Source organism: Arachis hypogaea, chromosome 11, assembly GCF_003086295.3.
Source record: "Arachis hypogaea cultivar Tifrunner chromosome 11, arahy.Tifrunner.gnm2.J5K5, whole genome shotgun sequence".
Classification (NCBI taxonomy): domain Eukaryota; kingdom Viridiplantae; phylum Streptophyta; class Magnoliopsida; order Fabales; family Fabaceae; genus Arachis; species Arachis hypogaea.
In genome coordinates, this window is record NC_092046.1 from 131,472,131 (window position 1) to 131,544,219 (window position 72,089).

At 38.4% G+C, this 72,089-nt stretch overlaps 2 non-coding genes across 2 annotated transcripts; both read right to left on the reverse strand.

Moving 5' to 3' along the window:
* Window positions 1-38,381: 38,381 nt before the first annotated feature.
* On the reverse strand, window positions 38,382-38,489 carry LOC112724681 (small nucleolar RNA R71). The gene has a single exon (XR_003163832.1). It is a non-coding gene; the product is annotated as a small nucleolar RNA R71 (small nucleolar RNA).
* Window positions 38,490-59,174: 20,685 nt separating this feature from the next.
* Window positions 59,175-59,282, reverse strand: LOC112724387 (small nucleolar RNA R71). Its single transcript, XR_003163552.1, has one exon. It is a non-coding gene; the product is annotated as a small nucleolar RNA R71 (small nucleolar RNA).
* Between the last annotated feature and the right edge of the window lie 12,807 nt (window positions 59,283-72,089).

The window sequence follows — 72,089 nt, forward strand, 5'->3', positions numbered from 1 at the left end:
GCCACCGCCCTTCAGAAATTCGAAGTTCAATCATGCACACACAAAAAATAAGAGAGAGGAGAGAAAGCTCACCGAGATAAATCTCTCCAAAGGATCCGCTACCAATTTTTCGACTGATACGGGACTTGTTCCCAACTTGAGGCTCCACTAAAGGTCAACCTCTTTTGACCAAAACCCTAAAATAGTTTGAAAAATTTGAGAAGAAAAACGAAATGGAGTCGTTGTGGAAGAAGGCAGAGGATAGTGGGTAGAGGAAGAAGCGGAAGGACATCGCGAAGAGGAAGAAGGCAGACGGAAAGGCGGTAGAAAAAGAAACATAGGTTCATCGTTTGAGGAAGAAGACAAAGAAAGTGATCGGAGGAAGAGGCGGGGCTTATCGCTGCAGCAAACCAGGGGTTTGGTTTCCAAATTTTATATTGAGCAATTTAAAAATATCAATAGAGTTGTTATCTTTAAGTGTAATTTTTAATAAATTAATAATGATTTAAATATAAACTATTAGATCGTTTATCAATCTAATATAACGCTTCATGTAAGAACCGCGATTAATTAACCATTTAATTAAATAATTAAATTGCCCAAAATAGGATCCAAAAATTTAGAATGTGAATTAGAAATTTTAAATATGATTTTCGGACTCAGTAGATTTTTCTGAGTTGGAAAATGTAATTTTCTGCGAAAATTGCATAAAAATGCGAACCGGTAAATGAACCGGCAGTACCAGTTTAAGTCTGTCCGGTACTGAGCGAGAATAATTAAAAATAGTAGAAAATCTTAGAAAAATATTTAGAGTTGAAAACCAGACATTGATTTTAAAAGTTGGCCCGAAATTGAGCCAAAACGGGCCAAAACGCTAACGGGTTAGACTGGGCCCAAGTTGGGCCAAGCCCAACATATAAGACCTTCTTTAATGAGCCATCTACCCATTTACCATCCTCAAACACAACACAACACAGCTGAGAAGAGAAGAGAGAAGAGGGTTCCGTTAACACTATTCACCTCAACCTTCCAAAGCTCATAATTTGAGCTACGGAGCTCCGACGCTGCACTGTTTTCGGCCACACGATCATCACGAGAAACTCTACAAAACTCACCCAAGAAACTAGTAAGAAAATCATGAATCCCTCTCAGCTTTTCCTTTCATAAATTCGAAATTTTGGATTTTGTATTGAGTGAGATTTTGTGATTTTGGGTGTTCAGGTACACTCTAGCCTTTGGTTCCTATTGGGTTTGACCCAATCAATCTTGGATAAGGTGAGTTTATTCTCAACCCTTGTGAAATTGTGATTTTGATGAATCCTAGGTTGATTTAGTTATGAATTATGTATATATAGCTTGAATTGGTGTTGTATGGAGAATGTTGGTGACTTGAATAGCTTGGAAGTGGATTTGGTTACTTAAGAACTTGTAGAGACTTGATTTGTACTCAATCTTGGGTTTTAGTGCATATTGGGAATCGGCCAAGGTATGGTTTCGGATTCCTCTATGTAATATATAATATTTCTGGACACTTAGGCTAGTGACCCATAAGATAGGTTGGATTGAAATGGTTGTTGAGATTGTTGAATGAGGATGTATGATGCTTTGATGAATTTGAATATTTTAATGAATTGTGATGTTGAGGTTGATAAATGATATCTGAAGTTTGAGATTGAAGTTAAATGAGTTTGATTATGATGATTGTTAGTGATATAATGGTGATTGATGATTGTGTTGGGTGAGAAATTATTTTAATATGATGTAATTGATCATTGGAGTTGAGAATTTGATAAAGTGAATGGAAACTTGGTAAGGTTGGTAAAATGAGACACAAAAGGGTAAATTCTAAGGTAAATTGGAGCTTGATGTGGTTTTGATTTGGGTTGGATATGAGTTTTAAGGATTTGAGAAATTAGTGAACTTTGGTAAAAAGTGGATTTTTGGTTAACTTTGACGGATCATAACTTGAGCTTCAAAGCTTAAAATTGACTAAAACTTCTTTTAAATTAAAGATAGCTTTGAGAGCTTTAAAGTGATATAAAATTTGTAGAAAATGGATTTTTGTAGAGGAAGTTATGACTGTTTAAAGTTTGGTGTCAAAATCTGAATTCTGTGATGTTGCAGAATTTTATGATTTATGGTTTGTGTGCGCATGCACACTGCTGTGCGCGTGCTCTTATCAGTGACAAATTTTGCCTTGTGCACACGCACACCCTGTGTATTTTTGAAAACGTGCGTACGCACACACTTGTGCACGCACACACAGGGAGGTGCCTACTGTTGGGAGCGCTAGCACACTCTGGTGCGCACACACACCCAGCGAAATTTGCAAGCTGTGCATACGCATAGCCTCGTGCGCATGCACACACTGGGATTCTCCTCGGGCTGGGTGTAGGTGCGCAATGACGATGCTCTCTTCGAGCAGGCTTCTTAGGCGTGCGACGACGGTACTTCGGTGACCTTGAGAATGAGAGGGGGAAGCAGTGAGAAGGGGGAGGAGGGTGGTGGACAACAGACGGTGGTGAGAAGAGAGATGGAGAGAATCTGTGAAAGGTTTTAGGTTTCGTGTTAAACAAGAATAGAACAGAAGCATTTATCTTTTTTTTTTTCTCTAGTCATAAGAGAATTTTTTTGGGTCAAGGACCGGGTCGGAATAATGATGTGTGATTCGTGAGCATTTTTTCTTTATTTTCTTACTGTTTTAATTATGAATTTATTGAGTTTTAATTACATTTTAGTGTTTGAAACCTTTTTGTATGCTACTTTGAGTTGCTTTGGTGTTTTAATTATTTCACGTGAAGTTTGGATCAGTTTGGCAGCGTTCATGTGCAAGAAAAGAGAAGAATATTAAATCTGCCAAGCTGGTGCTAAATGTGGATCTGGACGTTTAGCACTAGCAAGTCAGAAACGTGTGGAAGCTTTCTGCCCACATGGGCGCTAAATGCCCAATCTGGCGTTTAGCGCCAATAACACGGATCAACCTTCACCAAAGGAGCATCTTTAGTTGGATTTAGCTTTTAATTATTGTATTTTATCTTGTTATAGTTATTTTTATTTACAAACAAAATCTTTTAGGTTTAGAATTAATTATTTTATTTTAGTTTCAAATCAAATTAGGTTAGACATAAAAGGGAAAAGATTTAGCCGTTCGGGCTTGTTTTCTCTCTTACGTACTTCATTCTACAGTTTACACTTTTTAGAACCCTAGTTTTCTCTCTGAGTCATGAGCAACTAAACCTTCCTTGTTAAGATTATGGGCTCTGTTTATTCTATGGATTAATATTATTGCCACTCTATTTTAATTAATGTACTGATTTCAATTTCAAGGATTTGCTTTCATTCTTCATCTTAGGGATTAGGGTATAATAGAAGATAACTCTCTTTCTACTTGAGTTCTCGTTAAATCTTGGAAAAGTAATCTACTTGGACAAAAGCTTGAAAGTGACTTCTCCTAAATAACTAATTACTTGGACTTAACAGGATATGTGACATATAATCCTCTTATATTTGAGTAATTAGGATTTTTGTAGCTAATAAACTAGAATTGAACTTAAACCTCTAATCGAAATTAAGTGACCAAGGAATTGGCGGTTAACTAGGTTAGAGGAGACTAAATCACTAAGGAATTAGGGTTTAGTCAATTACAATTTGCCATGAATTGAATCTTGCATGATTAAAATAGTTAGTAAGAAATAGAAATTCAGAAAATAAACAACTCTGAAACCTTAACTATTCCCTTGTATATTCCTCACACCAATTTTACTGTTTGTCTTCAATTCTCTGAATTTACTGTTTGATGCAATTAAACCCCTCAAAACACCATTTTCTGTTTGCCTGACTAAGTGAATTATTCAACCATTGTTGCTTGGTCTATTAATCCTCGTGGGATCGACCCTCACTCACCTGAGGTATTACTTGGTATGACACGATGCACTTGCCAACTTAGTTGTAGTATTCCAATTGCCGCACCAAATAACCCAACCCAAAATCTGTATCTCTATTAAGTTAAATTTTGTTTTAAGAAAATTGAATTTTTGACAGGCCCAATAATATGGCCCAACTGTAAGTTTAAACAATTAACAATCAAAGAACTTTCTAACAAAAAAAGTCACAAGACCCAATTTTACTGTCCTAAAATAATCATTGATAGGATATATGTTTAATATTAGGGACTGTATAACATTCCAAGCGGAGTTGTAGGGGATATTAAAGGGCTTGAAAACGGCTAGGGATTTAGGCCTAAGAAGAATTGAGTTGGAGGTAGACTCGAAGGCTATTCTTTTAATTTTGAATAAATAGAACCGCTCTGTTCACCCAAATGCACTGTTGAGGAGAATTAGCCAGTTCAAGCAGCGAGGTTGGAAGCTGATTTTTGTGCATAACTATAGGGAAGGAAATCGAACAACGGACTTTCTCGCTAGGAAGAGTCTTATTTTAAGTAAGGGATTTTATTTTGTTAATAAACCTAATCAGAAACTATGTAAAATTATTAGTGATGATGCGATAGATTACTAAATGAAATATCAAATATGCTCTTGAAATTACCATATTTCATATTAAAATTATGAAAAAAGCTCCGTGTTAAAATTTTTTTGTTAATTTAGGTCAATAGTTTTGTTTATTATGTAAGATCGTTACTTTCACTTAGTACTAATATATAATAAATACTTTTTATATTTTTACATGATAACAATTGTGTATTTAATCAATAGTTTGCAACTAGAGAAAATTACGAATTATGGTCTTGGCTGACATAAACAATTAGATATAAAGATATCACTGGTCTAGGATATTAAAGAACTTTAGTTATTGAGTATTTATATATTTTATCTATTTATTATTTGAACAAATATTTCATATAACAAAAATGTTATTTGTATACTAAAATTAGTTATTAATGTATTTGTATATAAATATATGTGTGGTTTAATTTATTTTTAATGTGTATTTGTATTATAGCATGTATTATTATATACTGGTGGTTAACTTTGGTGGTTGATTTTAGTGTATACATAGCATAATTCTTCGTATAATTAAACTAGGTGTTATTGACCAAAATGATAATATATGTGTCTTATGTAATAAGTTTGTTGAAACTATTTTTCACTTATTCATTGGATGTGAGCTCATTTGGGAGGTGTGGTGTACTTGGTTGTTTGTTCTTAAAAGGATATAGAATATTCGAGGTACACTCAAGCAACACTTTAAAAGTTGGACGGATGTACCAGCGAAAAAGGTGAAGAGGAAGATGTGGTTGATTATTTTTTTGCTATTATCTGGACAATTTGGTTAAAAAGAAATGATAGAATCTTCAACAATTAAGGTTCAAGTGTGGTAAAAATTATTAACAGATGCTTTACAAATTCCGATGAGTGGATAAGTGGCAAACCATTTGGTTGTTGATGGCAATGCAAGAGATGACTACGTATTTTTTTCAGTACTTATAGGGTTGTCAGTTGTTGTTTCTTTTTTTTTGCTCCACTTTGTTGTGTTGAGCTTATTTTACTTCAAAAGAAAAAAAAACTATTTTATATAATTAGTATATCTTGCTAATTATATTTTATTTAAAATAATTAATTTATATTTTATATAGCATCTTTAACGTATGAACAACTTTATGACATTCGAAAAATTGCCCTCTTTTTTATACTATTTTGTTGTTGTTGTTGTTGTTGTTGTTGTTGTTGTTGTTGTGTAAACATCATTTGAAAAATTATTTGTGATTGGGACATTCTATAAAAAAATTAGGTAATATATTAATATGTGTATTTATACATCAATAAAAAAATAGTTTTATAAAACTCATATTATGTAACGAAATTTTAGACAAATCTTTCAAACGATTAGTGTATATAATTAATTTTTTTCTAACCAATCAATTGGATAAGATTGGCAATTGGTAGGTTAGGGTAAGGTATCCATGAAGTGGTTCGATACCTTCCCCCCCCCCCCCCAAGTCGTTAATAAGCTTCGACGACTTATCCCGAAAGTTCCTGACAAGATTCTCCATTCAGAAGGATAAACCAAAACACGCACCAAGCTTTCTAGGAATCAAACAAGAGGTCGGAGAAACTCTACATGACTACATGGAGAGGTTCAACAAAGCATGCTTGAAAATCTCGAGCCTGCCCACTGAAGCTGTAATCATGAGCTAGTCAATGGTCTAAAAGAAGGCCCATTTTTCCAGTCAATTCCCAAACGGCATCCGGTCTCTTTAAATGAAATACAAGAAAGGGCAGAGAAGTACATCAATATGGAAGAAAATTTTCGACTTAGGAAACCTCTGACTCGGCCAAACCCATCCTACAAGCCTGGGAAAAAGACAAGGAACCTAAAAGGAAAGAAGAACAGAGCACAGAGAAGCCCCGAAAATATCACAATTACACTCCTCTTAGGTTCTCACTAGTGGATGTCTATCGAGAGGTATGCCACACAGAAAAACTTCAAGTCGGAAGCCCGGGTATACTGCCAGTCTGTGGGACATCAGGTCATAGAAGAGCAAGTACAGGTCTTATTGGAGGCAGGATTCATAAGAGAAGTGAAGTACCCATTGTGGCTGGCCAATGTCATTTTGATAAAAAAGCAAAACGGGAAGTGGAGGATGTGCGTCGACTACACCGACCTTAATAAAGCCTACACCAAAGATCCATATCCTCTTCCTAGCATTGACACTCTGGTCGACTCAGCCTCAGGCTACCGATATCTGTCCTTTATGGATGCATACTCGGGATACAATCAAATCCTGATGCACAAACCAGATCAAGAAAAGACTTTGTTCATAACTCCAAAGGCAAACTATTGCTACATAGTGATGCCCTTTGGGTTGAAGAACGCGGGGGCTACATACGAGCGACTGATGAACAAAGTATTTTTCTCCTACATAGGAAACCTCATGGAAGTGTAAGTAGACAACATGCTCGTCAAAACCAAAGAGAGCGCGACACTGTTGTCCGACCTCTCTCAGGTATTCGCCACCATAAGAAAGCATGTAATGAGGTTAAATCCTTCTAAATGCACCTTTGCGGTGGATGCAGAGAAGTTCTTAGGCTTCATGCTCACCCAAAGGGGCATAGAAACAAACCTAGATAAGTGCCAAGCAATTCTCAATATGAAGAGTCTAACCTGTGTCAAAGAGGTCCAACAACTAAATGGGAGATTAGCAGCTCTATCCCGGTTCCTAACAGGATCAGCCCTGAAATCCCTCCCCTTCTACTCTATCCTAAGAAAGGACAAACAGTTCGAGTGGACTCCAAAATGTGAAAAAGCTTTCTAAGATTTCAAAGCCTTCTTGGGTCAGCCACCTATACTCGCTCGACCTATAAAGGGAGAAGAGCTCGTCCTGTACCTAGCGGTAGCAAGTCAGGCCGTAGCGTTTGCACTGGTACAGGAAGAAGAGCAGGGAAAATAACCTATCTACTTCATCAGTAAAGCCCTACAGGGGGTAGAACTGAACTATCAAAAGATAGAAAAGTTCACCTATGCCCTCATTCTTACATCCCAGAGACTCCGACTCTACTTCCAGGCTCACTCTATTAGGGTCTGCACTAACCAGCCAATAAAACATATCCTTCAAAAGATAGACTTAGCAGGTCGGATGCTATAATGGGCAGTGGAGCTGTCCGAGTTCGACCTAAAGTACGAAGCTCGGACAGCAATCAAATCACAATACCTTGCCGACTTTGTCGCTAAATACACTGAAAGCCCAGGAGATCCGACCACATGGAACCTATATGTAGACGGGTTATCAAATAAAGCAGGAAGTGGGGCTAGGGTCATTCTAGAAAGTGACCAAGGGACTCGGATAGAGCTGTCCCTAAGGTTCGAATTTCCTACCTATAACAACCAAGTAGAGTACGAAGTCCTACTCGCTGGCCTGAAGCTAGCTAAAGAAGTAGGGGCTGAAAAGCTAGTTGTGTTCAGCGATTCACAGGTAATAACCTCACAAATTAACGGAACCTACCAAGTTAAAGACCCCACTATGAAGAAGTACCTAGAAGAAACTCGAAAACAACTGGCACACTTCGTAAAAAGCGACATCCAGCATATAACGCGGGAACTCAATGCCCGTGCTGACGCTCTCTCAAAATTAGCCAGTACCAATCCCGAGGGCAATAATAGGAGTCTCATCCAAGAGACCCTACAAACACCATCAATTTCAAAAGTGGAGGACAATTTGAAACCAGAAATATTAGCCATATCCAACCCGAGCTTAGGGTGGATGACTCCCATAATCAACTACCTCAAATTTGACACACTCCCCGAGAACAAAAAAGAAGCCAGAAGACTTATCAATGAGACACAAAATTACATACTAGTCCACAATGTTTTATACAAAAAAGGGATCTCAACATCCCTCTTAAAGTGTATACCGACTTCTAACAGAAAAGAAGTCCTGGAGGAGGTGCACAGTGGCATCTGCGGCAACCACCTAGGAGCTTGGTCACTAGCCAAAAAGGTGATCCGGGCCAGTTTCTTTTAGCCGACCTTATAGAGGGAAGTCGCCGATTTCGTCAAAAGGTGCCAACCGTGTCAAAACACGCCAACTTTCACATTGCTCCACCCAAGGAGCTAATCGGCATGACCTCACCATGGGCATTCGCAAAATGGGATCTCGATCTACTCGGGCCATTCCTACAAGCTCCAGGACTAGTCAAATACCTCATAGTAGAAATTGACTACTTCACTAAGTGGATCAAGGCAGAACCCTTAGCAACCATCATTGTCTAAAGAAGTCAGAAATTCCTATACAAGAATATTGTCACAAGGTTCGGAGTCCCCCACTCCATCACCACGGATAACGGGACCCAATTCAATGACTCCACCTTCCAAAACTTGGTGGCCGACTAAAAGATTAAATACCAGTTCACTTCAGTAGAACACCCTCAGGCCAATGGACAGGCTGAACAAGCCAACAAAGTCATACTAGCCGGGTTAAAGTACCGACTACAAGATGCAAAAGGGGCTTGGATTGACGAGCTCCCTCAAGTCTTGTGGGCATATCAGACTACCCCCACTCCACAACAGGAAAATCACCTTTCCAACTTGCCTACGGGATGGAGACCATAATTCAGATAGAAGTTACTGAAGAATCACCTAGAGTAGTATTTTACAATGAAAGAGCCAACACCCAAGCACAAAAGCAAGAGCTCGACCTCCTCCCAGAAGTCCGAGAAAGAGCTCGGATTAAGGAGGAAGCTCTAAAACAAAGGATGGCTCTAAGATACAACCAAAAGGTGGTCAAAAGGAACTTCAGCACCAACGACCTTACCATGATCCGAAATGACATCGGGACTAAAAAATCAGGAGAAGGGAAGCTGGCCACTAACTGGAAAGGACCCTACAAGATAGTGGAGGTCCTAGGCAAAGGTTACTATAAAGTGTCCGACCTCCAAGGGTGGGAGCTCCCGAGGTCTTGTCACGTATGTAACCTAAGAAGGTACAATAGTTAGAAAGCAAACCTTGTGCAAAGGTGTACACTTTTTCCCCAATTATAGGGTTTTCTAATGAGGTACTAGCACAAGGGCTAGGGGTATCCAGGCCCCTAGATTTCTGTAAAGAAGCTCTCTACTTTCTAATAAAAGACATATCTTATTTTCTTCATCTCTACTCACCTAAAAATTTTTCTGTTAAAAGACGCATTACTTTAAACTCGACAAATCGCAAAAATCATTGTCCGACCTATACAAGGTCGGCAAGATAAAGTGATGAGGTCCAAGTTAATGTAAGAAGTTACATAAACAACTCGTATAAAGTGATCTCGATGAGATCAGAAAAAAATGAGCCGTAAAAGTAACTTGACAAAGGTCGATTACTCGAAGTCGGACCTATGAAAGGAAATTCAACAAACAAAAAGAAAATCGACTACGGAAAACCTAGCTTCATTTCAAAAGGCAAAAGGGTTTGAATCAAGCACTATTTATAAAAGGTTGAAAAAGATAACCAATAACAAAGTGTTCGAAGAGAATACTAACTATTACAAAATTAAAGTGTTTAAGACCCACAAGTCGGGCCAACTCAAAACATTTAAAGATAAACCAAAAGAAAATCAAACGGGGTTGAGACTCTCGCCCATCACAGCATCCCTGGCAGGGGGAAATGGGGGGGGGGACAGTGACTGATGAGCGGATAATTTATACCCTTTTTGGCATTGTTTTTATATAGTTTTAGTTACTTTTTATTATATTTTTATTAGTTTTTATTCAAAAATCATATTTTTGGATTTTACTATAAGTTTGTGTATTTTTCTGTGATTTCAGGTATTTTCTGGCTGAAATTGAGGGACCTGAGCAAAAATCTGATTCAGAGGCTGAGAAAGGACTGCAGATACCATTTGATTCTGACCCTCCTGCACTCGAAGTGAATTTTTTGGAGCTACAAAAGCCCAATTGGGGCTCTCTCAATTGCGTTGGAAAGTAGACATCTTAGGCTTTCCAGAAATATATAACAGTCCATATTTTGCTTGAAATTTGATGGCCCAAACTGGCGTTAAACGCCAGCCAAAAACTTTCTAGCGTAAAACGCCAGAACTGGCACCAAAAACGCCAAAATTGGTACCAAAACTGGAGTTAAACACCCAAACTGGCATCCAAGCTGGCGTTTAATTCCAAAAATGGCCTATGTACGTGAAAGCTTCAATGCTCAACCCAAGCACACACCAAGTGGGCTCCGGAAGTGGATTTCTGCACTATCTGCACTTAGTTACTTATTTTCTGTAAACCCTAATAACTAGTTTAGTACAAATAGCACTTTTTACTATTGTATTTGAATCCTTGGTGATGAAGGGAAGATTGATTGTTTAGAATTCACAATAAATTCTCGTTGCAAGTATAGTTTTTAAACCAAGCAATAATCCTTTCATACAAAAACTTGTTTGTCACTAAAGCAAACCCAATAAAATTGATAACAGAGTATGTAAACCTCGGGTCGTCTTCTCAAGAAATTACAGGAAAGTGTGATTTATTATTGGTTATGAGTAAAAGTGTATTTTTGGATTTTTTGAATTAAGGAACAAGTAATTTAAATAACAAGAGAAATAAATTAATAATAATAATAATAAAATCTCTTGGCAAGGTATAAGAATTGGAATTCCTATCCTAGTTATCCTTATCAGGTGTGATGAGAATTGGGTTTTAATCCTACTTAGTTAAGTCAAGTGGACTAATTAATTTAATCCTCAAGTTCTAGTCAACTCCTGTGGGAAGACCAGTTTTAGAGCGATTCAAATCAATCAGCAACTCCAATTTCAATCAACAGCTGAGTTTGATAACTCAAGTGTTACCAATCACTTGATTAAAGCCAAAAGGGAGAAAATCTACTTGAATAAAAATACCTTCAGATAGGAAGCAACAGTAACATAAATAAAAGAAAGAAATCTTATATCTGAAATACCTCAAATTGTATTAAATAAAGACATCAATCCGAACATAGAAATAATCATAAACCAAATTGAGAAAATAAATAAAAGGAACATTGAACCTGGAAATTGAGAAGAAATAATCCTAAATCCTTTAAGAGGAATCCTAATCCTAAATCCTAGGAGAGAGGAGAGAACCTTTCTCTCTAAAAACTACATCTAAATTATAAAAAGTGAATAATGGAAGACATGTTAATGAATGGATGCATTCCCCCACTTTATAGCCTCTAATCTGTGTTTTTTGGGCCGAAAACTGGGTCAAAAACAGCTCAGAAATCGCCCCAGTGATTTCTGTTACGTTCAGGTCGCGGGAAAGTGACGCGGAAGCGTCGTCCACGCGTTAGCGTGGATTGGGTTTTTGCCAGGTCATGCATCCGCGTGATCCACGCATTCGCATCGCCTGACTTCGAGGCAGCTATAGCAAATTATATATTGTTACAAAGCCCTGGACGTTAGCTTTCCAACAGAACTGGAACTGCATCATTTGGACCTTTGTAGCTTAAGTTATTATCAATTTAGTACCAAGAAGTCAGGCTGGAGAGCTTTAGCAGTTCCTTCAGTTTCTTGTATTCCTTCCACTTTTGCATGCTTCCTTTCCATCCTCTAAACCATTCCTACCCTGTAATCTCTGAAAACACTTAACGCAAATATCACGGGATCGAATGGTAATAAGAAAGGGTTAATATTAGCAGATATAAGGCCAAAGAAGCATGTTTTCAATCATATCACAAAACCAGGAAGGAAAATGTAAAACATGCAAATTATATGAATAAGTGTGCAAAGACTTGATAAAAACCACTCAATTAAACACAATATAAACCATAAAATAGTGGTTTATCAACCTCCCCACACTTAAACATTAGCATGTCTTCATGCTAGGCTCAAGAGAAGCTATAAAACAGTAAAGAGGAATGGTAGAATGTATGAAATGCAACCTATCTATATGAATGCAACTACATGCTAAATGCTTTTACCTACTTGGTCAAGAGTAAATAAGTTCTTCAAGACAAAAATAATTCAAATTTCACTTATTCAAATCATATAATAAAAGTCAAGTAAACTTGTGAGAAGATAGCTCATGAAAGCAGGGAACATAGAATCAAGCACTGAACCCTTACTGGTAGTGTATATCACTCTAACTCTCAAGTGTCTAGGGTCAATCACTCTTCTCTTCCCTAGTCATGCTTTCTAATCTTTGTTCTTCATCTAACCAATCAACAAATATTTAGCATACTAATGCAAACATCATGAGGTCTTTTCAGGGTTGTAATGGGGCTGAGGTAAAGGTAAGGGTACATGTATGGCCAAGTGAGCTATAATATGAATCTTTGACTAACCAAAGCTCTCACCTAACATACATATACTCTATATACTTTTAAATTCATGCCTAGCTACCTATAATTCCCACTTTTGTATGATTCCCATACTCATGTACCAAATTTTTGATATTTCTTTACTTTTATCACATGTGCATTGATCTTTTATTAAAGCTTAACATTGGGGTAATTTTGTCCTCTTATTTATTTAAATATTTATTGAATATTTTTTTTTTGAATTTTTTTTGAATTTTTTTTGATTTTTTTTGAAATAGAAAAATAAACATAACTTATCAACGCACATGGATTTTCTGTTATTTTTCTATTTTGGTTTTTCATGAGTAGGTTCCCAAATTCCCAATATTCAAGTAAGTTAGAAACATGATACATTCCCTTATTAACCCATGTTCCCACAGTTTTCTCCACACTTAGTTGATGCACAATCTCTATCTTAAGCTAACCAAAGATTCAATTGGGGTATTTAATTGTTTTTCTGCTTAAGGCTAGTGATATGGTTATAGAACAGAAGGGGATTAAAAAGCTCAAAGTGGCTAACAAAGGTTATTGAAAGGGTAGGCTTATTTGGGATAAGTGAGCTAAACAAGCAATGGCCTCAATCATATGTAAGCATGTAAATATACTAAATAATGGACATATAGACTGGAACAAAATACAGATTGCAATCATAGAGAAGAAAAACACACAAGAATAAAATATTATGGTTAAATAATGTAACCATATAAATAAGCTCAAATCTCACAGGTTGTGTGTTCTTTGGCTCAAAAACCATGTTCCAAATATAACTTCAAACAAATTTAACACAAAAATTTTCAATTTAAATTAGTGAAATATTATAAAATAGAGTCTTGAAAAGAAATTTATTACTTTAACCAAGTAGTAACTAAATGCATAAAATCAAACAAACATGCAATTAAACATGCAAATGTAACAATGAACTAACAAATAGTAATATATTGGTGTTGAGAAGAAATTAACTAACCCATGGAGATCGGTATTGACCTCCCCACACTTAAAGATTGCACCGTCCTCGGTGCATGCTAAGATGTACAAGTGGACGGGTGGCTTCGCAGCTAGTGCTCTTTTTGTTCCTTTCCTTGCTGGTGTTTTGGGAGTAGCTTTCTCTTTACCCTTCTTGGTGGCCATCATGAAAAGGAAAAAGGAAGGTAACATGTAAAATCAAGGGTTAAAGCAAGGAGGAGGACAGTACAAGTGATAATTAATGCCAAGGTAAAGAAGGATGTCGTGAACACATGGTCGCGACTACATGTGATCAGTTCATCAATGGAAATATAGTAAGGGCATATTATGGTAAGTAGATGCAAGATGTTGATTAGCATGCTGGCAAGGGCATGAGTAGCACAGATCAAGCATCAATAAAAATGTATTATCACTCGTAACAAACTAATCACGTTTGTATTGACAATTAATTTCAACGAATAAAAAGAGTTGCAAGGGTTTTGTGAAAAACAGGCAGTGGAGTAGAAGAATAGGGTAATTAAAAGTGCACAATGCCATACGGGATTTTTCACAAATACTTGGTATGCATGTAAAATATGTTAGGGAAAATATTAAATCTGAACATGCATGCAACCTAAAAATTAATATTAATTATCAAAGCACTCTTGATGATATCCACAAGCTCAAGTATAATAATATATGACCCAGATAAATTTCCAACACCAATATAAAATAATGCATGGAGAAAAAGAAAAGAAAGAAACCATAAATAACTAAGTATGAAAGAGAAAAATTGTTGAGGAAAGAAAAGTAATTAAATGCAATAAAGAGAATGAAGGAAGAAAGGAGAAGGGAGTGTAAAATCGGAACGTGACGCGCGTGCGCAAGGCACGCGTGTGCGTGAGAACTATTTTCGCCATGCGACGCGGACGCGTCGCGCACGCGTACGCGTGGGTGGTCTGAAAGCGAAATGACGCGCACGCGTCAGGGACGCGTACGTCGGGTTATTTTGTGCCTCTAGCACAGTATCAGCCCCACTCCATCATAACTCTCTCCCATGCACCCCTTTACGTCGATTTTACAGGGCCACGCGTTCGCGTGGGTGACGCGGACGCGTGGGGAGGCTATTTTACAAACAACGCGAACGCATCAGTGACGCGGTCGCGTGGGCATATGTGTGCCTAAGGCAAGCCTCCAGCCACGCTTTCGCAGACTCTCTGCTTCTTTTCTTCTTGTTGCAAAAGCACATATGACGCGGACGCGTCCGCTACGCTTGCGCGTCGCGTGCAATTTTTTTTTCAAATCTTTATCTTCAAATTTCAAATTTCAAATTTCAAATAAAATATTCAAATCTAAACACAAAGAGTTCATAAACAAAATTGAGAAAATAAATAAAAAAGAACATTAAACCTAGAAATTGAGAAGAAATAATCCTAAAACCTTTAAGAAGAATCCTAATCCTAAATCCTAAGAGAGAGGAGAGAACCTCTCTCTCTAAAAACTTCATCTAAATTATAAAAAGTGAATAATGGAAGACATGTTAATGAATGGATGCATTCCCCCACTTTATAGCCTCTAATATGTGTTTTCTGGGCCAAAAACTGGATCAAAAACAGCCCAGAAATCGCCCCCAGCAATTTCTGTTACGTTCAGGTCACGGAAAAGTGACGCGGAAGCGTCGTCCACGCGTTAGTGTGGATTGGGTTTTGGCCAGGTCACGCGTCCGCGTGATCCACGCGTTCGTGTCGCCTGGCTTCGAGGCAGCTATGGCAAATTATATATCGTTACGAAGCCCTGGACGTTAGCTTTCCAACGAAACTAGAACCGTGTCATTTGGACCTTTGTAGCTCAGGTTATGACCGTTTGAGTGCGAAGAGGTCTGGCTGACAGCTTTGCAGTTCCTTCAATTTCTTGTATTCCTTCCACTTTTGCATGCTTCCTTTCCATCCTACGAGCCATTCCTGCCCTGTAATCTCTGAAATCACTTAACACACATATCACGGCATCGAATGGTAATAAGAGAGGATTAATATTAGCAAATATAAGGCAAAGAAGCATGTTTTCAATCATATCACAAAACCAGGAAGGAAAATGTAAAACATGCAAATTATATGTATAAGTGTGCAAAGACTTGATAAAAACCACTCAATTAAACATAATATAAACCATAAAATAGTGGTTTATCAACCTCCCCACACTTAAACATTAGCATGTCCTCATGCTAGGCTCAAGAGAAGCTATAAAACAGTGAAGAGGAATGGTAGAATGTATGAAATGCAACCTATCTATATGAATGCAACTACATGCTAAATGCTTTTACCTACTTGGTCAAGAGTAAATAAGTTCTTCAAGACAAAAATAATTCAAATTTCACTTATTCAAATCATATAATAAAAGACAAGTAAACTTGTGAGAAGATAGCTCATGAAAGCAGGGAACATAGAATCAAGCACTGAACCCTTACTGGTAGTGTATATTACTCTAACTCTCAAGTGTCTAGGGTCAATCACTTTTCTCTTCCCTAGTCATGCTTTCTAAACCTTGTTCTTCATCTAACCAATCAACAAATATTTAGCATACTAATGCAAACATCATGAGGTCTTTTCAGAGTTGTAATGGGACTGAGGTAAAGGTAGGGGTACATGTATGGCCAAGTGAGCTATAATATGAATCTTTGACTAACCTAAGATCTCACCTAACATACATATACTCTATATACTTTTAAATTCATGCCTAGCTACCCATAATTCTCACTTTTGTATGATTCCCATACTCATGTACCAAATTTTTTATATTTCTTTACTTTTATCACATGTGCATTGATCTTTTCATTAACTTAGCATTGGGGTAATTTTGTCCCCTTATTTATTTACTTATTTATTGAATTTTTTTTAAATCATAAAAGCAAACATAACTTATCAATGCACATGGATTTTTAATTTTTCTGGTTTTACATGGGTAGGTTCCCAAATTCCCAATATTCAAATAAATTAGAAACATGATACATTCCCTTATTAACCCATGTTTTCGCAGTTTTTCTGCTTAAGGCTAGTGATGTGGTTATAGAACAGAAGCAGATTAAAAAGCTCAAAGTGACTAACAAAGGTTATTGAAAGCGTAGGCTTATTTGGGATAAGTGAGCTAAACAAGCAATGGCCTCAATCATATGCAAGCATGTAAATACACTAAACAATGGATATATAGAATGGAACAAAGCAAAGATTGCAATCATAGGAAAGAAAACACACAAGAATAAAATATTATGGTTAAATAATGTAACCATATAAATAAGCTCAAAATCTCATAGGTTGTGTGTTCTTTGGCTCAAAAACCATGTTCCAAATACAACTTCAAACAAGTTTAACACAAAAAAATTTAATTTTTTTTAATTTAAATCAGTGAAATTTTTCAAAAATAGGGTCTTAAAAGAAATTTATTACTTTAACCAAGTAGTAACTAAATCCATAAAATCAAACAAATATGAAAATGCAACAACTAATTTAACAAAGAAAATTAAACATTGGTGTTAAATTATGAAGTAACTAACCCATGGAAGTCGGTATCGGCCTCCCCACACTTAAAGATTACACCGTCCTCGGTGCATGCTTAGATGTACAAGTGGACGGGTGGCTCCGCAGCTAGTGCTCTTTTTGTTCCTTTTCTTGCCGGTGGTTTGGGAGTAGCTTTCTCTTTACCCTGTTTGGTGGCCATCCTGAAAAGGGAAAAGGAAAGTAACTTGTGAAATTTAAGGTTTAGAGCAAGGAAGGGAACATAACAAATGATAATCAATGCATGGTAAAGAAGGATATCGTTAACACATGGTTGCAACTACATGTGAAAAGTTCATCAATGGAAATATAGCAAGTGCATGTGATGACAATTAAATGCAAGATGTTTATTGGCATGCTGGCAAAGGCATGAGTAGTGTAGATCAAGCATTCAATGTCCAAGCTAGATTACCAACTCTTTAAAACTAATAATCTGTTTGTATTGACAGTTATATTTAATCAATAAAATATGAAAGGGATTTTTTGAAAAACAACAAGCATTAGTAGTAGAATAATTTGAAATAGTGTTCAGTGTCATACGGGCTTTTTCACAAACACATAGCATGCATGGTGAATATGTTATTGAAAGTATTAAATTGAACATGCAAGCAACCCTTTAAGAAGGAATATGAATTGTCAAACAATTCCATAATAACTCACAAGAAAATAATTACCTAATTAAATTTTTAACACCAATAGAAAAATAACAAATTTAGAAAAGAAAATAAAAATAAGCACAAAATGAAAAAAATGCAATGAATGAAAATATGTAAATGCAATAAAGAAAATAGAATGAAAGAGAGTATGGATGAGAGTGTAAAGGAATGAAGAAGAAGAGGGTACGGAAAAGAAAGAAGTAGAGAAGATAGAAGAAAAGGGAAGGAAATTGAAAACGGAATGCGACGCGCGCGCGCAGGGCACGCGTACGCGCGAAAATTGCATTAACCATGTGACGCGTAAGCGTCGCCCACGCGTACGCATGAGTGGTCTTGGAAGCAAAAGGACGCGCGCGCGTCAGGGACGCGTTCGCGTGGGTCACTTTGTGCTTCCAGCGCAATTCCAGCTCAAGGGCAGCTCAACTCTCTGACTAAACACCATTGACGTCGATTTTTATGGTCACACGTGCGCGTGGGTGATGCGCACGCGTGGAGAGCTATTTTCGCAAACGACGCGGACGCGTTAGGGACGTGTTTGCGTGGATGAGTTGGTGCCAAAGGCACGCTTCCAGCCACGCTCCCGCGTGACTTTCTGTTCAATCCCTTATTTTGTCGCATGCACAGGTGACGCGTACGCGTCAGCGACGCCCGCGCGTCGTGTGCGATTTTTTTTATGCATAAAAATGCAGAATGCAAAATGCAATGCTGATATGGATGTTATGAATAATTCCAGGTTCAATGAAAATAAAATAAAATAAAAACAAACAACACGAAGTAAAATTGAAAAAGGAACGATCATACCATGGTGGGTTGTCTCCCACCTAGCACTTTTAGTTATAATCCTTAAGTTGGACATTTGATGAGCTTCCTGCTATGGTGGCTTGTGCTTGAATTCATCCAAAAATTTCCACTAGTGTTTGGAATTCCAATAGCCTCCGGGGTCCCAAACTAGGCATGAAAAGCCCTTGAGCAGCTTCAAACAGATTCTAAGGCTCCCGGGGTGTTGAATGTCAGAACAGATTCCAGGATCCTAAACTTTGCTTTTATATCCGCCTTTGTCTTGATCTATATTTTTCCAGCTGGGCGGTTTGGAAATTGTATTCTCACCAAGATGGCCAAACGTCTTCCGAGACCCATTCAATTGAACTTGATACCAATCCTTGCACTTCAGATTGAAGTGTGGAACCTTATTGAATCTTGCACACCAGCTCTGAGTGTGAACCATTTCCCTTTTGCTCTTAAAGCCGCAAAGAGCTCTAAGCTGGCCATCTGTTTCAAGCAAACCATATTCAAGTGGAAAAGTAAAAATAAAAGCTAAGGATTTTACCCACTTGAAGTTTGTATTGAGCGGTAATGGCCTTGGGGTAGGTGTTTCCAGTGGTTTTGCAAGCTCTACTCCCTTGTGTTCCTCTGTGAATTCCTCCACTTTGCAATTTTGTTCAGCTGTAACCATGTCTTGGTCAAAGTTGTTGATATCTTCCTCATCACTCGAGTCATAATTTGGAGGTTGAGAAAAGTCTACCTCTGCATCATCTTCGTATTCACTCGGGGAAGATTCTTCAGTCTCAAAAAATTCACTCGCGGATGCAAGTTCATTACTAGGAGAGCTTGATTCATGATCATCACTGCTAACAGAATCAGCTTCTTGATCTGTTCCGCTCAATTCTTCACAAGGTATATGCCTTGGAGGTTGTGCACTATCCTCCTTAGCATCAATTTCAAGCTTCTTGGCAGAATCCTTTATAGTTCTCGATTCCCATGGAGGTTCAGCATCTCCTAAATCTTCAACCACTTCTTCCTCTGCAACTATTATAGCTTCCTCAACTTGTTCCAATATAAAGCCGTGTTCCTCGTTGTCCACAGAAGTTTCTAGTGTCTCCTTCATGCTACGCTCTTCTTTTGATTCTCCGCATGTAGCCATGGGAGTACCTTGAGTGCTCAGATGTTGGGAAGCTAAATATTTTACTACCTCAGTTAAGGCAGTTGCGACTTCCAGTACATCCCTTTGCATCTTCGCTTGCCCTTGAAGAAGAACACGAAGGGTGTCATCCATTGGAGATCGGGGTGGATATGAGGGTTCATTGGTTGGGAGAGAGGGCTCATAATATGGAGGTGGTTCTTCTTGATAAAGATATGGAGATGGTGAATATTGAGGTGGTGGTTCTGGGGAGTAATTGGATTGGAGTTGGGGTGGATATGGGTTAAGGTCATATGGAGTTGAAAGGTGGTAGTTGGCTTGTGAGTGTGGTGGTTCAAAGCTGTGTTGAGGAGGTGGTTCATAGGCGTAAGGTGGGGCTTGTCGGTAATTACAAGGGGGTCCACCATAACTGTTGTCTCGACATGCATTGGTAAATGGTCGTTGTCCACGGTAGTTTGGAAGGTGTTGTTGCCTAAAGGGTTGATCAGATCCTCGTGGCTCCATCCATCTCTGATTGTTCCGACCTTGATGCATGTTCCTATTATAACTTCCATTCCTTATGACAGCATTAGAACAAACTCCAAGCGATGGGGGTGAGAATTCATAGTAAATGATAAAAATTAAAAATAAAAATAATTAAACAAGTAAAAGAAAATATTTACTATAACCAATAATAAGGCACACAGTTGCAATTCCCTGGCAACGGCGCCATTTTGATGAACGGAAGATTGATGGTTTAGAATTCACAATAAATTCTCGTTGCAAGTATAGTTTTTAAACCAAGCAATAATCCTTTCATAAAAAAACTTGTTTGTCACTAAAGCAAACCCAATAAAATTGATAACCGAGTATTTAAACCTCGGGTCGTCTTCTCAAGGAATTGTAGAGAAGTGTGATTTATTATTGGTTATGAGTAAAAGTGTATTTTTGGGTTTTTTTGAATTAAGGAACAAGTAATTTAAATAACAAGAGAAATAAATTAATAATAATAATAAAATCTCTTGGCAAGGTATAAGAATGGAATTCCTATCCTAGTTATCCTTATCAGGTGTGATGAGAATTGGGTTTTAATCCCACTTAGTTAAGTCAAGTGGACTAATTAATTTAATCCTCAAGTCCTAGTCAACTCCTGTGGGAAGACCAGTTTTAGAGCGATTCAAATCAATCAGCAACTCCAATTTCAATCAACAGCTGAGTTTGATAACTCAAGTGTTACCAATCACTTGACCAAAGCCAAAAGGGAGAAAATCTACTTGAATAAAAATGCCTTCAGATGGGAAGCAACAGTAACATAAATAAAAGAAAGAAATCTTATATCTGAAATACCTCAAATTGTATTAAATAAAGACATCAATCCTAATATAGAAATATTCATAAACCAAATTGAGAAAATAAATAAAAGGAACATTGAACCTGGAAATTGAGAAGAAATAATCCTAAATCCTTTAAGAGGAATCCTAATCCTAAATCCTAAGAGAGAGGAGAGAACCTCTCTCTCTAAAAACTACATCTAAATTATGAAAAGTGAATAATGGAAGACATGTTAATGAATGGATGCATTTCCCCACTTTATAGCCTCTAATCTGTATTTTCTGGGTGGAAAATTGGGTCAAAAATAGCCCAGAAATCTCCCCCAGTGATTTCTGTTACGTTCAGGTCGCGGGAAAGTGACGCGGAAGCGTCGTCCACGCGTTAGCGTGGATTGGGTTTTTGCCAGGTCACGCGTCCGCGTGATCCACGCGTTCGCGCTGCCTGGCTTCAAAGCAGCAATAATAAATTATATATTGTTGTGACGCCCCGGACATTAGATTTCCAACGCAACTGGAACCGCATCATTTGGACCTCTGTAGCTCAAGTTATTGTCGATTTAGTACCAAGAGGTCAGGCTGGACAGCTTTAGCAGTTCCTTCAGTTTCTTGTATTCCTTCCACTTTTGCATGTTTCCTTTCCATCCTCTAAACCATTCCTGCCCTGTAATCTCTGAAAACACTTAACGCACATATCACGGCATCAAATGGTAATAAGAGAGGGTTAATATTAGCAGATATAAGGCCAAAGAAGCATGTTTTCAATCATATCACAAAACCAGAAAGGAAAATGTAAAACATGCAAATTATATGAATAAGTGTGCAAAGACTTGATAAAAACCACTCAATTAAACACAATATAAACCATAAAATAGTGGTTTATCACTTGGTCTACCCTAAGACTTTGGACACTTGGAACCTCTTTGGGAGGCTGGCCATTCGGCCATGCCTAGACCTTTTTCACTTATGTATTTTCTACGGTGGAGTTTCTACACCTCATAGATTAAGGTGTGGAGCTCTGCTGTTCTTCATGATTTATTGCAAGTACTATTGTTTTTTCTTCAATTCACGCCTACTTCTTTTTCAAGATATACTCTCGTACTTAATTCAATTAAGTCAGAATGAAGGGGTGACCCGTGACAATCACCCACTATCTTCATTACTCACTTAGCCAAGATCCGCGTGCCTGACAACCACAAGCGGTCTACATGATGTTGCACATAGTCATTGGATGACAGTCGGAGTATATTCTCTTGGGTATCTAATACACGGACTGAGTCTGTGAGATTAGTATCTTCGTAGTATAGGCTAGAACCATTGGCTGCATTCCTGAGATTCGAAAAGTCTAAACCTTGTCTGTGGTATTCCGAGTAGGATCTGGGAAGGGATGACTGTGACGAGCTTCAAACTTGCGAATGTTGGGCGCAGTGACAGTGTGCAAAAGGATAGAGAGATCTTATTCCGACGCTAGCGGGAATCGACAGATGATTTGCCGTATGGTAGCTGTACATGGTATTTTTCATCCGAGACGAGAAATCCGACAGTTGATTAGCTGTACAGAGATCGTACCAGGTATTTTTTATCCGAGAGGATCATACAGCTTGCCATGGAAGGGAGCACGCATGATTGGAAGAAGGCAATAGGAAAGCAGAGGTTCGGAAGCAACAAAGCATTTCCAAACGCTTATCTGAAATTCCCACCAATGAATTACATAAGTATCTTTATCTTATTTTATGTTTTATTTATCTTCTAATTATCAAAACCTCATAACCAATTGAATCCGCCTAACTAAGATTTACGGGATGACCATAGCTTGCTTCAAGCCGACAATCTCCGTGGGATCGACCCTTACTCACGTAAGGTATTACTTGGACGACCCAGTGCACTTGCTGGTTAGTTGTGCGGAGTTGTGAGAAGTGTGAATCACAATTTCGTGCACCAAGTTTTTGGCGCCGTTGCCGGGGATTGTTTGAGTTTGAACAACTGACGGTTCATCTTGTTGCTTAGATTAGGTAATTTTATTTTATGTTTAAGCTTTTTATTTTTATTTTCGAAAATTCATTCAAAAAAAATAATATGAAAATATTTAGTTTTCTAAAAATTCATCAAAATTTTTAAGAATGAATTCCACCTTCGAGCTTCATGATGGTATGTTAAAAGCTTGGCTGGCTATTAAGCCATGTCTAATCTTTTGGACCGAAGCTTTAACTTATCTTATTCATTGGATTGTTGTATGTACTTGTTATGCTAAAGCTTGGCTGGCCATTTGGCCATGTCTAATTCTTTTGGACCGGAGCTTTAGACTAACATTGCATGAATCCTGGAATTCTTATTAAAAATTTTGAATTTCTTTATTTTCTATTTCCAAAAATTTTCGAAAAATATGCAAAAAAATTAATAAAATCATAAAAACAAAAAAATTTGTGTTTCTTGTTTGAGTCTAGTGTCAAATTTTAAGTTTGGTGTCAATTGCATGTTTTAATTTTTCTTTAATTTTCGAAAATATATGCATTGTGTTCTTCATGATCTTCAAGTTGTTCTTGATGATTTTCCTTGTTTGATCTTTAAATTTTCTTGTTTTGTGTCTTTTCTTGTTTTTCTTATGCATTTTCAAATTCATTGTGTTTAAAAGTAAAAAAATTTTTAAGTTTGGTGTCTTGCATGTGTTTCTTTTCATAAAAATTTTCAAAAAAATATGTTCTTGATGTTCATCATGATCTTCAAAGTGTTCTTGGTGTTCATCTTGACTTTCAAAGTGTTCTTGCATGCACTACTTGTTTTGATCTTAAATTTTTTATGTCATGTGTCATTTTATTGTTTTTCTCTTTCTTCATAAATTCAAATAAATCAAAAAAATATATTTTCCTTATTTCACTCATAACTTTTGAAATTTCGGGTTGACTTAGTCAAAAATTTTTAAAATTTAGTTGTTTCTTATTAGTCAAGTCAAAATTTCAATTTAAAAACTTTATCTTTTCAAATCTTTTTCAAAAATCAAATCTTTTTCATTTTTCTTCTTAATATTTTTGAAAATTTTAAAATTGATTTTCAAAATCTTTTTCTTAATTTTATTTCATAATTTTTGAAATCTTTACTAACATTAAATGTTTTGATTCAAAAATTTCAAATTTGTTACTTTCTTGTTAAGAAAGGTTCTATCTTTAAATTCTAGAATCATATCTTTTAGTATCTTGTTAGTCAAGTCATCAACTTTAATTTCAAAAATCAAATCTTTTTAATTCCCTTTTTCAATCTTTTTCAAAATAAATTTCAAATCATATCTTTTTCAAAATTTTAATTTCAAAATCTTTTTCTAACTTATCTTTTCAAAATGTATTTTCAAATCTTTTTCAATTAACTACTTGACTTTTTGTTTGATTTTAAAAGTTTACTATTTCATATCTTTTTCAAAACCACCTAACTATTTCTCTCTCTAATTTTCAAAAATAATTAACATCTTTTTCAAAAATCTTTTTAATTGACTAATTTTTTTAAATTTTATTTTATTTCTTTTAATATATTCAAATTCTAACCAATAATTAAAATAAAAGCAAAAATATTTTTCTTTTCTTTTAAACTAATATTCGAATTCTCTCCCTCTCTTCTCTTTCTATTTATTTTATTTAATCACTAACGCTTCTCTTCTACTCATAAATTCGAACCCTCTCCCTCTCTCTGTGTTCGAATTTTTCTTATTCTCACTCTACCTCATTTTTCTATTCTTCTACTCACATAAAGGAATCTCTATACTGTGACATAGAGGATTCCTCTTCTTTTCTGTTCCCTTCTTTTTCATATGAGCAGGAACAAGGATAAAGACATTCTTGTTGAAGCTGATCCTGAACATGAAAGGACTCTGAAGAGGAAGCTAAGAGAAGCTAAATCACAACACTCTGGAGAGGACCTTACAGAAATTTTCGAAAAAGAAGAAGACATGGCAGCCGAACCCAACAACAATGGTGGAGATGCAAGGAAGATGCTTGGTGACTTTACTGCACCATCTTCCGACTTCTATGGAAGAAGCATCTCAATTCCTGCAATTGGAGCAAACAACTTTGAGCTTAAGCCTTAATTAGTTTCTCTAATGCAACAGAATTGCAAATTTTATGGACATCCATTGGAAGATCCCCATCAGTTCTTAGCTGTATTCTTGCAAATCTGTGACACTGTTAAGACCAATGGGGTTAATCCCGAGGTCTACAGACTTATGCTTTTTCCCTTTGCTGTAAGAGACAGAGCTAGGATATGGTTGGATTCACAACCTAAAGAAAGCCTGAACTCTTGGGAAAAGTTGGTCAATGCTTTCTTGGCCTAATTCTTTCCACCTCAAAAGATGAGCAAGCTTAGAGTGGAAGTCCAAACCTTCAGACAGAAGGAAGGTGAATCCCTCTATGAAGCTTGGAAAAGATACAAGCAATTGATCAGAAGGCGTCCTTCTGACATGCTTTCAGAATGGAGCATCTTATAAATATTCTATGATGGTCTATCTGAATTGTCCAAGATGTCATTGGACCATTCTTCTGGTGGATCTCTTCATCTGAAGAAAATGCCTGTAGAAGCCCAGAAACTCATTAAAATGGTTGCAAATAACCAGTTCATGTACACTTCTGAAAGAAATTCTGTGAATAATGAAATGACTCAGAAGAAAAGAGTTCTTGAGATTGATACTCTGAAGGCCATATTGGCTCAGAATAAAATATTGACTCAGTAAGTCAATATGATTTCTCAGAATCTGACTGGATTGCAAGCTGCATCCGGCAGTACTAAAGAAGCTTCCTCTGATGGAGAAGCTTATGACCCTGAGAATCCTGGAATGGAAGAAGTGAATTACATGGAAGAATCCTATGGAAACACTTATAATCCTTCATGGAGGAATCATCCTAATTTCTCATGGAAGGATCAGCAGAAGCCGAATCAAGGCTTCAATAATAATAATGGTGGGAGAACTCCGTTTGGCAATAGCAAGCCTTTTCCATCATCTTCTCAGCAACAGACAGAGAATTCTAAGCAGAGCCTCTCTGACTTAGCAACCATAGTCTCTGATCTATCTAAGACCACTCTCAGTTTCATGACTGAAACAAGGTCCTCCATCAGAAATTTGGAGGCACAAGTGGGTCAGCTGAGTAAAAGAGTTACTGAACTCCCTCTAAGTACTCTCCCAAGCAATACAGAAGAGAATCCAAAGAGAGAGTGCAAGGCCATCAATATGTCCAACATGGCCGAACCTATAAAGGAGGGAAAGGCAGTGATTTCTAGCGAGGAAGACCTCAATGGACGTCTACTGGCCACTAAGGAGTTTCCTAATGAGGAACCAAAGGAATCTGAGGCTCATATAGAGACCATAGAGATTCCACTGAACTTACTGTTGCCATTCATGAGCTTTGATGAGTATTCTTCCTCTGAAGAGGATGAAAATATTGTTGAAGAACAAGTTGCTCAGTATCTAAGAGCACTCATGAAGCTGAATGCCAAGTTATTTGGTAACGAGACTTGGGAGGGTTTCCGTGCTATCAATGAACCTCCATTGCTCATCAAAGAACTGAATGCTTTGGCTCAACTGAAAATACCTCAGAAGAAACTGGATCCCGAAAAGTTCTTAATACCTTGTACCATAGGCACTATGACCTTTGAGAAGGCTCTATGTGACCTAGGGTCAGGAATAAACCTCATGCCACTCTCTTTAATGGAGAAACTAGGGATCTTTGAGGTACAAACAGCAAGATTCTCACTAGAATTGGCAGACAAATGAAGGAAACAGGCTTATGGATTTGTAACGGATGTCTTAGTGAAGGTTGAAGGCCTGTACATCCCTGCTGATTTCATAGTCCTAGACACTGGGAAGGATGATGATGAATCCATCATCCTTGGAAGACCCATCCTAGCCACAGCAAAAGCTGTGATTGATGTGGACAGAGGAGAGTTAGTCCTTCAACTGAATGAGGACTACCTTGTGTTTAAGGCTTACGGATCTTCTTCTGTAACCATGGAAAGGAAGCATGAAAAGCTTCTCTCAATACAGAGTCAAACAGAGCCCCCACACTCAACTTCTAAGTTTGGTGTTGGGAGGCTACCATTAAGCTCTGAGTCTCTATGAAGCTCTCTAAGATCTCACTGTCAAGCTATTGACATTAAAGAAGCGCTTGTTGGGAGGCAACCCAATGTTATTTAATTATATTTATTTTTATAAAAATTTGTTTTCCATTGTCATGTTATGTTTTCTTTAGGTGGATGATCATGTGGAATCACAAAGACAACTGCAGAATTAAAGCGGAATCAAAAATAGCATAAAAATAGCACACCCTGGAGGACAGGCTTACTGGCGTTTAAACGCCAGTAAGGATAGAATAATGGGCGTTTAACGCCCAGTCTAGCAGCATTCTGAGCGTTAAACGCCAGAATTGGTAGACAGACTGGCGTTTAATGCCAGAAAAGGGTGTTGGGTGTCTGGTTGGCGTTAAACGCCAGAAAAGGGCATCAGCCTGGCGTTTAACGCCAGAAAAGGTAGCAGAGTTGGCGTTAAACGCCAAAAATGGCACACAGAGGGCGTTTAAACGCCAGAAAGGTGCAGGGAGCAGAATTCCTTGACACCCCAGGATCTGTGGACCCCACAGGATCCCCACCTACCCCCACCTCTCTTTCTCTTCTCTTCCCACCTTTCCATAACACTCTTCCCCAAGGTATGAAAACTGGACGTCCTATCCTAGTTATCCTTATCAATTGTGATGAGAATTGGATTTTTCTCCTACTTTGTTAACCTCTAACTATGAAGGTAAATTAAGTGGATGAATCAATTTGATTCCTCAGGTCTTAGTCAATTCCTAAGAAAAGACTAGAATTATTGGAATTCAAATCAATAAACAAAGATAACAATTATCAATCACAAGGAGTTTGATAACTTAAGTGTCTCCAATTAATCAATTCAAGCTAAGAATGTAAAAAGCTAAATTAAAAATCATAAACTTGAAATACTTCAATTGTATTAAATAGAAAATCAATCTAAACATAAAGAGTTCATAAACCAAATTAAGAAAATAAATAAAAGGAACATTGAACCTGAAAATTGAGAAGAAGAAATCCTAAATCCTTTAAGAGGAATCCTAATCCTAAATCCTAAGAGAGAGGAGAGAGCATCTCTCTCTAAAAAATACATCTAAACCTAAAATTATGAATTATCAAAAACGTGTTCAAGTATGAATTGAGTCTCTACATGTTTCCTGGCTTTATTCTGTGTTTCTGGGCCGAAAACTGGGTCAAAACGCGACCTGAAATTACCCCCAGTGATTTCTGTTAATTCTGCAGATCGTGCTTGTCATGCGTACGGGTCACTGGCCGAATTTTCTTTCCACGCGTGCGCGTCAGGCATGCGCTCGCATCGTTGTGCAGATTCGCTTCCACGCGTACGCGTCACTGTGATTTTGTCCAAATCGCGCGCACGCGTCAGCCATGCGTGCGCGTCGCTGTTCGCTGGTTGTCTCCTTTATTTCTTGTGTTCCTTCTATTTTTGCAAGCTTCCTCTCCATTCTCTAAGCCATTCCTGCCCTGTAAAGCCTGAAACACTTAACACACGGATCACGGCATCGAATGGTATAAAGGAGAAATTAAAATACACAATTAAATGCTTTAGGAAGCAAGTTTTCAATCATAGAATAAATCCAGGAAGGAATTGTAAAACCATGCAAATCATATGAATAAGTGGGTGAAAAGCTAATAAAAACCACTCAAATTAGCACAAGATAAACCATAAAATAGTGGTTTATCAACCTCTCCACACTTAATCATTAGCATGTTCTCATGCTAAGCTCAAGGAGACAAAGAGAATGAATAAGGGACAGTAGGACTCATGAAATGCAACCTATATGTGAATGCAACTATATGCTAAAATGATTCTGCCTACTTGGTTAAAAGCAAACAAGTTCTCCAAGACAAACATAAATCAAATTCCACTAATTCAAATCGTACAATAAAAAGCAAGTAAACTTGTAAGAAGATAGCTCATGAAAGCAGGGAACATAGAATCAAGCACTGAACCCTTACTGGTAGTGTATATCACTCTAACTCTCAAGTGTCTAGGGTCAATCACTCTACTCTTCCCTATTCATGCTCTCTAGATTTTGTTCTTCATCTAACCAATCAACAAATATTTAGCACATCAATGCAAACATCATGAGGTCTTTTCAGGGTTGTAATAGGGCTGAGGTAAAGGGAAGGATACATGTATGGCCAAGTGAGCTGAAATATGAATTTTTGACTAACCTAAGCTCTCACCTAACATACATATATTCTATATACTTTTAAATTCATGCCTAGCTACCCATAATTCCCACTTTTGTATCACATACTCATGTACCAAATTTTTGATATTTCTTTACTTTTATCACATGTGCATTGATCTTTCTATTAAAGCTTAACATTGGGGTAATTTTGTCCCCTTATTTGTTTCCCTTTTTTTTTTAGAGAAATAAACATAACTTATCAATGCACATAGATTTTCCATTATTTAATTAATTTGGTTTTTTTATGAGTAGGTTCCCAAATTTTCAATATTCAAATAAATTAGAAACATGATACATTCCCTTATTAACCCATGTTCCCATAGTTTCCCCACACTTAGTTAATGCACAATCTCTATCTTAAGCTAACCAAAGATTCAATTGGGGTGTTTAATTGTTTTCCTGCTTAAGGCTAGTGATGTGGTTATAGAACAGAAGGAGATTAAAAAGCTCAAAGTGGCTAACAATAGTGACATAAAAGGGTAGGCTTATTTGGGATAAGTGAGCAAAAACAAGTAGTGGCCTCAATCATATGCAAGCATGTAAATATACTAAATAATGGACATATAGAATGGAACAAAATCTAGATTGCAGTTATAGAGAAGAAAACACACAAGAATAAAATGTTATGGTTAAATAATGTAACCATATAAATAAGCTCAAAATCTCACTGGTTTTGTGTTCTTTGGCTTAAAAACCATGTTCCAAATACAACTTCAAACAAGTTTAACACAAAAATTTTGATTTTAAATTAGTGAAAATTTTCAAAAATAGGGTCCTAGAAAGAAATTTATTATTTTTCAACCAAGTAGTACTTAAATGCAAACAATCAACTACACATGCAATCTATTATGCGATGCAACAATGAACTAATAAAGAAAATAAGACATTGGTGTTGAGAAGAAAATAACTAACCCATGGAGATCGGTATCGACCTCCCCACACTTGAAGATTGCACCGTCCTCGGTGCATGCTAAGATGTGCAAGTCGACGGGCTGCTACAACTGATGCTTTTCTCTAGAGATTGTGCAGATAGACTTGTCTGTTGCCCCATATAGAAGTTTCTTTTTCCCTTTCTCGGTGGCCAGCTTGAAAGAAGAAGAAAAAGAAGAAAAAGTAACCCAGAAATAAAGATAAGAAAATAAATAAAGTCTGGGTAGGTTAATGCCAAATAATGAGGGTCTCAATTACATGGTAGCTACAACATGCGAGTGAGAAAATAATAGAAGCACATGGCATACCAGTGGTGCAGAAGTTGCAACAATAGGGGAGAGAGTATGTGTAATGCAAGATAGTGTAAGTTCATGTCAATGCAAGATAATATAAGTATCATGAAGGAGTAGCATTGACTTATGAAGAATAATACCCAGTCAGAGTAAAACAAGTCATGAAGCACCAGAATAATTCAAGAAAAGATGCAATAGTTGAATAAGAAAATCTTAACACCAATGGAAAAATAATAAATTTAGAAAAGAAAATAAAAATATGCGCAAAATTAAAATGCAATGAATGAAAGTATGCAAATAAATTAAATAAAAGATAGAAGAAAGAAATAAGAAGGGGAAAGAAAAAATTAGGATTTGGGGAAGAAAAGATAAGATATTTGGCGTTGATTTGGATAAGCTGTGCGGCGCAGATGACGCGGACGCACGGAGCATGTGTTCGTGTGGTTTGTGATAATTTCAGGTGATGCAGACGCGTAGGTCACGCGTTCGCGTGACTTGATTTGTGCTATTGGCGCGAGTGCAGCCTCGCGTTCGTGCAACTCTCTGTTTTAAATGCAGTTTGCCAAAAATCTGGATGACGCGTTCGCATGGGTGACGCGATTGCGTGAATGGATATATTTTGAAAATGATGCGGACGCGTGGGGCACGCGTTTGCGTGGTAGGGCTTGTGCTTCTAGCATGGTTCCAGCCTCACTCCATCATAACTCTCTGCCATACACCTCTTTACGTCGATTTTACAGGGGCACGCGTTCGCATGGGAGGCTTATTTCCTATATGACGCGGCCGCGTGAGTGACGCGGTCGCGTGGGCATGTTTGTGCCTAAGGCACGCCTCTAGCCACGCTCTCGCGTGACATTCTGTTCAATTTTCTTTTCTTCCGAACGCACCTATGACGCGGACGCGTCAGCGACGCTTACGCGTCGCGTGCGTTTTTATATATATGTGCAGAATGCAGATGAAAAATGCAGGTGAATATGCAGAAATTATGAATGAACACTAATAAAAATAAAATAAAATAAAATAAAATAAAACGAAGAATAAAACGAAATAAAATAAAACGATGACTGAAAAAGAATGATCATGCCATGGTGGGTTGTCTCCCACCTAGCACTTTTAGTTAAATTCCTTAAGTTGGACATTTGGTGAGCTCCCTGTCATGGTGGCTTATACTTGAACTCATCCAGGAATCTCCACCAATGTTTGTAATTCCAATGGCCTCCGGGATCCCAAACTAGTTGCATAAATCCTTCAAGTAGTCTAAAGTAAGTGACAAGGCCCCAAAAGTGTTGATTGCTAGAATGAATTCCGAGGTCCTAGACCTTACTTTTACACCCGTCTTCTTGTTGATCATCATGATTCCATCCGAGTGGCACGCAGTTTGAATTCTCACTGAAACATCCAAACAGCTTCCTAGACCCATTCAATTGAGAATTTTACCAACCTTTGTACTTCAATTTGGAGCATGCAACCATATTGAACCTTGCATGATATTTCCTACCACTAACCATCTCCTACTTGCTCTTATAGCCACAAAGAGCTCTAAGCTGACCATCTGTTTCAAGCAAAGCATATTCAAGTGAGCTAATTAAGCTTAGAGATGAGAGATTTACCCACTTGAATGAAGGGATGGATGGTGATGGCTTTGGGGGAGAGGTCTCCAACAACTTTGGCAAGGTGATTTCTAGCTCCATTCCCTTGGGCTCTTCTTTGACAACTTTCACCTCTTTGCAAGCTTCTTCAATATCAACCTCTTCCTCTTGGTAGCTTTCTTCCAATTTAATCTTTTCTGCATTGCCTACCAAGAGCACGGGAGGCTGTGCTTCTTCTTCTTTAGTCTCCATCTCCTGATCAACCTCTGTAAAGTCTTCAACCATGATCTGCCTTGGAGGTTGTACGCCATCCTCAACATCAACATCAAACATCTTGGAAGGAGGCTCTATGACTGGACTTTCACATGGAGGTTCAGCATCTCCTATGTCTGCAACCACTTTTTCCTCTTTAATAATTGCTGCTTTGTCCATTTGTTCAAGTATAAAATCGTACTCCGCCTTGATGATTTCCTTTTCATGACAACTCCTTTCAACTATTCTTTCATCTTCAAAGGTCTCTCCTACAGTTGCCCTCAGGACCTCCTCTAGCTTCTTATGAAGTATGGATTTGCAAAGATGATTCTTTTTTTCTTGTTCCATGTCAATAGCATTACTGGGATCATCTTGCTCTTGGATTGATGAATGTGGGTGCTCTACCATGGAGGGTGGTGATGGGCTGGAGAGATCATTATGTGGTTGAAAAAGGAGTGCACTATTACTTGAGGGCTGATTGTTGGAGGTATTCGATGGTCCAATCTGAGAGATGAGAGCGTGTATAGCAGAGGTCAGATTGACAAGCGTGCTTTCCAGGGTCTTTTGTCCTTGTGCATAATTTTGAAGCATCTCGTCATAGGAAGTTGAAGGGGGCAATCGTTTTGGGATTGGGGTGGTCTTATGTATGGTTCATATGGGTCATATGGTGGTTGATATTGTGGATATGGGTTAGGGTCATATGGTGGTGTTTGGTGGTAAGGGATTTGTGAGTATGGTGGTTCAAAATTAAGTGGAGGAGGGGGTTCATAGGTATTTTGTGGTGGGTGTTGATTGTCACGAAGAGGTCTACCATAGCCATTGTCTTGGTGCGTATCATAGAATGGTTGTCGATAGTGCCTTGGAGGTTGTTGTTGCCAAGAGGGTTGATCAAATCCTTGTGGCTCCTCCCATCTTTGATTGTCCCATCCATGACCCAAGCTTTCATTGTAATCTCCTCTTCCTATAACATGATTGTAACCAAACTCATAGCCAAAGGGGTGAGAATTCATAGTAGCTAATAAAAATTAAAAACAAAAATAAAAACAAATAAACAAGCAAAAAGAAAATATTTACAATAACCAATAACAAGGCACACGTTCACAATTTCCCGGCAACGGCACCATTTTTGACGATCGGATTTCTATCGGTAAAGAAATTCACAAATATAATCGCGTTGTAAGTATAGTTTCTAAATCAACAGGAAATCCTTTCGTACAAAAGTTTTGGTTGTCACTTAAGCAAACCCAATAAAATTGATAACCGAGTATTTAAACCTCGGGTCGTCTCTCAAGGAATTGCAGGGAGGTGTAGTTATTATTGGTTATGAAAAACAATATTTTTGGGTTTTTGAAAGGTTTGAACATGAAAAATAAATTGCAGGAAAATAAGATAGTAACTAATAAAGTTCTTAGCAAGGTATGAAAACTGGACGTCCTATCCTAGTTATCCTTATCAATTGTGATGAGAATTGGATTTTTCTCTCACTTTGTTAACCTCTAGCTATGAAGGTAAGTTAAGTGGATGAATCAATTTGATTCCTCAGGTCCTAGTCAATTCCTAAGAAATGACTAGAGTTATTGGAATTCAAATAAATCAGCAAAGATAACAATTATCAATCACAAGGAGTTTGATAACTCAAGTGTCTCCAATTAATCAATTCAAGCTAAGAATGTAAATAGCTAAATTAAAAATCATAAACCTGAAATACCTGATGAGCGGATAATTTATACGCTTTTTGACATTGTTTTTAGTATGTTTTTAGTAGGATCTAGTTACTTTTAGGGATGTTTTTATTAGTTTTTATGTTAAATTCACATTTCTGGACTTTACTATGAGTTTGTGTGTTTTTCTGTAATTTCAGGTATTTTCTGGCTGAAATTGAGGGACTTGAGCAAAAATCAGATTCAGAGGTTGAAGAAGGACTGCTGATGCTGTTGGATTCTGACCTCCCTGCACTCAAAGTAGATTTTCTGGAGCTATAGAACTCGAAATGGCGCGCTTCCAATTGCGTTGGAAAGTAGACATCCAGGGCTTTCCAGCAATATATAATAGTCCATACTTTGGCCAAGAATAGACGATGTAAACTGGCGTTCAACGCCAGCCTTCTGCCCAAATCTGGCGTCCAGCGCCAGAAAAGGATCCAAAACCAGAGCTGAACGCCCAAACTGGCACAGAAACTGGCGTTCAACTCCACAAATGGCCTCTACACGTGCTACACTTAAGCTCAGCCCAAACACACACCAAGTGGGCCCAGGAAGTGGATTTATGCATCAATTACTCACTCAAGTAAACCCTAGTGACTAGTTTATTATAAATAGGACCTCTTACTATTGTATTAGACGTCTTTTTGACCATCTTTGATCAGTTGTATGCTATCTTAGATCACGTTTAGGGGGCTGGCCATCTCGGCCATGCCTGGACCTTCACTTATGTATTTTCATACGGTAGAGTTTCTACACTCCATAGATTAAGGTGTGGAGCTCTGCTGTTCCTCAAAGATTAATGCAAAGTACTACTGTTTTCTATTCAATTCTTCTTATTTCGCTTCTAAGATATCCATTCGCACCCAAGAACGTGATGAAGGTGATGATTATGTGTGACGCTCATCACCATCTCCCCTATGAACACGTGCCTAACAAACACTTCCGTTCTACATGAAATAAGCTAGAATGAATATCTCTTAGATCTCTTAACCGGAATCTTCGTGGCGTAAGCTAGAATGATGGCGGCATTCAAGAGAATCCGGAAAGTCTAAACCTTGTCTGTGGTATTCCGAGTAGGATTCAATATTGAATGACTGTGACGAGCTTCAAACTCGCGATTGTTGGGCGTTAGTGACAGACGCAAAAGGAGGGTGAATCCTATTCCAGCATGATCGAGAACCGACAGATGAATAGCCGTGCCGTGACAGGGTGCGTGAGCATATTATTCACTGAGAGGAGGGGATGTAGCCACTGACGACGGTGATGCCCTTGCATAAAGCCAGCCATGGAAAGGAGTAAGACTGATTGGATGAAGATAGCAGGAAAGCAGAGGTTCAGAGGAATGAAAAGCATCTCCATTCGCTTATCTGAAATTCCTACCAATGATTTACATAAGTATCTCTATCCCTATTCTATTATTTATTATTCGAAAACATCTTCATCACTTTATATCTGCCTGACTGAGATTTACAAGGTGACCATAGCTTGCTTCATACCAACAATCTCCGTGGGATTCGACCCTTACTCACGTAAGGTATTACTTGGACGACCCAGTGCACTTGCTGGTTAGTTGTATCGAAGTTGTGACAAATTATGAGTGTGTAATCACGATTACGCGCACCAAGTTTTTGGCGCCGTTGCCGGGGACTTAATTGTTCCTGTTTGGCGCCAAGAATCGTCTGAGATCCCAATCCCGCCAAGTTGCTCACGTTGCCAGGGATTGTTCGAGCCTGGACATCACAATTTCGTGCACCAAGTTTTTGGCGCCGTTGCCGGGGATTGTTCGTGTTTGGACAACTGACGGTTCATCTTGTTGCTCAGATTAGGTAATTTTCTTTTTGTTTTGTTTTCAAAAATTTTTCAAAAAGCTTTCAAAAATTTTTCTTTTGTTTTCGAAAAAAAAAAAAAAAATAAAAAATTATAAAAATGTTTTCAAAAATTTATTCAAGATTTTTAAGAATGAATTCTAGTGTTTCATGAAGCATGTGAAGCCTGGCTGGCTGTAAAGCCATGTCTAAATTCTTTTGGACTGAGGCTTCCAAACCATCAGAGGTAAGTTACATACTTGATAAATGATGAGCAGCAATTTGTTATCAAGATCAATATACTCTGGTGTTAAATGCTGAAGCTTGGCTGGCCATTGGCCATGTCTAGTGTTTTGGACTGGAGGTTTCATTGAAAGCTTGGCTGGCTAGTGAGCCATGTCTAATTCCTGGACTGAAGCTTTAGACTAAGAATGCAAGATTCCTGGAATTCATATTAAAAATTTTGGAATCCTTATTTTTCTTTTTCAAGACTATTTTCGAAAAATATAAAATAAAAATCCAAAAAAATTAGAAAATCATAAAAATCAAAAATATTTTTTGTTCTTGTTTGAGTCTTGAGTCATATCATAAGTTTGGTGTCACTTGCATATGCATCTTGCATTTTTCGAAAATTTCATGCATTTATAGTGTTCTTCATGATCTTCAAGTTGTTCTTGGTAAGTCTTCTTGTTTGATCTTGATGATTTTTTGTTTTGTGTCTTTTCATGTTTTTCATATGCATTCTTGAATTCTTAGTGTCTAAGCATTAAAGAATTCTAAGTTTGGTGTCTTGCATGTTTTCTTTGCATTAAAAATTTTTCAAAATTGTGTCTATGATGTTCATCTTGACATTCATAGTGTTCTTGGTGTTCATCTTGACATTCATAGCATTCTTGCATGCATTCATTGTTTTGATCTAAAAATTTCATGCATTGCATAATTTTCATGTTTTTCATAAAAATTTCAAAAATCAAAAAAATATCTTTTCCTTTTTTCTCTCATCAAATTCGAAAATTAGAGTTGACTTTTTCAAAAATTTTTAAAAATCAAGTTGTTTCTTATGAGTCAAATCAAATTTTCAATTTGAAAATCTTATCTTTTTTAAAATCTTCAAAAATCAAATCTTTTTCAAATTTCTTAGTTATTTTCGAAAAATCCATAAATATTTTTCAAAAATCTTTTTCTTATTTTTATAACAAATTTTCGAAAATAACATAATCAATTAATGTTTTGATTCAAAAATTTGAAGTTTGATTCAAACTTTGAGTTCTAGAATCATATCTTGTGATTTCTTATGAATCAAGTCATTAATTGAGATTTAAAAAAAAAATCAAATCTTTTTCAAAACTAATTTCAATCATATCTTTTCAAAAATATCTTCTTATCTTATCTTTTTCAAAAAAATATCTTTCCTAACCTCCTAACTTCTTATCTTTTCAAAATTTGTTTCAACTAACTAACTAACTTTTTGTTTGTTTCTTAACTTTTTCAAAACTACCTAACTAACTCTCTCTCTCTCATTTTCAAAAATATCTTCCCTCTTTTTCAAATATTTCTTTTTAATTAACTAATTATTTTTATCTTTTATTTTTTATTTCAAAAATTTTCGAAAATTACTAACATTTTTTCAAAAACCATTTTTCAAAAATCACTAACTCTTTTTCAAAATAATTTTCGAAAATTATCCCTCCCCCATCTCATTCTATTTATTCATTCATATCCTAACATCTCATCTCACATCTCTTCCATCCGTACAGTTGTGTTTCTTCCTTTACATCACATTCTTTGTCTCCCCCTCTTTTCTTCCACTCACAAAGGGATCCCTATACTGTGGTATAAAGGATCTCTATTATTATTATTATTTTTCTGTGCCTTCTTCTTTGTCATATGAGCAGGAGCAAGGACAAGAACATTCTTGTGGAAGCAGATCCAGAACCTGAAAGGACTCTGAAGAGAAAATTAAGAGAAGCTAAAATACAACAATCCAGAGATAACCTTTCAAAAATTTTCGAACAGGCAGAGGAGATGGCAGCCGAAAATAATGATAATGTAAGGAAGATGCTTGGTGACTTTACTGCACCTAATTCCAATCTACATGGAAGAAGCATCTCCATTCCTGCCATTGGAGCAAACAACTTTGAGTTGAAACCTCAATTAGTTTCTCTGATGCAGCAGAACTGCAAGTTTTATGGACTTCCATCTGAAGATCCTTTTCAGTTCTTAACTGAATTCTTGCAGATATGTGATACTGTTAAGACTAATGGAGTAGATCCTGAAGTCTACAGGCTCATGCTTTTCCCTTTTGCTGTAAGAGACAGAGCTAGATTATGGTTGGACTCTCAACCCAAAAACAGCCTGAACTCTTGGGATAAGCTGGTCACGGCTTTCTTAGCCAAGTACTTTCCTCCTCAAAAGCTAAGCAAGCTTAGAGCTGATGTTCAAACCTTCAGACAGAAAGAAGGTGAATCCCTCTATGAAGCTTGGGAAAGATACAAACAGTTGACCAAAAAGTGTCCTTCTGACATGCTTTCAGAATGGACCATCCTGGATATATTCTATGATGGTTTATCTGAGCTATCAAAGATGTCACTGGACACCTCTGCAGGTGGATCCATTCACCTAAAGAAAACGCCTGCAGAAGCTCAAGAACTCATTGACATGGTTGCTAATAACCAGTTCATGTACACTTCTGAAAGGAATCCTGTGAGTAATGGGACGCCTATGAAGAAGGGAGTTCTTGAAGTTGATACTCTGAATGCCATATTGGCTCAGAATAAAATATTGACTCAGCAAGTCAATATGATCTCTCAGAGTCTGCATGGAATGCAAGCTGCATCCAACAGTACTCAAGAGGCTTCTTCTGAAGAAGAAACTTATGATCCTGAGAACCCTGCAATAGTAGAGGTAAATTACTTAGGTGAACCTTATGGAAACACCTATAACTCAACATGGAGAAATCATCCAAATTTCTCATGGAAGGATCAAAAGCCTCAACAAGGCTTTAATAATGGTGGAAGAAACAGGTTTAGCAATAGCAAGCCTTTTCCATCATCAACTCAGCAACAGACAGAGAACTCTGAACAAAATGCTTCTAATTTAGCAAATCTAGTCTCTGATCTATCTAAGGCCACTGTAAGTTTCATGAATGAAACAAGGTCTTCCATTAGAAATCTGGAAGCACAAGTGGGCCAGCTGAGTAAAAGGATCACTGAAATCCCTCCTAGTACTCTCCCAAGCAATACAGAAGAGAACCCAAAAGGAGAGTGCAAGGCCATTGACATAAGCGCCATGGCCGAACCTCTGAGGAGAGGAGAGGACGTGAATCCCAAGGAGGAGGACCTCCTGGGACGTCCAGTGATCAATAAGGAGCTTCCCTCCGAGGAACCAAAGGACTCTGAGGCTCATCTAGAGACCATAGAGATTCCATTGAACCTCCTTATGCCCTTCATGAGCTCTGATGAGTATTCCTCTTCTGAAGAGAATGAGGATGTCACTGAAGAGCAAACTGCCAAGTTTCTTGGTGCAATCATGAAGCTGAATGCCAAATTGTTTGGCATTGATGCTTGGGAAGTTGAACCTCCCTTGTTCATCAATGAACTAAGTGATCTGGATCAACTGACATTGCCTCAGAAGAGACAGGATCCTGGAAAGTTCATAATACCCTGTACCATAGGCACCATGATCTTTAAGGCTCTGTGTGACCTTGGTTCAGGAATAAACCTCATGCCCCTCTCTGTAATAGAGAAACTAGGAATCTATGGGGTGCAAGCTGCTAAAATCTCACTAGAGATGGCAGACAGCTCAAGAAGACAGGCTTATGGACAAGTAGAGGACGTGTTAGTAAAGGTTGAGGGCCTTTACATACCTACTGATTTCATAGTCCTGGATACTGGAAAGGAAGAGGATGAATCCATCATCCTAGGAAGACCTTTCCTGGCCACAGCAAGAGCTGTGATTGATGTTGACAGAGGTGAAATAGTCCCTCAATGGAATGACAACTCCCTTGTATTCAAAACTCAAGGATCTCCCTCTGCAACCATGGAGAGGAAGCTTGAAAAGCTTCTCTCAAAGCAGAGTCAACCAAAGCCCCCACAGTCAAACTCTAAGTTTGGTGTTGGGAGGTCACAACCAAACTCTAAGTTTGGTGTTGAACTCCCATATCCAAACTCTAAGTTTGGTGTTGGAGAGTCTCAACAAAGCTCTGCACATCTGTGAGGCTCCATGAGAGCCCACTGTCAAGCTATTGACATTAAAGAAGCGCTTGTTGGGAGGCAACCCAATGTTTATATAATTCTTATTTTTATTGTTTTTCATGTTTTCTTAGGTTCATGATCATGTGGAGTCACAAAATAAATAGAAAAATTGAAAACGGAATCAAAAACAGCAGAAGAAAAATCACACCCTGGAGGAGCATCTGTCTGGCATTCAGCGCCAGAACAGAGCATGGTGCTGGCGCTGAACGCCCAAAATGGGCAGCTTCTGGGCACTGAACACCAGAACAGGCATGGTTCTGGCGTTCAACGCCAGAAATGGCACACAAATGGGCATTGAACGCCCAAAATGGCCACCAACCTGGCGCTGAACGCCCAGAGTTGGGTACAAAGGCATTTTTACATGCCTAATGGGTGCAGGGATGTAAATCCTTGAACACCTCAGGATCTGTGGACCCCACAGGATCTACTCAGGATCTGTGGACCCCACAGGATCCACTCAGGATCTGTGGACCCCACAGGATCCCCACCTACCTCCACTCACTTCTTCTCACCACTCTCTTTTACACAACCCCATAAACACTCTTCCCCAAAAACCCTTCACCAATCACCTCAAACTCTCTTCCCCATCACCTCTTCACCACTCACATCCATCCACTCTTCCCCATAAACCTACCTCATAAACTCCACCTACCTTCAAAATTCAAAACCAATTTCCCACCCAAACCCACCCATATAGCCGAACCTTAACCCCCTCCCTTCCCTATATAAAGACCTCCATTCTTCATCAAATTCACACAACACACCCCTCTACACTCCTCTTGGCCGAAACCACATCTCCCTCTCCCTCTCCTCCATTTCTTCTTCTTCTTCATCTATTCTTTTGTTTATTGCTTGAGGGCGAGCAATATTCTAAGTTTGGTGTGGTAAAAGCATAGCTTTTTTGTTTTTCCATTACCATTGATGGCATCTAAGACCGGAGAATCCTCTAGAAGAGGGAAAGGGAAGACAAGAGCTTCCACATCCGAGTCATGGGAGATGGAAAGGTTCATCTCCAAAGCCCATCAAGACCACTTCTATGATGTTGTGGCCAAGAAGAAGGTGATCCCTGAGGTCCCTTTCAAACTCAAAAGAAATGAGTATCCGGAGATCCGACATGAAATTCAAGGAAGAGGTTGGGAAGTTCTAACAAATCCCATCCAACAAGTCGGCATCCTAATGGTTCAAGAATTCTATGCCAATGCATGGATCACCAAGAACCATGATCAAAGTAAGAACCCGGATCCAAAGAACTATGTTACAATGGTTCGGGGGAAATACTTAGATTTTAGTCCGGAAAATGTGAGGTTGGCGTTCAACTTGCCAAACATGGAAGAGAACGCACGCCCCTACACAAGGAGAGTCAACTTTGATCAAAGGTTGGACCAAGTCCGTATGGACATATGTGTAGAAGGAGCTCAATGGAAGATTGACTCCAAAGGCAAGCCGGTTCAACTAAGAAGATTGGACCTCAAGCCTATAGCTAGAGGATGGTTGGAGTTTATTCAATGCTCAATCATTCCCACTAGTAACCGGTCTGAAGTTACTATAGACCGGGCCATCATGATCCATAGCATCATGATTGGAGAAGAGCTGGAAGTTCATGAGATTATACCTCAAGAACTCTACAAGGTGGCTGACAAGTCCTCCACTATGGCAAGGTTAGCCTTTCCCCACCTCATTTGCCACCTATGCAATTCAGCTGGGATTGACATAGAGGGAGATAGCCTCATCAAAGAGGACAAGCCCATCACTAAGAAAAAGATAGAGCAAGCAAGAGAGCCCAGTCATGGAGCTCAAGAGGCGCAAGAAGCTCATCACCATGAGATTCCGGAAATGCCTCAAATGCACTTTCCTCCACAAAACTATTGGGAGCAAATCAACACCTCCCTAGAAGAATTGAGTTCCAATATGGGACAACTAAGGGTGGAACATCAAGAGCACTCCATCATGCTTCATGAAATAAGAGAAGATCAAAAAGCAATGAGGGAGGAGCAACAAAGACAAGGAAGAGACATAGAAGAGCTCAAGGACATCATTGGTTCCTCAAGAAGGAAACGCCACCATCACTAAGGTGGATTCATTCCTTGTTCTTGCTTTCTCTGTTTTTCGTTTTCTATGTTATGTGCTTATCTATGTTTGTGCCTTCATTACATGATCGTTAGTAGTTAGTAACTTTGTCTTAAAGTTATGAATGTCCTATGAATCCATCACCTCTCTTAAATGAAAAATGTTTTAATTCAAAAGAACAAGAAGTACATGAGTTTCGAATTTATCCTTGAACTTAGCTTAATTATATTGATGTAGTGACAATGCTTCTTGTTTTCTGAATGAATGCTTGAACAGTGCATATGTCTTTTAAAGTTGTTGTTTAAGAATGTTAAATATGTTGGCTCTTGAAAGAATGATGACTAGGAGACATGTTATTTGATAATCTGAAAAATCATAAAAATGATTCTTGAAGCAAGAAAAAGCAGCAAAGAACAAAGCTTGCAGAAAAAAAAAAGAGGGCGAAAAAAATAGAAAAAAAAAAGAAAGAAAAAGAAAAAGCAAGCAGAAAAAGCCAATAACCCTTAAAACCAAAAGGCAAGGGCAAATAAAAAGGATCCCAAGGCTTTGAGCATCAGTGGATAGGAGGGCCTAAAGGAATAAAATCCTGGTCTAAGCGGCTAAACCAAGCTGTCCCTAACCATGTGCTTGTGGCGTGTAGGTGTCAAGTGAAAACTTGAGACTGAGCGGTTAAAGTCAAGGTCCAAAGCAAAAGAAGAGTGTGCTTAAGAACCCTGGACACCTCCAATTGGGGACTTTAGCAAAGCTGAGTCACAATCTGAAAAGGTTCACCCAATTATGTGTCTGTGGCATTTATGTATCCGGTGGTAATACTGGAAAACAAAGTGCTTAGGGCCACGGCCAAGACTCATAAAGAAGCTGTGTTCAAGAATCATCATACTGAACTAGGAGAGTCAATAACACTATTCGAAATCTGAAGTTCCTATAGATGCCAATCATTCTGAACCTCAATGGATAAAGTGAGATGCCAAAACTATTCAAGAGGCAAAAAGCTATAAGTCCCGCTCATATGATTGAAGCTCTGTTTCATTGATAGTTTGGAATTTATAGTATATTCTCTTCTTTTTATCCTATTTGATTTTCAGTTGCTTGGGGACAAGCAACAATTTAAGTTTGGTGTTGTGATGAGCGGATAATTTATACGCTTTTTGACATTGTTTTTAGTATGTTTTTAGTAGGATTTAGTTACTTTTAGGGATGTTTTCATTAGTTTTTATGTTAAATTCACATTTCTGGACTTTACTATGAGTTTGTGTGTTTTTCTGTAATTCCAGGTATTTTCTGGCTGAAATTGAGGGACTTGAACAAAAATCAGATTCAGAGGTTGAAGAAGGACTGCTGATGCTGTTGGATTCTGACCTCCCTGCACTCAAAGTGGATTTTCTGGAGCCACAGAACTCGAAATGGCGCGCTTCTAATTGCGTTGGAAAGTAGACATCCAGGGCTTTCCAGCAATATATAATAGTCTATACTTTGGCCAAGAATAGACGACGTAAACTGGCGTTCAACGCCAGCCTTCTGCCCAAATCTGGCGTCCAGCGCCAGAAAAGGATCCAAAACCAGAGCTGAACGCCCAAACTGGCACAGAAACTGGCGTTCAACTCCACAAATGGCCTCTGCACGTGCTACACTTAAGCTCAGCCCAAACACACACCAAGTGGGCCCAGGAAGTGGATTTATGCATCAATTACTCACTCAAGTAAACCCTAGTGACTAGTTTATTATAAATAGGACCTCTTACTATTGTATTAGACGTCTTTTTGACCATCTTTGATCAGTTGTATGCTATCTTAGATCACGTTTAGGGAGCTGGCCATCTCGGCCATGCCTGGACCTTCACTTATGTATTTTCATACGGTAGAGTTTCTACACTCCATAGATTAAGGTGTGGAGCTCTGCTGTTCCTCAAAGATTAATGCAAAGTACTACTGTTTTCTATTCAATTCTTCTTATTTCGCTTCTAAGATATCCATTCGCACCCAAGAACGTGATGAAGGTGATGATTATGTGTGACGCTCATCACCATCTCCCCTATGAACACGTGCCTAACAAACACTTCCGTTCTACATGAAATAAGCTAGAATGAATATCTCTTAGATCTCTTAACCGGAATCTTCGTGGCGTAAGCTAGAATGATGGCGGCATTCAAGAGAATCCGGAAAGTCTAAACCTTGTCTGTGGTATTCCGAGTAGGATTCAATGATTGAATGACTGTGACGAGCTTCAAACTCGCGATTGTTGGGCGTTAGTGACAGATGCAAAAGGAGGGTGAATCCTATTCCAGCATGATCGAGAACCGACAGATGAATAGCCGTGCCGTGACAGGGTGCGTGAGCATATTATTCACTGAGAGGAGGGGATGTAGCCACTGACAACGGTGATGCCCTTGCATAAAGCCAACCATGGAAAGGAGTAAAACTGATTGGATGAAGATAGCAGGAAAGCAGAGGTTCAGAGGAATGAAAAGCATCTTCATTCGCTTATCTGAAATTCCTACCAATGATTTACATAAGTATCTCTATCCCTATTCTATTATTTATTATTCGAAAACATCTTCATCACTTTATATCTGCCTGACTGAGATTTACAAGGTGACCATAGCTTGCTTCATACCAACAATCTCCGTGGGATTCGACCCTTACTCACGTAAGGTATTACTTGGACGACCCAGTGCACTTGCTGGTTAGTTGTATCAAAGTTGTGACAAATTATGAGTGTGTAATCACGATTACACGCACTAAGTTGCTCATGTTGCCAGGGATTGTTCGAGCCTGGACATCACAATTTCGTGCACCAATACCTCAATTGTATTAAATAGAAAATCAATCTAAACATAAAGAGTTCATAAATCAAATTGAGAAAATAAATAAAAGGAACATTGAACCTGGAAATTGAGAAGAAGAAATCCTAAATCATTTAAGAGGAATCCTAATCCTAAATCCTAAGAGAGAGGAGAGAGACTCTCTCTAAAAACTACATCTAAACCTAAAATTATGAATTATCAAAAATGTGTTCAAGTATGAATTGAGTCTCTACATGTATCCTGGCTTTATTCTGCGTTTCTGGGCCAAAAACTGGGTCAAAACACGGCCCAAAATCGCCCCTAGCGATTTCTGTTAATTCTGTAGATCGCGCTTGTCACGTGTACGCGTCACTAGCCGAATTTCCTTTCCACGCGTGCGCGTCAGGCATGCACTCGCGTCGTTGTGCAGATTCGCTTCCACGCATACGCGTCAGGCAGGCGTACGCGTCGCTGTGATTTTGTCCAAATCGCACACACGCATCAGCCATGCGTGCGCGTCTCTGTTCGCTAGTTGTCTCCTTTATTTCTTGTGTTCCTTCCATTTTTGCAAGCTTCCTCTCCATTCTCTAAGCCATTCCTACCTTGTAAAGCCTGAAACACTTAACACACGGATCACGGCATCAAATGGTATAAAGGAGAAATTAAAATACACAATTAAAAGCTTTAGGAAGCAAGTTTTCAATCATAGAATAAATCCAGGAAGGAATTGTAAAACCATGCAAATCATATGAATAAGTGGGTAAAAAGCTGATAAAAACCACACAAATTAGCACAAGATAAACCATAAAATAGACGTTTATCAGCCACCAAGAAAGAAGGGAAAAGCTTCAAAATGGGACAACAAGAAAGTCCCTCCACACAACTTTTTGAAGAAACTCATCAGTTGTAGCAACCCATCCACCTTGCTCTTCTTTGCATGCACCGAGGACGGTGCAAATTTCTAAGTGTGGGGAGGTCGAGGACCGACCTCCGTGGCTAACTACTCCCTTTTTTCAACACCAATGCTTGATTTTATTTATTAGATAGTTGTTGCATTGCATGATAGGTTGCATGATAGTTAGAGTTTGTATATATACCACGTCTTTTTATGTTAGGACTACTTGGTTGAAGTGATGATTTCTCGTCCAAGAAAACTGTTTTAGGGCACCCTACCAATTTGAAAAAAATTTGTGTGAACTAGCTTGAAGAATTTACTTTGGAACATGGTTTTTGAGCTAAGAACACACAAGCATGTGAGTTTTGAGCCCAATGGTGTGGTTACATCTTATAACCACTATTTTCATTCTTGTGTGTATTATTCTCTTTCTATGATTATAATCCTTGATTTGTTTGATTCTATATGTCCATTATTTTGTGTATGAATGCATTTATATGATTGAGGCCCTCATTTCAAATAGCTCACTTACCCAAATGGCCTTATCCTTTTATCCATCTTTGTTAGTCAATTTTGAGCCTATGCTAAATCCCTTTTATTCTTAATTTTAGCACATCACTACCCCAAAGTGAAAAATAATAAATATCCTTAATTTGGATCTTTGATTAGCTTAGGCTAGTGAGAGTATTTATCATTTAAGTGTGGGAAAGCTTGGGAACAATGGTTAAGATAAAAGAGTGTTTTTTGTATTTTTATTGAAAATATTGAGAATTGGGTACATACTCATGCGTTGAATATTTAAACCATATGCATTGATGCTCTTGTATATATTTTAGCTTGAAAAGAAAAAAATGATAAAGAAAAAGAAAAAAATATAAAAAGAAAAAAATAAAATAGAAAAAGAAAAAGGAACCAATAAAACGGGGACAAAAATACCCCAAAGCAAGGTAATAATAACAACACATATGGAATGTGAATTGAAGAGAATGCATGAGTATGTGAAAAAAGTGGGAATCATGGGTAGCTAGGTAGTATATTAGAATTGTATAGGTTGTTATATGTGTTTGGTGAGAGCTTAGGTTAATCAAAGGTGCAAATTTCAAGCTCACTTAGCCATATAAAACCCTACCTTGACCCTAGCCCCATTACAACCTATGAATAAGTCCTCATGATAAATGTATGCATGCATTGAATAATTGTTGATTGTTAGATGAAAAACAAATCTTGGAAAGCATGATTAGAAGAGAATTGAGCGAATCAACCCTATACACTTGAGCGACTAGAGCGGATACACTTCCGGTGAGGGTTCGATGCTCAATTCCTTGTTCCCGACTTTCATGAGCTTTCTTCTTGCAAGTCTATTTGAACTTTATTTTGATATTTGAATTGGTGAGATTCATGAATCGTCATACTACTTAGCCCTACATGTGCATATGTGTACTTGGAGATTGATTTACTTTTAACCAAGTAGGTAGAATCATTTTGCATTTAGTTGCATGCATGTAGATAGGTGCATATAGTTTATTTGTATTGAATAAATGTTCGTACCCTATTTCTAGTCTTTCTTGGTTAAGCATGAGGACATGCTTAGTTTAAGTGTAGGGAGGTTTGATAAACCCCAATTTTATGGTTTATCTTGTGTTGAATTTAGGGAATTGATAAACCACTATTTTATGGTTTATAATGTGTTTAATTGTGTGGTTTTGTCATGATCTTTACCCACTTATTCATATAATTAGTATGCATTTATATTTCCTTCCTAAAACTATTACATGATTTAAAAACTTGTTTCCTAGAGACCTTTAATTATGTATTTTAATTCTCCTCTATTCCATTCGATGCCGTGATCTGTGTGTTAAGTGTTTCAGGCTTTATAGGGCATGAATGAGTTGGATATTGGAAAGGAAGCTTGCAAAGATGGAAGGAACACAAGAAATTGAGGAGATGACCAGCGAGAAGTGACGCGGTCGCATGGCTCACGTGACCACGCGACAGAGAGGAAATTGCAGTGACGCGGCCGCATGGCTCGCGCGACTGTGTGGATTGGAATAGCACAAGTGACGCGGAGGCGTGGACAACGCGCTCGCGTGGCAAAGCAAAACGCCAAATGACGCGGCCGCATGGATGACGCGATCGCGTGACGTGCGCGATCTGCATAATCTGCAGATTTTGTTGGGGGCGATTTTGGACCCAGTTTTTACCCAATTTTTGGCCCAGAGAAGCAAACTAGAGCCAAGGAACATGCAGAACCGAAAACAACATTCATTCTACACAATTTTCAGTTTTAGATCTAGTTTTTCTTCTTCCTCTGGTTTTTCTCTCTACACATTCATAGTTCTTAGGATTTTATTTTCTATTGCTTTTTGCTTGGGATATTGAGAAGAGTTATTACCTCATCAAGACTTCGTCATTCTAGTTCGTTTTCTTTACTTGGCTTTACTCTTCCATGTCCTTTAATTTACTCAATTTTACTATTGGATTATTTTAGAATTTATTAATACAAGAATTACTTTTATTTTTAATTTACTCCTTTAAATTTTATTTATCATGTCTTTCTTTAATTCCCTTTCTTATGTTATGAGTTTTACATTCACAATGAGCGAGTAGTTCCCTTACTTGATGGGGAGTTGATTGAAAGGAACCCTTGAGTTGGAATACTTAAAAGAAAGATTGTAATTGGGTTTATTGTTGGATTGCCCTCTAGTCACTAACGCCAATCCTTCCAATTAAGCGGATTTGGACTTGTGAATAGAAATAACTTTCCAACTTGTTTGACTTTCCTTTACCTAGTAAGGGATGACTAAACAGATTGATCCCCAATTATAAATTAATCTTGAAAGTACTGCAACAAGAATAGGCTTTCCAACTAATCAACTCCCAGTCAAGGCTTTTATTTAAGTTACTTAATTTTTCTAATTTAATTTCCTGTCTATTCAACTCAACTCTTTTGAAAACATCTGATTAATAAAATAGCACACCTTTCTGCAACTCGTTGGGAGACGACCTGGGATTCATACTCCCAGTATTTTAATTTTAATTTTTTGTGACATCCTTCTAAATTGATAAGCGGATTTCTGGCTGGTTAAGAACTATACTTGCAACGCATATATTATAATAATTCTTAACTCGCCAATTTTCGCCATGTCAATTTTTGGCGCTGTTACCGGGGAGTTGCAATAGAGTGCTAAAGTTTTATTAATTGAATTTTATTTATTTATTTGTATTTTATTTTATTTTGCTACTATGAGCTGCATGTTTATTTCGTTAAATGACACGTTCACTTCATGATCCAAGCTTGCCAGTATTCGATCCTGAGATTGAAAGAACTATTTCACGAATAAGGCAAGCTCGGCGTCGGTTAGTCCTCTCTGAGGGCGGATCTGAAACGTCAGTTGAGGAAGAAACCAGCCCCCGTTCTACTGATTCGGTTGATTTACGTACAGGTGACATGGCAGAACCTAGAAGAATTACTATCCAGGAGGAAGGAGCCCCTGATTTTACAATGTAACCATTTCAAGCGCATCACCCAGCGGTGGCTACAGACTTTGAAATAAAGACTGCACTGCTCAATTTGATGCCCAAGTTTCATGGCTTACCTGCTCAAGAGCCTATCAAGCACCTGAGAGATTTTCAACCAGCCTGTTCTACTGTCAGGCGTGATGGTGCAGATGAAACTTCAATTATGTTGAAAGCTTTCCCGTTTTCTCTTGAGGGAAAGGCAAGAGAGTGGTACTACACTCAATCCGCAACAACTGTATCCGACTGGGATACACTTAGAAGAGAATTTTTGGAAAAATTCTTTCCAGCTGAAATTACTGATAAACTGAGGAAAGACATTTCCATGATTATTCAGGATGAATCCGAGACTCTCTATGAATACTGGGAGCGCTTCAATAATCTTCTGGAAGCATGTCCCCACCATATGATTGACAGGATAGTCTTGCTCGGTTACGTCACACAGGGCATGAGGCCCCAAGATAAGACCACATTGGAAAGTGCTAGCAATGGGTCTATGAAGAAGTACAAGACCACTGATGAGGCATGGCAATTGATTAGCGACTTAGCTGAGTCTACCCGGAATCACAGGCAGAAATAAAGCCGTTCAAAAGCCGTTGCAGAAGTATCCTCTAGTAGAGAGACTGTTGCTCTAACTCAGAGTATCTGTGAAATGACCAACTTGCTGAAGCAGATGCAATTGAACCAACAACAAGTTCAGCAAGCTCAACCTTCTCCACTACAGCAAAGCCAACAGTTAGTCCCACAGAGAGTTTGCAGAGTCCGTGCTGATTATAGCCATTATACTGATGAATGTCCACAACTCCCGCAGGAAGATAACACCGTGGCAGCCACTCATAACTTCTATGACCGCCCCAACCAAGGGTACAATCAAGGTGGCAATTACAACCATGGATGGCAGGACAATTCTAACCAGAATTGGAGGGACAACAACAACAGAGGAGGCAGAGACAATCAAAGATATCAGAGGTAGAACAATAACAACAACAGGCAACAGAACCAGTACCAGCCTTACAGAGCACCTCACCTGAGGCAATCCCAAGGACCACAGAATACCCAACATCAGACCTCTCAAATTACCTATCCTTCTTCATCTTCTAATGATGACTTACTACAATCTATTGATCGGAGACAACAGACCATAGAAAATAACATTAATACCACTCGGAATGGTCTGAACGCTACTTTGCAAGCTCTTGTCTCACAGATTGGATCAATGAATAACTCCAATAATCAGCCTTTGAGCTCCAGTGGAATTCCCTCTCAACCATTACCCAATCCAAAGGGTGGTATTAATGCCATCAACCTAAGGTCCGGAACCACATTGCAGGAGAGGAACCAGGAGGAGCCAAGCCCGCCAGAACACGCCACAGATGAAGAGGTAGTGGAAATAGAAGATGTTGAAGAGGAAGAGGACATACAGGACATGGCTGAAAAAGAAGAAGTTCAACCACAGGAGGAAGCATCAAGGGGCGCAAACGCTGTAGAAGACACCACTCCCATTCCATTTCCACAACTTGCAAGGAAGCCCAGGAAGCAGTTGGAACTTGATCCAAAAATGGTAGAAATATTCAAAAAGGTTGAGGTAACTGTTCCTCTTTTTGATGTTATTCAATAGGTACCTAAATATGCAAAGTTTCTAAAAGATTTATGTATACATAAAGACAAAATTAATGAATTAGAAACTATTCCTTTAGGTAGTTCCATATCTGCTTTAAAGGGAGGTTTACCTGAAAAGTGTAGTGACCCAGGTCCTTGTATGGTTAATTGTACTATTGGTGGTGTAATAATTTCTGACTGCACGTGTGATTTAGGAGCATGTGTTAGTATAATGCCTTTGTCTATATATGATATTTTGAGGCTCCCTCCCTTAAAAAGGTCGGCAGCTTGTTTTGTGTTGGCAGATAAAAGCATTATTACAATGGCTGGAGTTGCTGAAGATGTTTTAGTGGGCATTAAGGGGCTCACATTCCCCACTGATTTTTATATTCTGGAGATGCCCCCAAATGACTCAGAGAAGTCATCATCAGTCCTACTCGGAAGACCATTCCTAAAGACCTCAAAGTTTAAATTATATGCTTTTTCAGGAACATACTCTTTTGAAATAGATGGCCGAGTAGTAATTTTCAATCTGAATGGAGTTGTAAAGCATCCTCCGGAGGATAATTCTATCCTCCAGTGTGACATCATTGATGAAACTGTAGCTGAAGTTCACCAGGAGGAGTTAGAAGAGAAGCACACAGGACAAGGTCCGAGTGTGGGGACACTCGTGAACGACAATAAGGGCACTTCGCCATTTTCACCAGCTTCAGATAATCCAGAGCCTGACCATGAGCAGAAGCTAGAGTTGAAACCCCTTCCCCCACACCTCAGGTATGCTTACCTTGAGGACAAGCAGAAGTTTCCAGTTATCATTGCACGGGAACTCACGTATCAACAAGAAGAGCAGTTACTTGATGTGCTGAGAAGGCACAAAAAGGCAATTGGGTGGAGTTTGGCAGATATAGAAGGCATTAACCCTCAAGTATGTGGGCACAGAATATTTTTAGAAGAAGGAGCAAGACCCGTTCGTCAACCCCAGAGAAGACTGAACCCCACTATCTTAGAGGTTGTCAAGAAGGAAGTGACCAGACTCCTAGAGGCAGATATCATCTACCCCATTTCAGACAGTGAATGGGTGAGCCCAGTACAAGTGGTCCCCAAGAAGTCTGGAGTTACTACAGTGAAGAACGAGCATGGAGAGCTCATAGCAACCAGAGTTCAGAACGCTTGGAGGGTCTGCATTGATTACAGGCGTCTCAACCAAGCCACTCGTAAGGATCACTATCCTCTTCCATTCATTGATCAAATGCTGGATCGCCTGTCAAGTAAATCACATTATTGCTTTTTAGATGGTTACACAGGTTATTTCCAGATTCATATAGCTCCTGAGGATCAGGAAAAGACTATTTTTACATGTCCTTTTGGGACTTATGCTTACAAGAGAATGCCCTTTGGCTTGTGCAATGCACCAGCTACTTTCCAAAGGTGCATGATGAGTCTTTTCTCTGATCTTTTTGAGGACTGTATGGAAGTTTTTATGGACGATTTTAGCATTTATGGTGATTCTTTTAGCCTTTGCTTGGATAGCTTATCTAGAGTATTAGATAGATGTGTCAGTACAAACCTTGTATTAAATTTTGAAAAATGTCACTTCATGGTAAAACAAGGTATTGTGCTAGGACATATTGTGTCTAATACTGGAATTTTTGTAGATCCAACAAAGGTGGATGTTATTTCTAGCTTGCCTTACCCCTCCTCTGTGAGGGAAGTCCGTTCGTTCCTTAGCCACGCAGGTTTTTACAGGAGATTCATTAAGGACTTCAGTAAGGTAGCACTTCCCTTATCCAAATTACTGCAGAAGGACATTGAGTTCGAGTTCAGTGAGGATTGCAAACAAGCGTTTGATAAGCTGAAGACCGCCTTGACTCAAGCTCTAATTGTGAGAGGACCAGACTGGAGCCAACCATTTAAAATCATGTGCGATGCTTCCAACCATGCAGTAGGAGCAGCACTTGCTCAGCGTGAAGGTAAGGACCCTTTTGTCATTGCTTATGCATCTAAGACTTTGGACGCCGCTCAGTCTAACTACACCACTACTGAGAAAGAGCTTCTTGCTATTGTTCTTGCTCTGGATAAATTCCGAGCTTATTTACTTGGTACTAAAGTAGTAGTGTATTCAGATCACGCAGCTCTAAAGTATTTATTAGCTAAAAAGGAGTCCAAACCAAGGCTTATACGTTGGATACTGCTATTACAAGAATTTGATTTGGAAATTAAGGATAGGAGTGGCAACCAGAATCTAGTGGCAGACCACTTGAGTCGCCTTGAGCACATTAAGGATGATTCTAATCCTATAGCTGATAATTTCCTATTTGATAGCCTGCAAGCAGTATCTGAGGTAGTCCCTTGGTATGCACCTGTAGCTAATTATTTAGTTAGCCGCAATTTTCCTCCACACTTTTCTAAGCATCAAAGAGACAAGCTGAAAAGTGAGTCTAAATATTATATATGGGATGGCCCATATTTATGGAGATGTGGCGCTGACCAGGTAATTAGACGGTGTGTGCCTCAATCAAAATTCCAGTCCATTTTAGAGGCATGTCATTCATCTGAGAGTGGAGGACATTTTGGCCTTCAAAGAACAGCTAGAAAAGTCTTAGACTGTAGATTCTGGTGGCCAACCCTTTTTAGAGACGTTGCTGAATTTTGTAGATCTTGTTTTCCATGCCAAAAACTTGGTAATATATCTAAAAAGGATGAGATGCCTCAACAAATTATGCTTTTCTGTGAAATTTTTGATGTTTGGGGCATTGACTTCATGGGTCCATTTCCAAATTCTAATGGTTATTTTTATATATTGTTAGTTGTGGATTACGTTTCCAAATGGGTGGAAGCAATTCCTACCTGCACTGACGATGCTAACACTATTGTTTCCTTTGTTAGAAACCACATTATTTGTCGCTTTGGATCCCCACGAGCAATCATGAGCGATCAAGGTACCCATTTTTGTAATAGGAGACTAACAGGATTAATGAAGAAGCATGAGATAGTTCATAAGGTTGCAACAGCCTACCATCCTCAGACTAATGGGCAAGCCGAGGTGTCAAACAGAGAGATAAAATGTATCTTGCAAAAGATAGTCAAACCTCATAGAAGAGACTGGAGCACCAGGCTACAAGATGCACTTTGGGCATACAGAACCGCATATAAAGCACCCATTGGGATGAGTCCTTTCCGCTTAGTCTATGGAAAGGCTTGTCATCTCCCTGTTGAAGTAGAGCACAAAGCCTTTTGGGCAGTAAATGAGTGCAACATGGGAATTGAGGAAGCCGGAGCTGAAAGGAAATTGCAACTGCAAGAATTGGAAATCCTTCGCCTTAAAGTTTATGAGAGCTCAAGACTATACAAGGAGAAGATGAAGGCTGTGCATGATCAGCACATCAAGAGAAAAGAGTTCCAACCTGGGGATTTAGTCCTCCTTTACAAATCTCAACTAAGGCTCATGCCAGGCAAGTTGAGATCAAGATGGGAAGGTCCATACAGAGTAGAGAAGGCCGAACCGTACGGAGTTTATCACCTAAGCCATCCTTCAAGCTCTGAACATATCAAAGTTAATGGACAACGTCTAAAGCTGTACCATGGCGAGAAGATGCAGAAAAATAAGGAGCTTGAGATCTTCCTCTTGGAAGATCCCTATATAGCCGAAGATTGAGCTAGTGGAGCGTCCAACTTACGAACGTTAAAGCAAAGTGCTAGGTGGGAGACAACCCACCATGGTATGATCGTTCTTTTCTTTCTTTTTAGTTTTCCTATTCAATAACTCTTCTCTTTATTAGTACATTCCATGCATCTGCATTTACATTGTTTTATTTAAAAAAAATTATTATCACGCGACGCGACTGCATCATCGACGCGTCCGCGTCGCAAGGAGATGGGAGAAAATAATAAACGAACAGAGAGTCACGCCGGAGCGTGGCTGGAGGCGTGCCAGTGGCACAAATCGTCCCACGCGACTGCGTCGCTGACGCGTTCGCGTCAAGTAGGAACATTGGCCTCCCACGCGACCGCATCACCCACGCGGCCGCGTGCCCTGGATTTCGACATAAAAAGGGTGCACAACCAAAAATTGTGCTAGAGTTGTGTTGGATTGGTGCTGAACGCACAAATCTACCCACGCGGACGCATGGCTCACGCCTCCGCGTCATATCCCTCGAATGACCACTCACGCGATCGCATGCCCCACGCGATCGCGTCACCCAAGATTTGGCAAAAATAAAATTTCGAACAGAGAGTTGTGCGAGCGCGAGGCTGCCCTCGCGCCAGTGGCATTGATGAGCGGATAATTTATACGCTTTCTGGCATTGTTTTTAGTATGTTTTTAGTAGGATCTAGTTACTTTTAGGGATGTTTTTATTAGTTTTTATGCTAAATTCACATTTCTGGACTTTACTATGAGTTTGTGTATTTTTCTGTGATTTTAGGTATTTTTCTGACTGAAATTAAGGGACTTGAGAAAAAATCAGATTCAGAGGTTGAAGAAGGACTGCTGATGTTGTTGGATTCTGACCTCCCTTCAATCGAAATAGATTTTCTGGAGCTACAGAACTCCAAATGGCGCGCTCTCAACGGCGTTTGAAAGTAGACATCTAGAGCTTTCCAGAAATATATAATAGTCTATACTTTATTCAAGATTAGATGATGCAAACTGGTGTTCAACGCCAGTTCTACACTGCATTCTGGAGTCAAACGCCAGAAACACGTCACAAACTAGAGTTGAACGCCAAAAACACGTTACAACTTGGCATTCAACTCCAAAAGAAGCCTCTGCACGTGTAAAATTCAAGCTCAGCCCAAGCACACACAAAGCGGGCCCGAAAGTGAATTTCTGCATCAATTACTTACTTATGAAAACCCTAGAAGCTAGTCTAGTATATATAGAACTTTTCACTATTGTATTTACGTCTTTTTGACCATCTTATGATTTTTAGTTCATCTTTGGATCATAATGATCATGTTTAGGGGGCTGGCCTCTCGGCCATGCCTGGACCATCACTTATGTATTTTCAACGGTGGAGTTTCTACACACCATAGATTAAGGGTGTGGAGCTCTGCTGTACCTCGAGTTTTAATGCAATTACTACTATTTTCTATTCAATTCAGCTTATTCCTATTCTAAGATATTACTCGTACTTCAACCTGATGGATGTGATGATCCGTGACACTCATCATCATCCGTCCCTATGAACGCATGCCTGACAACCACTTCCGTTCTACAAGCGAGAGCTAGAGTGTATATCTCTTGGATTCCTGATGCACGACGCATGGTTGCCCTCGCCTGACAACCGAGCCTTCCATTCCGTGAGATCAGAGTCTTCGTGGTATAAGCTAGATTGATGGCGGCATTCATGAGAATCCGGAAAGTCTAAACCTTGTCTGTGGTATTCCGAGTAGGATTCAGGGATTGAATGACTGTGACGAGCTTCAAACTCGCGATTGTTGGGCATGATGACAAACGCAAAAGAATCAATGGATTCTATTCCGACATGATCGAGAACCGACAGATGATTAGCCGTGCCGTGACAGAGCATTTGGACCTTTTTCACTAAGAGGATGGGATGTAGCCATTGACAACGGTGATGCCCTACATACAGCTTGCCATGGAAAGAAGTAAGAAGGATTGGATGAAAGCAGTAGGAAAGCAGAGATTCAACAGGAACACAGCATCTCTATACACTTGTCTGAAATTCTCACCAATGAATTATATAAGTATCTCTATCTTTATTTAACGCTCCCTTTATTTATACTTTCGAAAACCTTTATATCCAATTTAATCCGCCTGAATGAGATTTACAAGATGACCATAGCTTGCTTCAAGCTGACAATCTCCGTGGGATTGACCCTTACTCACGTAAGGTTTATTACTTGGATGACCCAGTGCACTTGCTGGTTAGTTGTGCGAAGTTGTGACAAAGAGCTAATATTATGAACGTGCGTATTGAGTTTTTAGCGCCGTTACCAAGGAAAGAATGATCACGATTTCTGCACATCAAGTTTTTGGCGCCGTTGCCGGGGATTGTTCGAGTTTGGACAACTGACGGTTCATCTTGTTGCTCTGATTAGGTAATTTTATTTTAATTTTAAGCATTTTATTTTTATTTTCGAAAAAAGTACAAAAAAAAAATTTCTTTTTCGTTTTTCCCAAATTAATTTTCGAAAAATTACAAAAAAATTTATAAAATCATAAAACCAAAAATATTTTGATGTTTCTTATTTGAGTCTAGTGTCAAATTTTAAGTTTGGTGTCAATTTCATGTTTATTCCTTTCTTGCATTTTTCGAAAATTCATGCATTGCATTCTTCATGATCTTCAAGTTGTTCTTGGCCAGTCTTCTTGTTTGATCTTCATATTTTCTTGTTTTGTGTCTTTTCTTGTTTTGCATATGCATTTTCAATTTGTTAGTGTCTAAGCATTGAAAATTTCTAAGTTTGGTGTCTTGCATGTGTGTCTTTTCTTAAAAATTTTCAAAAATAAGTTCTTGGTGTTCATCTTAACATTCAAAGTGTTCTTGGTGTTCATCTTGACATTCATAGTGTTCTTGCATGCATCTTTTGTTTTGATCCAAAATTTTAATGCATTGAGTCTTTTTGATGTTTTTCTCTCTCATCATTAAAAAGTCAAAAAAATAAAAAAAAAATATCTTTTCCTTTTTATCTCATAAATTTCGAAAATTTGGATTGACTTTTTCAAAATTTTTTAAAATCTAGTTGTTTCTTATGAGTCAAATCAAATTTTCAATTTAAAAAAAAATTCTTATCTTTTCAAAATCTTTTTCAAAAATCAAATCTTTTTCATTTTTCTTATTTATTTTCGAAAATTTTAAAAATATTTTTCAAAAATATTTTTCTTAATTTTATCTCATAATTTTCAAAAATATTATCAACAATTAATGTTTTGATTCAAAAATTTCAAGTTTGTTACTTTCTTGTTAAGAAAGATTCAAACTTTAAGTTCTAGAATCATATCTTGTGATTACTTGTGAGTCAAGTCATTAATTTTGATTTTAAAATTCAAATCTTTTTCAAAACTAATTTTAATCCTATCTTTCTATCATATCTTTTTAAATCATATCTTTTTCAAAAATTTGATTTTAAAATATCTTTTCTAACTTCTTACCTTCTTATCTTTTCAAAATTGATTTTCAAATCTTTTTCAACTAACTAATTGACTTTTTGTTTGATTCTTATCTTTTTCAAAACTACCTAACTAACTCTCTCTCTCTAATTTTCGAAAATCCCTTCCCTCTTTTTCAAATTTCCTTTTTAATTAACTAATTGTTTTAATTTTAATTTAATTTAATTTCAAATTTAATTTTCGAAATTTAACTTTAAATTTTATTTTTTATTTTAATTAATTTTTGAAATTCCCTCTCTCTCATCTCCTTCTATTTATTTATTCATCTACTAACACTTCTCTTCCACCGAAAATTCAAACCCCATCTCCCTCTCTGTGTTCGAGTTTTTCCTCTTCTCCTTCTTATATTCTTTTCTCCTTATACTTGCATAAGGAATCTCTATACTGTGACATAGAGGATTCCATATTTTCTTTTGTGTTCTCTTCTTTTTTTCATATGAGTAGGAACAAGGATAAGAACATTCTTGTTGAAGCCGATCCTGAACCTGAAAGGACTCTGAAGAGGAAGCTAAGGGAAGCTAAAACACAACTCTCTGGAGAAAATCTGACAGAAATTTTCGAAAAAGAAAGAGACATGGCCGAAAATAATAACAATGCAAGGAGGATGCTTGGTGATTATACTACACCTACATCCAAGTTTGATGGAAGAAGCATCTCAATCCCTGCCATTGGAGCAAACAATTTTGAGCTGAAACCTCAATTAGTTGCTCTAATGCAACAGAACTGTAAATTCCATGGACTTCCATCAGAAGATCCCTATCAGTTTTTAACTGAGTTCCTGCAGATCTGTGAGACTGTTAAGACTAATGGAGTAGATCCTGAAGTCTACAGGCTCATGCTTTTCCCTTTTGCTGTAAGAAACAGAGCTAGAACATGGTTGGACTCACAACCTAAGGATAGCCTGGACTCCTGGGATAAGCTGGTCACAGCCTTCTTGGCTAAGTTCTTTCCTCCTCAAAAGCTGAGCAAGCTTAGAGTGGATGTTCAGACCTTCAAGCAAAAAGATGGTGAATCCCTCTATGAAGCTTGGGAAAGATACAAGCAGATGACCAAAAGGTGTCCTCCTGACATGCTTTCAGAATGGACCATTCTGGATATATTCTATTATGGCCTATCTGAGTTCTCCAAGATGTCACTGGACCATTCTGCAGGTGGATCCATTCACCTAAAGAAAACACCTGCAGACGCTCAAGAACTTATTGACATGGTTGCAAATAATCAATTCATGTATACTTCTGAGAGAAATTCCGTGAATAATGGGACGCCTCAGAGGAAGGGAGTTCTTGAAATTGATACTCTGAATGCCATATTGGCTCAGAATAAAGTGTTGACTCAGCAAGTCAACATGATTTTCCAAAGTCTGAATGGATGGAAAAATGCATCCAACAGTACTAAAGAGGCATCTTCTGAAGAAGAAGCTTATGATCCTGATAACCCTGCAATAGCAGAGGTAAATTACATTGGTGAACCTTATGGAAACACCTATAATTCATCATGGAGAAATCATCCAAATTTCTCATGGAAGGATCAACAAAAGCCTCAACAAGGCTTTAGTAATGGTGGAAGAAACAGGCTCAGCAATAGCAAGCCTTTTCCATCATCTTCTCAGCAACAGACAGAGAATTCTGAACAAAATACCTCTAATTTAGCAAACTTAGTCTCTAATCTGTCCAAAGCCACTTTAAGTTTCATGAGTGAAACAAGGTCCTCAATAAGAAATTTGGAGGCACAAGTACGCCAGCTGAGTAAGAAAATCACTGAAACACCTCCTAGTACTCTCCCAAGCAATACTGAAGAGAATCCAAAAAGAGAGTGCAAGGCCATTGATATAATCAATATGGCCGAATGCATGGAGGATGGAGAGGACGTGAACCCCACTGAGGATGACCTCATGGGATGTCTCTCAAGCAAGAAGGAGTTCCCTATTAAGGACCCAAAGGAATCTGAGGCTCATATAGAGACCATAGAGATTCCACTAAACCTCCTTCTGCCATTCATGAGCTCTGAAGACTATTCTTCCTCTGAAGAGGATGAAGATGTAACTGGAGAGCAAGTTGCTTAATATCTAGGAGCCATCATGAAGTTGAATGCCAAGCTATTTGGTAATGAGACTTGGGAAGGTGAACCCCCCTTGCTCATTAGTGAACTAAATACATGGGTTCAGCAAACTTTACCTCAAAAGAAACAAGATCCTGGCAAATTCTTAATACCCTGTACCATAGGCACCATGACCTTTGAGAAAGCTCTGTGTGACCTAGGGTCAAGTATAAATCTTATGCCACTCTCTGTAATGGAGAAGCTGGGGATCATTAAGGTACAGCCTACCTTATTCTCATTAAAATTGGTAGACAAGTCAGTAAGACAAGCTTATGGATTAGTAGAGGACGTGTTAGTAAAGGTTGAAGGCCTTTACATCCCTGCTGATTTCATAATCTTAGACACTAGGAAGGAGGAGGATGAGTGCATCATCCTTGGAAGACCTTTCCTAGCCATAGCAGGAGCTGTGATAGATGTTAACAGAGGAGAATTAGTCCTTCAATTGAATGGGGACTACCTTGTGTTTAAGGCCCAAGGCTATCTTTCTGTAACAATGGAGAGGAAGCATGAAAAGCTTCTCTCAGTACAGAGTCAAACAAAGTCCACACAATCAAACTCTAAGTTTGGTGTTGAGAGGCCTCAGCCAAACTCTAAGTTTGGTGTTGGGAGTCTACAAAATTGACCTGATCGCCTGTGTGGCTCCGTGAGAGCCCACTGTCAAGCTATTGACATTAAAGAAGCGCTTGTTGGGAGGCAACCCAATTTTTATTTATCTAATTTTATTTTTATTTTTATTGTTCTTTCATATTTTATTAGGTTCATGATCATGTGGAGTCACAAAATAAATACAAAAATTAAAAACAGAATCAAAAACAGCAAAAAAAAAATCACACCCTAGAGGAAGGACTTATTGGCGTTTAAACGCCAGTAAGGAGCATCTGGCTGGCGTTCAACGCCAGAACAGAGCATGGATCTGGCGTTGAACGCCAGAAACAAGCAACATCTTGGCGTTCAAACGCCAGGAATACACCATGAGAAGAACTGGCGCTGAACGCCAGAAACAAGCATGGAGCTGGCATTCAAAGCCAGAAACATGCTGCACATGGGCATTGAACGCCTAGAACAAGCATCACTTCGGCGTTTAAACGCCAGAATTGCATGCAAAGGCGTTTTACACGCCTAATTGGTGCAGGGATGTAAATCCTTGACACCTCAGGATCTGTGGACCCCACAGGATCCCCACCTACCTCCACTCATATTCTCCCCTCTTCTCAACATTCATCCTCTCTTTCCAAAAAAACACCCTTCCCCAAAACCCTTCACCAATCACCTCAATCTCTCTTCCCTATTACCCCTTCACCACTCACCTCCATCCACTCTTCCCCATAAACCCCACCTACCTTCAGAATTCAAAATCACTTTCCCACCCAAACCCACCCAATATGGCCGAACCTACTCCCTTTCCCCTCACTATATAAACCCCTCCATCCTCCTTCATTTTCACACAACACAACCCTATCTTCTATACCTTGGCCGAATACACCTCCTCCTCACTCTCCTCCATATTTTCTCTTCTTCTTCTTCTTTTCTTTCTTCTCTTGTTCGAGGGCGAGCAATATTCTAAGTTTGGTGTGGTAAAAGCATAGCTTTTTGTTTTTCCATTACCATTGATGGCACCTAAGACCGGAGAAACCTCTAGAAAAGGGAAAGGGAAGACAAAAGCTTCCACCTCCGAGTCATGGGAGATGGAAAGATTCATCTCCAAAGCCCATCAAGACCACTTCTATGATGTTGTGGCCAAGAAGAAGGTGATCCCCGAGGTCCCTTTCAAACTCAAGAAAAATGAGTATCCGGAGATCCGACATGAGATCCAAAGAAGAGGTTGGGAAGTTCTAACCAACCCCATTAAACAAGTCGGAATCCTAATGGTTCAAGAGTTCTATGCAAACGCATGGATCACTAGGAACCATGATCAAAGTGTGAACCCGAATCCAAAGCATTGGCTCACCATGGTTCGGGAGAAATACTTAGATTTTAGTCCGGAAAATGTAAGGCTGGCGTTCAACTTGCCAATGATGGAAGAAAACGCACGCCCCTACACAAGAAGGGTCAACTTTGATCAAAGGTTGGACCAAGTCCTCATGGACATATGTGTGGAAGGAGCTCAATGGAAGATTGACTCAAAAGGCAAACCGGTTCAACTGAGAAGACTGGACCTTAAGCCTGTAGCTAGAGGATGGTTGGAGTTCATTCAACGCTCAATCATTCCCACTAGCAACTGGTCTGAAGTTACTATAGACCGGGCCATCATGATCCATAGTATCATGATTGGGGAGGAAGTGGAGGTTCATGAGATTATACCTCAAGAACTCTACAAGGTGGCTGATAAGTCCTCTACTTTGGCAAGGTTAGCCTTTCCTCACCTCATTTGCCATCTATGCAATTCGGCTAGGATTGACATAGAGGGAGATATCCCCATTGATGAGGACAAGCCCATCACTAAGAAAAGGATGGAGCAAACAAGAGATCCTATTCATGGATCTCAAGAGACGCATGAAGAAGCTCATCACCAAGAAATCCCTGAGATGCCTCAATGGATGCACTTTCCTCCACATAATTTTTGGGAGCAAATCAACACCTCCCTAGGAGAATTAAGTTCCAACATGGGATAACTAAGGATGGAGCACCAAGAGCACTCCATCAACCTCCATGAAATTAGAGAAGATCAAAGAGCTATGAGGGAGGAGCAACAAAGACAAGGAAGAGACATAGAAGAGCTCAAGGACATCATTGGTTCTTCAAGAAGAAAACGCCACCATCACTAAAGTGGACTCATTCCTTGCTCTTAAATTTTCTGTTTTTCATTTTTAAATGTTTATCTATGTTTGTGTCTTCATTACATGATCATTAGTATTCAGTGTCTATGTCTTAAGGCTATGAATAATTCCATAAATCCATCACCTCTCTTAAAGGAAAAATGTTTTTAATTCAAAAGAACAGGAAGTACATGAGTTTCGAATTTATCCTTGAATTTAGTTTAATTATATTGATGTGGTGACAATACTTTTTGTTTTTTGAATGAATGCTTGAACAGTGCATATGTCTTTTAAATTTGATGTTTATGAATGTTAAATATGTTGGCTCTTGAAAGAATGATGAAAAGGAGAAATATTATTTGATAATCTGAAAAATCATAAAAATGATTCTTGAAGCAAGAAAAAGCAGTGAATACAAAGCTTGCAGAAAAAAAAAAGAAAAAAAATATATGCGAAAAAAAAAGAGAAAGAAAAGGAAAGAGCAAGCAGAAAAAGCCAATAGCCCTTAAAACCAAAAGGCAAGGGTAATAAAAAAGGATCCAAGGCTTTGAGCATCAGTGGATAGGAGGGCCTAAAGGAATAAAATCCTGGCCTAAGCAGCTAAACCAAGCTGTCCCTAACCATGTGCTTGTGGCGTGAAGGTGTCAAGTGAAAACTTGAGACTGAGCGGTTAAAGTCGAGGTCCAAAGCAAAAAGAGTGTGCTTAAGAACACTGGACACCTCTAATTGGGGACTTTAGCAAAGCTGAGTCACAATCTGAAAAGGTTCACCCAGTTATGTGTCTGTGGCATGTATGTATCCGGTGGTAATTCTGGAAAACAGAGTGCTTAAGGCCACGGCCAAGACTCATAAAGTAGTTGTGTTCAAGAATCAACATACTGAACTAGGAGAATCAATAACACTATCTGAACTCTGAATTCCTATAGATGCCAATCATTCTGAACTTCAATGGATAAAGTGAGATGCCAAAACTATTCAAGAGGCAAAAAGCTACTAGTCCCGCTCATCTGATTGGAGCTAAGTTTCATTGATAGCTTGGAATTTATAGTATATTCTCTTCTTTTTATCCTATTTGATTTTCAGTTGCTTGGGGACAAGCAACAATTTAAGTTTGGTGTTGTGATGAGCGGATAATTTATACGCTTTTTGGCATTGTTTTTAGTATATTTTTAGTAGGATCTAGTTACTTTTAGGGATGTTTTTATTAGTTTTTATGAAAAATTCACATTTCTGGACTTTACAATGAGTTTGTGTGTTTTTCTATGATTTCAGGTATTTTCTGGCTGAAATTGAGGGACTTGAGCAAAAATCAGATTCAGAGGTTGAAGAAGGACTGCTGATGCTGTTGGATTCTGACCTCCCTGCACTCGAAATGGATTTTCTGGAGCTACAGAACTCCAAATGGCGCGCTCTCAATGGCGTTTGAAAGTAGACATCCAGAGCTTTCTAGAAATATATAATAGTTTATACTTTATTCAAGGTTAGACGATGCAAACTAGCGTTCAACGCCAGTTCTATGCTGCATTCTGGAGTCAAACGCCAGAAACACGTTATGAACCAGAGTTGAACGCCAAAAACACGTTACAACTTGGCGTTCAACTCCAAAAGAAGCTTCTGCACGAGTAAAATTCAAGCTCAGCCCAAGCACACACAAAGTGGGCCCCGAAAGTGGATTTCTGCGTCAATTACTTACTTCTGTAAACCCTAGTAGCTAGTCTAGTATATATAGAACTTTTCACTATTGTATTTACGTCTTTTTGACCATCTTATGATTTTTAGTTCATCTTTGGATCATAGTGATCACGTTTAGGGGGCTGGCCTCTCGGCCATGCCTGGACCATCACTTATGTATTTTTAATGGTAGAGTTTCTACACACCATAGATTAAGGGTGTGGAGCTCTGCTGTACCTCGAGTTTTAATGCAATTACTACTATTTTCTATTCAATTCAGCTTATTCCTATTCTAAGATATTACTCGTACTTCAACCTGATGGATGTGATGATTCGTGACACTCATCATCATCCGTCCCTATGAACGCGTGCCTGACAACCACTTCCGTTCTACAAGCGAGAGCTAGAGTGTATATCTCTTGGATTCCTGATGCACGACGCATGGTTGCCCTCGCCTGACAACCGAGCCTTCCATTCCGTGAGATCAGAGTCTTCGTGGTATCAGCTAGATTGATGGCGGCATTCATGGGAATCCGGAAAGTCTAAACCTTGTCTGTGGTATTCCGAGTAGGATTCAGGGATTGAATGACTGTGACGAGCTTCAAACTCGCGATTGTTGGGCGTGATGACAAACGCAAAAGAATCAATGGATTCTATTCTGACATGATCGAGAACCGACAGATGATTAGTCGTGCCGTGACAGAGCATTTGGACCTTTTCCCCTGAGAAGATGGGATGTAGCCATTGACAACGGTGATGCTCTACATACAGCTTGCCATGGAAAGAAGTAAGAAGGATTGGATGAAAGCAGTAGGAAAGCAGAGATTCAACAGGAACACAGCATCTCCATACACTTGTCTGAAATTCTCACCAATGAATTACATAAGTATCTCTATCTTTATTTAACGCTCCCTTTATCTATACTTTCGAAAACCTTTATATCCAATTTAATCCGCCTGAATGAGATTTATAAGATGACCATAGCTTGCTTCAAGCCGACAATCTCCATGGGATCAACCCTTACTCACGTAAGGTTTATTACTTGGACGACCCAGTGCACTTCCTGGTTAGTTGTGCGAAGTTGTGACAAAGAGCTAATATTATGAACGTGCGTATTGAGTTTTTAGTGCGTTACCAAGGAAAGAATGATCACGATTTCTGCGCACCAGGCATAAACTGTGTCACGCGACCGTGTGACCGACGTGACCGCGTCGATTAACTTACAGCGCAAGTTGTGCGAACGCGTCACCCACGCGGCCGCGTCGCTTGCGCCGCACAGCTTACCCTAAATTGCCAATTATCTTATCTTTCTCTTCCCCAAATCCTATTTTTCCTTTTTCCCCCCTTATTCCTTCCTTCCCCTTCTTCCTTCTTCCTCACTTTCTACTTTCTCTCTCTCACCACCATTACCAAGGTTTTCTTTTCTTCTTTTCTTCTTTTCTTCTTACTTTTCTATTCTTCTTCTTAATTTATATTTTCTTATTTTCTTTTCTTTTCACTTACATTATCCATCTTTTTCTTTTTCTTTCTTTTTCTTTTATTTGGTGTTAAATATTTAGTAGGATCCTTTATTTTCCTTATGATTTGCTTGTGGATTGCTAAGAACTTGTTTGCCAATTATATATAAATTTTTAAAAGGGTTGCTTGCATGTTCACTTTAATACTTTCTATACCTTATCTACCATGCATGCTATGTGTTTGTGAAAAAGCCCATATGGCATTATGCACTTCTCTACGTTATTCTATTTTACTATTGTATGAATTGAAATTAATTGTCAATACAAACGTGATGGTTTGTTACGAGTAATGCTTGATCTATGCTACTCATGCCCTTTGCCGGCATGCCAATAAACACCTTGCATTCACTTGTCATCATATGCACTAGCTATTTTCCATTGATGACTTTTCACATGTACTCATGAGCGTGTGTTAACATCATTTACCTTTTAATGTGCATTTATAACCATCCTTTTCTGTTCTTTTCCTTGCTCTATCTCTTTGAATTTAATTTACTTTCTCTTCCCTCTTTAAGGATGGCCACCAAGAAAGGAAAAGAGAAAGTCATTCCCAAATCAACAGCAAGGAGAGGAACAAAGAGAGCATTAGTGGCAGAGCCCTCTTCAACTGCAGTCAAGCCCTCAACAAAAAGGATTAAGAGGACTATAAAGGTTGATGAAAAGGAAAAAGCCTTCCCAGCAAAGGACACTGCGCGATTTTCCAATCGCTACTGTGAGCAGATGTTCCCCATCCTGGCAGAAAGGAGCTACAACAACGAACACCTTCTTATCCTCCCACCCAATATTGCTACTTTTGTAGAGCCGCAAATTGAACGAAGACAATGGGGTTTCCTACAGAGACAGTCGACGCAGGTCAATCTTTCTTGGGTAGTCAAGTTCTACTCTAACTTCTACCTGCCAACCCTGCAGTCTATCTTTGTCCGTCAGAAGCAAGTCCCCATTACAGAAGAGGCCATTCAAAAAGCTCTAAATCTTCCCCCTATTCCAGAAGGATTGGACGCCTTTCAAGAAGCCGCACTCAAGCGTCAGATGTACCAATTTGACTGGGACGCCGTTCTCAGAGTTATCGCACTACCTGGCAGCAGATGGATCTACGGATACCATCGTACCCGCCCTAAGGGAATATCGGCTTCAGCACTTACCTTAGAGGCTCGCGTATGGGCACAGGTCATGTCCCATTATGTCTTTTCTAGCACTCACGAGTCCTCCTTCACTGCGGACATGGCCGTTCTACTATGGTGCATCCTTACAGACCAGCCTCTGAATCTACCAAGACATATCCGGAATGCCATGGGACACGTACAAATTGAGGGCAACCTACCTTTTCCCGCCTTGGTCTCAGATCTTATCTTAGTAGCCGGAGTTTCCTACAGAGCTAGAGACACCAAAGCCATGCTTCCACGAGATGATCAGTATGTCCCTAACGGGAAATACCTTAGACTTCCAGCAGCCACTACAAGCCAGCCCACTGAACCGGCTTAGGACATTCCTCCTTCCGCACCACAAGCACCTACAACAGATCAATTGCTCCATCAAATACTTGCAAGGTTGGATCGGCAAGAACAGAAAGCTAAGATGAGAGAGCGCCGTAACGAGCGCCCGATTCAAACACCTCAAGGAGCTACTTAAGGGAAAATTCAAGGACTCAGACACCCCGGACTCCACTTCCTTTACCAGCACAGGGAGCCATGATGGTCCCGACTGTGGAGATACTGCTACCAGCCCACGTTTGTTCCTGACAGATGGCACCGAGGACGGTGCAAAGCCTTAAGTGTGGGGAGGTCGGTTAGTACTTGACTTCCGGAGGTAATTTCTCTTCTCTAACACCAATAAATTAGGATATTTAGTTAGTTTTTCTTTTGTAGAATAGGATAAATTGCATAGTAATAGATTAGTTGCATGCATGTTCTACTTGATTGAAAAGACAATAAGTTTCTTCTAAGACTCTATTTTTGGAACAAAATTTCACTAATTTTAATTAAAAATTTTTATGTTAAATTTGCTTGAAGTTGTATTTGGAACATTATTTTTGAGCTAAAGAACACACAACCTGTGAGACTTGAGCCTTTATGCATGGTTACATTATTTAACCATAATTATTTTATTCTTGTGTGTTCACTTCTCTATGATTGCAATCTATATTTTGTTTCATCTTATATGTCCAATGTTTATTATATTTGTATGCTTGCATATGATTGAGGCCATTATTTGTTTAGCTCACTTATCCAAATTAAGCCTACCCTTTCAATTACCTTTGTTAACCACTTTGAGCCTTTAAATCCCATTTGTTCTATATTTTACCACATTACTAGCCTTAAGCAAAAAAATAATTTTATACCCCAATTGAATCTTTGGTTAGCTTAAGATAGAATTGTGTGTGCTAATTCAGTAAGGGAAATTGTGGGAACAAAAGATAATAAGGGAATGTGTCATGATAATATAATGGGAATTTGGATACCTACTCATGTGAAACTATGAGAATTAAAAATCTATGTGCATTGATAAGCTATGTTTACTTTTATGTTAAATATATATATATATATATATATATATATATATATATATATATATATATATATATATATATATTCAATAAATAAATAAGGGGACAAAATTACCCTAATGCTAAGTTACGAATTCAAAAATCAATGCATATATGATAAAATTAAAATAAAAGGTTGATACATGAGTATGGAATGTGAAAGGGAATTCAAGGTAGCTGAGTACAAACTCTAAAGTTATATAGAATATATATAGAGGTTAGGTGAAGGCTTGGGTTAATTAAAGATTCAATTTATAAGCTCACTTAACCATATATGTATCCTTACCCTTACCTTGGCCCTATTACAACCTTGAAAAGACCTCATGATGTTTGCATTGGTATATTAAATGTTGTTGATTGGTTAGGAGAATAACAAAAATTAGGGAGCATGATTAGAGAAGGATAGAGTGATTAACCCTAGACACTTGAGAGATTAGAGTGATATACACTACCAGTGAGGGTTCAATGCTTAAAATTTTATGTTCTCTGCTTTCATGAGCTATCTTCTTGTATTTTTATCTGTTCTTACTGTATGAGAATTGAATTAGTGGAATTTGAGCTGTAATTATTTTGAAGAGCTTATTTGCTTTTGATCAAGTGGACAGGTATCATATAGTTGCATTCACATATATAAGTTGCATTGCATTGCATGAGTTTTACATGTTCCTACTCATTTATTTTATCTCCTTCAACTAAGCATGAGGATATGCTAATGTTTAAGTGTGGGGATGTTGATAAACCACTATTTTATGGTTTATAATGTGTTTAATTGTGTGGTTTTGTCATGATCTTTACCCACTTATTCATATAATTAGCATGCATTTATATTTCCTTCCTAAAACTATTACATGATTGAAAAACTTGTTTCCTAGAGACCTTTAATAATGTATTTTAATTCTCCTCTATTCCATTCGATGCCGTGATCTGTGTGTTAAGTGTTTCAGGCTTTATAGGGCATGAATGAGTTAGAGATTGGAAAGGAAGCTTGCAAAGATGGAAGGAACACAAGAAATTGAGGAGATGACCAGCGAGAAGTGACGCGGTCGCATAGCTCACGCGACCGCGCGACAGAGAGGAAATCGCAGTGACGCGGTCGCATGGCTCGCGCGACCGCGTGGATTGGAATAGCACAAGTGACGCGGAGGCGTGGACGATGCGCTCGCGTGGCAAAGCAAAACGCCAAATGACGCGGCCGCATGGATGACGCGATCGCGTGACATGCGCGATCTGCATAATCTGCAGATTTCGTTGGGGGCGATTTTGGACCCAGTTTTTACCCAATTTTCGGCCCAGAGAAGCAGACTAGAGCCAAGGAACATGCAGAACTGAAAACAACATTCATTCTACACAATTTTCAGTTTTAGATCTAGTTTTTCTTCTTCCTCTAGTTTTTCTCTCTACACATTCATAGTTCTTAGGATTTTATTTTCTATTGCTTTTTGCTTGGGATATTGAGAAGAGTTATTACCTCATCAAGACTTCCTCATTCTAGTTCGTTTTCTTTACTTGGCTTTACTCTTCCATGTCCTTTAATTTATTCAATTTTACTATTGGATTATTTTAGAATTTATTAATACAAGAATTACTTTTATTTTTAATTTACTCCTTTAAATTTTATTTATCATGTCTTTCTTTAATTTCCTTTCTTATGTTATGAGTTTTACATTCACAATGAGTGAGTAGTTCCCTTACTTGATGGTGAGTTGATTGAAAGGAACCCTTGAGTTGGAATACTTAAAAGAAAGATTGTAATTGGGTTTATTGTTGGATTGCCCTCTAGTCACTAACGCCAATCCTTCCAATTAAGCGGATTGGGACTTGTGAATAGAAATAACTTTCCAACTTGTTTGACTTTCCTTTATCTAGTAAGGGATGACTAAACAGATTGATCCTCAATTATAAATTAATCTTGAAAGTACTGCAACAAGAATAGGGCTTCCAACTTATCAACTCCCAGTCAAGGCTTTTATTTAAATTACTTAATTTTTCTAATTTAATTTCCTGTCTATTCAACTCAACTCTTTTGAAAACATCTGATTAATAAAATAGCACACCTTTCTGCAACTCGTTGGGAGACGACCTGGGATTCATACTCCCAGTATTTTAATTTTAATTTTTTGTGACATCCTTCTAAATTGATAAGCGGATTTCTGGCTGGTTAAGAACTATACTTGCAACGCATATATTATAATAATTCTTTACTCGCCAATTTTCGCCACGTCAGGGATTTTATCAATTTTTCTCACATTTATTCAATGAAATAGCATGGTTTTGTGAATTTCTCCTAATTTGCGCTTAAGAGTAAAAACATCATTTTTAGGCCCAAAAATTGATAAATTTATTTCACTTTAATTCCATTCGATGCCTTGATATGTTTGTTAAGTGATTTCAGGATTAGAAGACAAATATTGGGTTGAAGGAATGAAGAAAGAGCATGTAAAAAGGGAGAATTCTTGAAGAAATGGGGATTTCGCTGAACTCAAGGCCATGCACACGCGTCACCCACGCGTACGCGTGAGGAGGAGATTCGCCAGCGACGTGTATGCGTCACCCACGCGCACGCGTGAAAGAGAAAATTGCCAATGATGCGTATGCGTGACCCATGCGTACGCGTGACAAGCGGCACGTGACTTCACTAAAGACAATACGCTGGGGCGATTTCTGCGCTCAAGGAGGCCCAAATCCAACTCATTTCTGAAGGTTTTGAACCCAAGGATTGCAAGGGAATGGGGAGGGAAGGAGTCATAGTATAGTTTTCATCATGTTTTAGGGGAGAATTCTAGAGAGAGGCTCTCTCTTCTCTCTAGATTTAGGGTTCTTCTTTCAATTCCTTTTAGATTTAGATTTTAATCTTGTTTCATTTTAATTTCCCTTTACTTTTATTTGTTCTAGCACTTGGGTTTATCTACTCCTCTTGTTAATTTCTTATTTTGCTCTCTTTTATGTTTATGAACCCTTGTTGGATTTAATTTTCTTTTAATGAAATTTTATGTTTCCATGTCTTTTTATGTTTATCTTAGTTGTTATTGTTGATTTCTTGCTTATGTTAATTATACCTTTTATTAATTCTTGCATTTTGTGATGTTTACTTTTATTGCACTCTAGGTGTTTGATAAAATATTTTCACTAGTTTTAGAGTAGTTTTCTTTACTCTTGGCCAAGGCTAAGGGAATTGAGTGACTTTGAGTCATTGGGTCTCATTGAATTGGTGATTTGAGAACCCTAGTGGTCAATTTGATAACCATTGACACTAGCCTACTACTAAGTCAATTAGTAGCTAGGTTAGGACTTATGGATTG